General features: G+C 33.3%; 4 protein-coding genes across 6 annotated transcripts; 2 read left to right on the forward strand and 2 right to left on the reverse strand.

Annotated features, from left to right (window-relative positions):
- The first annotated feature begins 13,780 nt into the window (after positions 1-13,780).
- Positions 13,781-15,989, forward strand: LOC128672379 (homeobox protein 10-like). Its single transcript, XM_053749497.1, has 3 exons — positions 13,781-14,524; positions 14,762-14,843; positions 14,927-15,989. Exons 1-3 carry the CDS (start codon positions 13,862-13,864, stop codon positions 15,856-15,858), a joined length of 1,677 nt encoding a protein of 558 aa, XP_053605472.1. The 5' UTR covers positions 13,781-13,861; the 3' UTR covers positions 15,859-15,989.
- A 3,708-nt stretch (positions 15,990-19,697) lies between these two features.
- LOC128672607 (homeobox protein pnx-like) lies at positions 19,698-21,451 on the forward strand. Its single transcript, XM_053749860.2, has 3 exons — positions 19,698-19,855; positions 20,319-20,382; positions 20,721-21,451. The coding sequence occupies exons 1-3, from the start codon at positions 19,802-19,804 to the stop codon at positions 21,338-21,340; spliced, it is 738 nt and encodes a 245-aa protein (XP_053605835.1). The 5' UTR covers positions 19,698-19,801; the 3' UTR covers positions 21,341-21,451.
- Positions 21,452-21,826: 375 nt separating this feature from the next.
- On the reverse strand, positions 21,827-23,656 carry LOC128672606 (zinc finger protein 2-like). Of its 3 annotated transcripts, none has more exons than XM_053749859.1 (3): positions 23,545-23,656; positions 23,278-23,316; positions 21,827-23,000 (listed from the first exon to the last, which is right to left on the reverse strand). In XM_053749859.1, exon 3 carries the CDS (start codon positions 22,998-23,000, stop codon positions 21,924-21,926), a length of 1,077 nt encoding a protein of 358 aa, XP_053605834.1. In that variant the 5' UTR covers positions 23,278-23,316; positions 23,545-23,656; the 3' UTR covers positions 21,827-21,923. The 3 variants fall into 3 exon arrangements, with proteins under 3 accessions (XP_053605834.1, XP_053605833.1, XP_053605832.1); XM_053749858.1 differs by having other exon boundaries at positions 23,500-23,652; XM_053749857.1 differs by having other exon boundaries at positions 23,278-23,648.
- A 1,713-nt stretch (positions 23,657-25,369) lies between these two features.
- LOC128672680 (homeobox protein Hox-B3a-like) lies at positions 25,370-26,672 on the reverse strand. The gene is made up of 2 exons (XM_053749977.1): positions 26,571-26,672; positions 25,370-26,374 (listed from the first exon to the last, which is right to left on the reverse strand). Exons 1-2 carry the CDS (start codon positions 26,670-26,672, stop codon positions 25,370-25,372), a joined length of 1,107 nt encoding a protein of 368 aa, XP_053605952.1.
- Positions 26,673-59,629: the final 32,957 nt, after the last annotated feature.

Genomic DNA, 59,629 nt, shown 5'->3' on the forward strand with positions numbered 1-59,629 from the left:
TTTTCTGGGAGATTACGCGAATCATGGCGGCGGCGTCGGCAAATAGCGGCCGCTATCCGTCCCGGACCAACTCTCCACATTTATAGGAATACATGAGTATTTACATGAGTAAATAACGCGGGAGATTCCTTGTCCTTTCATTCTACAACTGGTGGAGAACTCATCATTTATCTCTGAGTGAAATAATTATCAGGTCTCAATATCGTATGAATGAGAAGAGTTACTATGGAAAAACAATTTTGGCTAAAAATTCGCAAAAGCAACACATAGTTATTACAATAACACGATTTTCGACATATTTATCATAAAATAATTGTTTTTATCTATTGAAATATATAAAGTGATATCACAGTATACATACATATACTTTCCTGTTACACACCGAGTTTCAGTATTTGTAGACGGTATCAAAACTTTAACATTTCAATTTAATCTTGGTAGTTTCTCGAGCGCTCTCGGAAGCTAAAAGCTAGATGTAATCTGTTTTGTGTACCACGCTAGATACTAAAAGCACTTTCATTTCAAAATTATTATACTAAGTATTTCCTTTTAAAACCATTTAGATATTTCTTTCTTGGTCTCGTCGTAATAAAAAAATAGATCGTTAGAACAAAGCATTATAGAAAAACGTAAACCTTATTCCATTGAATAAGGGTTTCGTTGTAACAAAAATGTCAGTATAAAGTTTCGCAGATGCATAGGGAACCCGATACTATGCATAACATCGCAATTTTTTTAATTTATTCTATCTTGTCTAATAGGAACTACGACAAGATAAACTAATTTTGAGAAAATTCAATTACCACTACATTTCCATTAAAATAAATGCAATCTTGAAATTTCAATACATTAACCTGCCCTTGTCATATAAAAGTTTCTACAACATTTTTCTGACAAAACCTGTTCCTCGACCAAATAGGAAATGGTTGCCTCTCCCAAGGCGCCTACCATGTCGCGAAATATGTACGCGAATAATTCAGTTTTTTACCTCCTCCCAGGACGATCTTCCTTCATGAACTTTTCATCATAACTCAATTTCCAAAGCATATTAATTATAAACTTTATGTCTTATAAGAGAAGGTTGATTTTTCAACGTCAGTCATCGTAATGTTATATCCGATAAGTAGTTAGCGCGGATTTCTTGTTTTTACTCTTGCGGTGGGATTTCGAGAGCTTTTGTTAAGTGTTCAGCCTGTTCAGAATGACGGAACGAGAAAATTCCGTCTCAGTTAAGCGCGGAGATGGATTTACGCCCAATATTTTCCCAATTTATACCCGAAAAAGCCCGAAAAATGTCCCACGGGTATTTGTGTTAATTTAATTTATGCAAAATCCCAGGTAATTTATTTTTGAAACTATTTTTGTCTCGAAATCCAATATTAAATATACTTATTAATTTCTAGATAAAGTTAATTTAAATATCATTATCTTTTGTTTACTCATTATTTATCAAAAAATATTTAATACTTTTAATATTTTGTCAACACAAGTACTATTTTTTTAAAAGCATTTTAGTCGATCAATCTACTTTCCGTATATTTTTCAAAAATCCCCAAAACGACCCGTGTCGATAAGACCCGTAATAAATCCACAGCAGAGTCTCGCATTAACTCTTCAATTTATTGATTTTTCCGACACATTTGTCAGCTTTATGCAAAATTAGTTTTCACGGTCAATATATCTAGTGATAATTTAATGGTCAAAATGTCACTAATAATTTAGTTTTCCTCCAAGACATATAAGTCAACACTACGAATTAGAGTCTTTCGTAGTATATTATGCATATAATATTGTTAATAATCATATAATTTCAAATTATTTTTTAATTAATTCCACTTTTAGATACAACATGCGCGCCGCCCCGCTAAATAAAATAAGTTAACTAGTGCAAGCCAAACAGACTACTAGGCATAAACAGAAAAACTCTGTAAGTTATAATGTACTGTCAAGTTAACATAAGCTGAAAGCAAAAATTAAAATGCTGTATCTATACAAGCGCAAAACCCAGCCAACCTAACCGGTAATAGGCCGGGATCGACGGCCGGCAATAAATCGATTGCTAGGCTCCGTGACTCTGTGATCAGCAACGAGCGCCCTGCGCTACCTATAGTTAGTCGTAGTTACTACAATTACACGTTTAAAAAGGTTAACTACCTTGACAGGTGTTCTTTATTGAAATATTTACTTAAACAATTAAAATGTTAGCACTTTGCTAATTAATTATTTTTTAACATAAATTACATTTAATATCTAATGTGTAATATATTTTCTAACATAAATCACATTTAATATCTTAATATATTGATTTAAAAGTGTGTATTTTAATTTTTGTGCCAACTTTTAAATACAAACTATCTATACTATATCTATCTAGGACAGGAGTCGCTCAGGAAATCATATGTTTTTATATTAACACTAATATAGACTACTACTTACTTACTTGTATTTTACTACCTACCTATGGACACATTCTGACCTTTTTTTTTATTTTAATCCAGTCATCCATCCTATACTATTTACATTTTCTTATAAAACAACTATTTTTATTTTTGTTGTTTTTTACCTTTTATACCGGATTGATCGACTTCACATGATTTGATAAATATAATATAATAAATATACTGAATAACAGTATATTTATTTCAGCTTTCATGTTAATCATAGCGCAGTTACAATTCATTTTTAATCGGTTCTTTTCCGGAGATATTGAATCAAAATTATAAATCATAAAATGGTATGAAAATGTCATGTTGTAAAATAGTTGTGTATGGTCTAGTGATTTCATTTTGATATATTGAGTCGTATCCTGAGTTTAGCCCATATTTTATACTTTGACAGAATTCCAAAAAGAAATTGAAAAATACTAAAATACCTATAGAAGTCACAATCTGATCGTATGCTTTTTTGTATACAATGTAATGTTTCATTTTGTAACATAACTTGTAGTACCTATTTCTTTGTACTCTTTGTCCATTTTGAGCTGACACCGCAACACCCTAAATAATAAATGATTCCTTTCTTTCAATTTTAAAATATTTGATTATTCAAATAATCTTGGACAACCATTTTTGTGTTGATACATTGTATAAAACTGATTCTACAGTTGTCATGTCATGCCCGCTCACAGTGGCCAGTTATATTTCAGAAAACAGTTTGACATTGCCTCGAGCACTCGACAGAAGTTCAATTAACGAAATTGACAATTCAATGTTAACACTCCGTAAAATAATTTTAAATGTTGGAAATTTTCATAATCAAGCATTATCTGGTCCCGCAATGATATTTGCTTCAAAACTCTAATCACCGAGTTAACATGAGTTAGTAAATAGAAACTCTAAGGGTGCGATCTCTAAAAGGTGTAGGGGAAAATTTGCTCATGAAATCTCTGTCGTTATACGACATATTGAAACTGTGACACAACGTCGCGCCCGACAAGGACGGAAGCATAAATACGCCGAGCGAGAAGGAGCAAGCGCTACCTTTTGGTAGGTCATATTGATCTTTCACCCACCATTTTAGAGTGTGCCATTTTCGCCCCGGGCGTCACATGTATTCCAAGCGTCGACTGGAAAAAGAACTTTATTCTTCTGTCATTTTATATTTTTATGAAACGATCCAGAGTAAGGGATGATGGTGGAATTTCATGAAAAATAGCATTTTGATGCAATGTCAATGAAGCGCCTACTTTGCGAAGGCGACTTACATGTTCTGTTGAGTTTTATAGTACCTAATTACATGACTTCAAACAATCACTTTTGTTTTTAATAATTTATTTGAAGTAAAATCCATTATCGCATTATATATCTTGTAAAAAATTGTTAAAAAAATCACGATAGCTGGAGTATACTGAATTCTCACAGAATTTGGTAAAGACGTTTTGAACTCAGCTTTGTTACTTTTTTAGCAGACTATTGTCTGTCCTCTAAAAATAGGTAAACACAGAATTGTCGATTAAGTATCGAAACTAATTTTGCAATTTTTATCTAGGACACTCGATACATGAATCGCTACGTACACATAAGCACTTAATATCGCAAACAAGGCAACGTATATGAGTTTTAATAGTAACCCGTATTGGCCGAGCGAGATAAACGGCCTAATAAAAAATAATGTCGATATTAAACTGGTAACCGGGCCGCGTCCCAAGAGGCCCTGACCCGGCGTCCTAGCTCAGCCACTAATGCGTAAAGTAAGCGGGACGCTTTGGGCGCGGGGCTACCATTACGCTCACGACATATAAAAAAAAACATGTACATACATGATGTGTGCGCGTCCCGGCCATGAGCATATAAGATTGAAAAACTGACTTGACTAGAATAGATTAACACAAGAGTGTGTGAGGATGTTTGTCAAACACGAAAAATGCACTGGACAGATTTCGATAGAATTTGGTACACGGGTAGATTGTGACCTGAAATAGTATAATGTGGTTTTCACCCGTAAGCGAAAGCCTTGGGATGCAGCAAGTCAGACATATGTATGCCTTTACGTGTGGCCTCTCTTGTCGCGTATTATCGCATACACCCCTAGCAACGCGTCGTGCGTTAGTCGCAGCGCAGTTAGGACTCCCCGGATGAGTTTTGACGTCCGTGTTACATAAGCAATTATACAGCGAAAAAGTTGCGCCGTTTCAACATTTTAATTGTGTTTTATGAATATTTTTTGTATCTAAACCTAATTATGAAAGTTACATTGAGGGATTGCAATGGATTACATTCATTAGTATGGCTTGTTTAGACCCCTGAATAAAGAAAGATATGGGATAATAATGATAGGATAGATTATAGTGTTTTGATATAAGGTCAACTTTCCCAAAGTTCCTAAGGAAAAGATACTAGGACAAGGCTAGATTTTTTTAAATATATTAATTATAAGTATTATAACTTAATGATGACTAAAATAAAAGAAATTGGATGAATAAAATGTTCTGACTTTATTGTTGCGTTAACAATACCTTATATATTGCATATTCAAATCTAAGTCCTGCAATAAAAAATGGGTATGGTATATTTTCAAAACTTTTTCTAAATCCTAAAAACCCTCATTATGTAATAAATATGTCTTCCCGCTGGCTAATTCTCATTCTTATACTAATTCCTCTCATTTTCTAACATAATTCAGTTTAATTCTTGCCATGTCGGGAGCACTCGGAAATATCGGGATATTTATCTCCTAAGAGGGTTATTAAGAGGGGTTTTCATCGCAACTTAATACTGGGTTTGAAGTATACACACCATATTCTATAATTACATTTCTAAAATTATTTGCCACTCGAATTCAAACCTTGCTCGATCCACATAAGGTGCTGACAGTTATAACTTAATAGCAAATTGCATTTTCGCTCAATTCCGTAGTGGAAGTGTTTACTTAAAATTCATACATTATAGTGGATATTAAAAGTTAATACTTTTATTTAGCTCTCTATATATAGGTACGAATTAGCAACTTAATAATTATTTATTTATAAAAAAACATTACTAGCTCGCTCTTGTAATAATTTTGAGATGAAAAATACATGATGTGTCCTGTAGATTTTATGAGATTTTTCTTATTACCTTATAATTTTGTATTAAATATATTGTTAAAGATTATAAGTACGACTGCAATCCGTCAACAGGTCCCGTGTGATCAGATACAGTAGAATCATTCGGCGAAGTGTTAAACATTATTTCTGTTTCATGATATTTGATGTACTTACCATCAGAAATGATAAGAATTAATTCATTATCCAATATTGTTCATTCTCATATTCATTTTACGACCTTCGTGGAAGAAAAGCAATGCGTAATTCTTGTCAAACTCTCATTTCAACTTTCTCTCAGGAGGCTCTTTGCAGAAACCATTTGTAATAAGTAGTAACTTTGCACTTACTTTCCTATTTACTATTTGTTTCTAGTTTCTCTCTCTTATCTCTGCATGTTTCCTAGGGGTTGTGAAGCCGAGAAGCCGCGAAGTCAGCGTAACAAAAAATTCGTCTGTGATTTTACAACAGATCGCCTGCCTGACGTCAACTTGGAAATGCTATTGTTGCCTATCAGCTGCCTAGCCTCATCATAATTTAATATAGTTTATGGTTTAAATAACACTTTCAGTTTATTCATCATGTTCATACTAAAAGTTGGAGATATCTCAAGCATTAATCATGTACCTGTCTATGTCATTGCCTAGAATGTACATTGCAGTCCACGTCCAATATGTTCGCAGAGGAGTTGACGTTACATAGTGATTTAGTTGGTTATTACAGTGTAGTTATTAGTACGGGCTTACGTGACGCAAATCCGAATAACCCGATTTATGTTATTACATCCGTGGGTCACAATTTATTGTCTAATACATTTTGCGTTTTGTTCTATTATAAACACAAGTTCAAATATGTACGGAATCTCGTTGGTCGAATGATCATGTAAATATTGGCCAGTGATTTCTTTTTTTTTTTAAGTTCCAGACCTAAAAAATATTAGGTAATATTTATTTTTAAAAAAACCGGTTGCACTCCGAGAGTGCCGGCAGAAGTGAAAACCTGAATATTAACATTGTGCATTTTTACGTTTTACGAATTTTCGATCAGGTGACGTGATCTGACGCGAGTTCTACCCATCACAAAAAGTGCACAACCGCCGCTAAAGAAGTTTTCACTTCAAAAAATATATTTTCTTATTACGAATTTTCTCTATTTTGCAAATAAAATATTTGACACATTTATTGTTGATTTATGTTAGTGATGTGAGAAGGAAACGTGCGATAATTAAGCAGTAATAACATTAAAAGCATCATACTCAACGGCCTGAACTCTGAAAGCCTCACTTTAGTACATTTAGTGCGAAACACTAAAAAAGATATTAAGGCTGGTGGTTGTTGCTACTCTTAAACAAAGACCATTTTATAAAGACCTATCAATTTGTATGAATTTCTTCTCGTTAATGCCAGTTCGAATGGTGCGGGGCGGTGTCTGGGCTCAATGTATATTGGTTTAGTAGATTCCGGAGTGGTTAGTCCTATGTCGAGTCGAGCCCTCGGGTAATAATTGTCACTAGACGAGGGCAATGACCCTACGTTGTGTATAGGTACTTTGCTTACCCACCTATTTTTATTGTAATAATAGTTCTATTGTCTGAGTATAACAATAAATTTAAGTATATTTATAATTACCTATATCATTTCTTTTTTATTCATTCAATCATCGTAAACATTATAATAATTATGAATTATTTTTTGTAATTGAAAGCAAAAATATAATTTAAAATTAATTTACCTAAATTCAAAGTTATATTTTAATAATGTATGTAGGTTGTAGATTCAACGTATTAGGTTAATATATCAGTGAAAAACGTATTATCTCAGTAAAAAACATCACATGCACTTCTACTAGTATACAATTACAAGGATTACAATTCAAATGGGATACAAAATTGTAGCCGTAAAATGGGAGAATAATTGCTTGTTTTATTTTTCGCAGGGCGAGATTACTTTCTCTGACATAAAAAAATAAATTATCTCTATAATTGGATGGTAAATTTTATTGGCGTCGTTAAATTACCATGAAACCGTGCAAATGGTTTTTCAAATCAACGTGTTTTTAACATTTTCTTATAAATAAAAAACCTTTTAATACAATCAGTTGGAAATTGTAAAACTTATTGTGCAGTACGTATAGGTATTGCAAAAAATATTTTTTATATGTATATCATTTGTTTCAGCTTATTTATTAGACAATACATATATCAATGACCCATAATTTTGTTAACTATATGCCTACTTATTTATTTAAAACTAGCTTTTGCCCGCAGCTTCGCCCGCATTTATTTCGTGCGTCTGCTCATAACTTATTACCACCTTATTACTATCAATATCTTCTATATCTCGAGATCTAGGCAACGGATCGCAATGAAACCTATACCAGATTTTAAGTTAGACCTTTCACTATACAATTGTATAAACCGGAAATTCCTTCCAGTAGTTCTATCTCGATGCGCGAATGAACATATAGACAGACGAGCAAAAATTCTAAAAAAATGTTTTTACTTCTATTAGTCCCTAAAAAACCCCCCCTAATTATTTTTAATATCTATGTACATGAAAATGAAAACGTGAGCTATAAAGTTGCAATGATTCTACCCCTGTTATAACAACAAGTTATAATAATAAAAGCCAATATGGCGGCCGGCGTATCAAGTTTGGCAGCAGTTCAGAAACTGGCGTTAACTGCCACATTCACGCCATCTGTCTGCAGAGGCCTCGGCGTTTTTAATATAAAGCCTACATACGTACGGGTGACAAGCGTATCACAAGCCCAAGACAAAAGGAAATGTCACATTATTGCTTTAATTGCTTTAGTTTTTGTTATTTTATTTAAATGCATTAACCACAGGTATGATTACTATCCTACTAATGATACTATCCTACTAATATCTATACATATAAGTATACCTATTATAAATGCGCAAGTTTATGAAGATGTTTGTTTGTTACTACCACGCATAATCTACTGGATGGATTGTTATAGTTATAATATAGTTCAGTTAGTCATCTAGTAGCTCTTCGAAAATCATTTTTGGGTGGATTACAACAGTAAACTTTAACCTGCGCAGAAAACGTAATAAAGTACACCATCATGTCTAAACGTCAGCGGCGACGACGAGGCGCGCCGGTTAAAATCAGCATCAAATTTGATGGTGCAACTCACCCTAAGATTTTTATTAACGTCGGATCTAAAAAAATCAAGTCTGATTTTCTTCCAAAATCGGTAGGTAGAATAAATTAATAGCAATAATTTGTGTCGAATAAATATAACACAGCCCAATTCTCAAAACTTAAAAAAAATCCCGCTTAGAATGTATGTTTTATTTTATGTCTATATATTAATCCAATTGTGAAACATATCTCGTTGCACACGCGGACACAGCTACACGAAAGTTTTCCCATTCACAAGTTCCACTGCACATTCTGCCAAGTTACTAGTACAGGAACAACTTAACATTGCCTGTAAATTTGCAACAACGAAATTAATTTAGCCTAGCGGTCTCGGGTGTAGCACTAGAATATTTCTTTCCAGATTTATTACTTGTGTTTCAGTGCGACGGTTGGGAGAATGTTTGGTATCTCTATCTGGAATTTTGTTCTTTGATAAATACTTTGACTTGTATATGTTTTTATTATGTATAGCGAGATATGTTTTGTGTGACATGGAGATTCGGGGACCGATTCCTAGTGCGCCAATATATTTTGTGTAGGATATTTGTCTGCGTTCTGGGAGTGTTGTGTTCGTTTCTGTGCTAGGGCGGAAATTCACATGCCAGTAGCTTGTACACTTGCATGCCAACTACCCGCACGTATCACTGGACGCGCATCTGTAATATACAGCTGTGGTATGCACTGGTATACAGTAGGTATACATATTCTGGGATATCAATGGCAAAATCAAAGAACATGCACATGGCAGCTACGTATGCCAGCTACTTGCCTGTTTTACTGGCATATGAACTTCGGCTTACTAACTCAAATTAATAGATTGAATGTATGCAACAGTTACTGCAGGTAATAGTATTATATCAATGATGATTTCATCGTAAACCTTTATTATCTAGTGTTAGGTCATCTGTGACTAATGGAACTGCACAGTGCATATAACTCGCAATGACCAGCTTCAACTTTGTATCAAACTGATACACGATTGCTATTAATGCTAACTAGATTTTGAATCATTTAAGTTTTACTTCAATAAGAATTTAGAATTATATGTTTAGTTACTGAAATAAAGTGGTTATTATTTCCTTTTTTCCCACATAGGGAAAAGATAATACCTCGGAATACATAAGTAATAATCTGTGAATTAGTTTCGCTAAAGCTGTTTCACATGACGTTTAAGATTTGTGATATTCAATTTTGTGAATTACCCAAATGATACTATTTGTTTACCCAGTGATTATGAATAAGAATATATACGTATAAACCTTATTTGTCTGCTATTTAATTTACATTTTATGCCATTTTAAGACTATTTCCTGGCTTAACTTTATTCAACTTTAGTTAAGCTATACTTTTATAATCTAATGAAAAAAGTAACTTGTAGTTAAGTTACTTTAAAAGAACTGCATTCCATGAAAAAACTTAAATGTTACGTGGAATATTCTAATTTTATCAATTGTAAAAATGTCTTGTTCGAATTATAATCTGATTAATGTTTCCATAACAGAAATACATTTATCAAATTAGTCTAAAAATTAGTCACATTACGCGTTTTATTCAAAATCTGTGACCGAAACACGTACGTTCCCGCATGACCAAATATTATTAATAACAATTTATGGCTGAAATCCCGACAGCTACATGGAAACCGAATGTTTGAAGATTAATGCTGATTAAACACGGCTAGGGTTATGTTGTTTGTGAATTTAAATACGATTTATTTCATGTCCAGCTATTTGCTGTTAAATAGTTTAGTTATAGGATTTTTCAAATTGTGAATTTGTTTGCCACGACGTAAAATTAAACATTCAATTTGTTACGACTATTCGCAATGAATAGATGGCGCTGTAATCATAGTTAGCATTTAAAGTAATAGTTGTGTGTGGAATGATTGCGTAGCATAACATACCCAAATAAACTTTAAAATGTGCACAATTTTATTAATGCACTATGCCACATAATTCAAAACAGCCAGTGAATAATGCTATATATAAGTATCAAGCACAAGTACGAATTTATTAGTAACGCCATCTATAGAAATGTGAAAGCGTTTTTCTGTCGTCAAAGCCTCCAGGTGGCATTTCGGAACCTCCTATTGTTCTTCGCTCATTTGTCTGTAAATTTCCGTATAACAATAAGATGGCACTAATTTTAATCTAAAGTTCAAAAACCTTCAGATATTTGTGTGTCTAAAAAAATACACTACACAAAACCTGACGAAGTATCTTATAAATTTAACATGAATACTAATAATAATAAATATAAAAATATTATTCATAAATACTTACATTTAGCAAATTTTGCCATTAACATCCTCGAGGCTAAATTTTCGCGCCAAATTTGAAATATATTCCAAATTTACATGTACCACTCTAACTTCGGTATTTAATGTTCATCATTTGACTTATCAACTATTTCACATTCTTCTTCAAAGTAGCAATAACAATCCTTAAAATTTGAATCCACTACCACCAGCCACGACAGTTTCACTACAAACTGTTGACAGTGAGTAACCAAACTCTCAAATGTCTGATTCACTTTCCTCCGTTACTGATACACAAATCTTGTGTCTCTTTTGCACTGAAGCAGTATTCTATGTTGGTCTCTGCCAGCGGTGTCGATTAAGTAAAACCATTACGATGAGAACAAAAAAAGGTCCCCTTTGAGCAAATGGTAATATATCATCGCTTTGACGTTATGGGCTTAGGGTCTTTGGACGGGATAGTAATCTTTTGTGCCGAGAGCCATAAAATTTATTAGAGTAACGGTTGCTAGCCGAACCAGCGAAATTTTTGCCGACTTCTGTTTTCTATTAGCCCGTTTTGCAACTAACACTACTTACTGATATTTTATGAGATCTTGTTTTATTTTCTCCTTGGCCTCCTCTAAAATATAATTATATTCGTAAATACGATTACAACTAACAAATATAAAGACTAGAAATGTTATTAAGACAATTTCGAACCTAATGATAAATGATAACCATTATTTGTTAATAGATATAAATTCATCTGCAAATTGATGAATCTAAATATATTTAATGGACTGGGAACTGAAAAAAAGATGAGCTCAGTATGTTACTAACAATCGCCATTCAAAACGTATAGGTCTTAAAATTGTATGTACAATATTATTGATTTAATGTACAAGAACACACAAACTATGCATTAAGTGTAAGTACCTAAATAGCAATGAATTAGGAGATATATCTGTACTGTATCAAAAGGACATAGTAGCACAAATCCTATGACAAAAGTTTCCGGATCACCAAGCGACGTCTAAACCCCGCATAGGAGGAACTCTCACGACCCAGGGCCATCTATCATTCGCAACAATGTCCACGGCCAAGGGTCGATAGCAGCTGACTATAAGGCTACGGTTCCACTATAAATATATGATTGGTAGCTATCCTATGATGCCCGCTATACACTATCGCCGAACTAAGACAGATGCCATCTCGAAGGCATAGAAATCACGTAGTTTGTATGACAGCTTTTATTTACAGCAATATAGAACCAGCAGTGTATACCGAATCCGCAAAATTCAGCGGACTAGTCCACGGTGATGTGGAGCCGGAGCCGGCATTACATGTAACATAAGCCAAGCTAAGCGATAATCAACACACAAACAATTATCTCAAGATTCACCGAATAACATTGCACAACTAATGTCTTTTCTAACACGACTCAATTTTTGTAGTCCTTGGCCTCATATTAATAACTATTAGACTTTGATACGATTTTATTTTATTTCAAACATTAAAACAAAATAACTAAAATTTTTTAGCAGGTATGTTCAGTATTCTTTTGCTCTATTTATTGAGTAATATTATTGCTAATAGTGGTGTCAGATTTTATTCATGTAAAGGTATTTGACATGGCCTTTACTAATACCATCACCTAGTTGCAGTAAATGCATATACACTACTTAACAGTCTACCAATGTGCACTACTGACTATAGACCATTCGATCACATGTAGACGTCTTAACCACTGACCCTGTTATTCTTTAAAAAAAGTTAAAACATACACAAAGCCAAAATATGTTTTGTCTTTTTCTGTCAATTTCAAATATTATAAAATGTGATAGTGACAAAACATGTTTTATATATAAAAACACACATGTTTATAAATAATAACCTTGGCTTCCGCTATGGCTTTCGCTCCATAAGAGGTTGTTAGGATATAAGCCTTATTCATCCATAATGAAGTAAAGACTGCAGTGACTGGCTGATGATGAGAATAACATTAGTCTTGACATTACTATTTCCATATTAGCACGTGCTGCCAAATTGTTATTGTTTTTGACATTTACCACCTAACAGGCCCTTAAAAACCATTTTTACAATATTACATAGTTCGTTACTGTAATCGTTACGTCCATTATAGTTTGTTTTACTTCACGGAATCCTTTCAATTGGCAAATTATGTGTTAACTTGCAATAAACAAAGATTTCAAACATTGTATTTGCGTTTTTTTTATACTCCAAAAGTTAGTTTAGTAGAATTTTCCACAATATCTTAATGAGTTTCATATCTGGGCGGCCAGAGACCTAAATAATGTGTTGAGAATTTGTGGTTTTTCGAAACGGACAAATGACGTAGGTATTCGAACTTATCTTACGCACAGAACACACCTATGCAATTATACATAGTAAAATATATGAAATCATCAACAACAAATCTTATAATATAAGATTAAATAACTACTACACTAACATCACTTTGATGTATCTATGAAAGTTCTACTAATACGGGCAATTTATTTCAACAAAGTTCATTCAACCAAAACTATTGACTTAACGCAGTGTTTGTTCGTTTAATCATCAAGTCCGTTTTAAGTTACTAAAGACAATCCCGGATAAGCAAAGCAATTGTGACAAGCGTTTTAGCTACCGAAACCAATTCCTGTGTATTATCTCCTGCCCACTATCGGAGACCCGGTATGTGAGCCTTATCATGCACACAACTAAACCGGGCTGTTGTATTGACGTCAACTCCACACGCACACAGAAGACAGTAGTCATTACCAAATTAACGACAATCAGGTGAAGAAAAAAGCATTTTGTAAACAATTCTCAATGAGTACGGTCGCTTAGGTGCTTAGTGATTTACTATGACGACATTATTTCGAACGTAACTGTTTTTGTGACAAGTGATTAAGAAATTTGTTGGAAATGTCGACCTCATCTGCTTCACCTCCAAGCCTACAATCTGACCAAGAACTGGAAGATTCGAGGGATTCGACATCATCTGCATTTTCTGGTACAGTAATAGCAAAATATCAAAACAGTCAAGTGTTTGATCCAACCCAAAGAGGTGAGTTCAAAAGTGGCATTACATCCCATGGCGTTGAAGATATACTTTCTGAAGGCACCAGCTATGGAGTCAATGATAATGCATTTTCAGACTGTAAACCGGAAATTATTTCATCTTTGCCTCAATCATTTGTGCAAGATTATAACTCAAGAGATTCAACTGGATTCAGTATACAAGATATTCTTGGATTGCATCAATCGTACAATGCTCCTAATGTGCAAGAAGAGTTGGAACCTAGATACGATTATCAGATACCAAATTATGATAACATAAGTAACAGTTCTAACAACAACAATTATGGGTCTGGTAATGAAGAAGCAATAGTTGACGATTGTATCGACAAAAGCAACAATATATTTAGTTCCGCTGCGACGCAACTTGGAAATCAAGTCACTTACAGTCGAAACTATGCAATTAGTGAACCTGTCCGATATCATTCTAAAAGTGGTTTTAACGGCGACATTGCTAAAGATCCTGGAAGAGAAATCAACGAAGTACATGACTCTAGTTTTTCCAGTCAGGTAAGAACGTACAATGTAATTTAAACCTAATGCTGTGAACGTAAAATAAACTACAGTAGCAAGTATATAGACACTGTTACCTATCGTAATTTACCACAATAAAACCGGATTCATAATGACAATTTAATATATTTGACAGAGGTTATTAAGACGTAAATTGGTTTTACCTTATTTTATCACCACTCATTCATAAGTAGACACGTATTTGATAACATTTTTTTTAATTTTTTTTTTCAGAACGATACTCCATGGAATAGTAGAGCAGCACCAAATAATCCTATAACAGCAACAAGGACGGCATCATCTCTTTCTGGCAACGGTAATTATGATATATTTTATAACCCTTTTCTTTAATGTTAAATATTATGAGTTTCATTTAACACATATTTTAATTTATTTCAGAAATGTCATCTGAACCTTCGTATCAAAAAGGATTTACAAAGAGAGCACGTACTGCATATACTAGTTCACAACTAGTAGAATTAGAAAATGAATTTCATCAAAACCGTTATCTATGTCGACCAAGACGCATCGAGCTTGCTAACTATTTACAACTCTCAGAGCGACAAATTAAGATTTGGTTTCAAAATAGAAGAATGAAATACAAAAAGGATAATAAACACAATAAGCCGTCGTCGTCAGTGGATGACAACAGTCCATCAAGTTCGAAAGAAATGTCTCCTACTCAAGATCACAAAATGGGCCATGGAAGAAGCTGCGGAGGACACGATAGGAGGCGTCTTCTGACTGACAATCACACTAGTCATCATAAAATATTTATGTCACCTAACGATTCTATTTCAAGACCTCCTGAATATTCTTCAGTCAGTTCACTGAAATCTGTGATAAAAGGACCCCAAAGTACAATTGAGCTCCCGTCTTACACTCCAAACTTATCTTATTCATCGTACTATACAGCAGGCACAAGCAGAGCCGCTTACTCACCGATGTCGGAGGTTTATCGATACTCGAACGATGAGTCACTGCAGCCAAATTCTAATACACTGTCCACTCTGTCATCCGATAGTTACGTTCCTAATGGAGTCAGCTTGAAGCTAAATGATGATTTGACTCGATACACTGCTACATCATCGTACTACAATCCTCTGACAACTGGAGTAGTGATGCATCCTCCAACATCCGAAGCATATGGATTCAGTTCGTCAATATCGTCGTTGTCAGCACCAACCTATGATGATAGTAGTTTACATTCTAGAAACCCTAGCATATCTTTAACTCAAGACCCTTACTATTCTTACTTAGCTCCACCGGATACCACAAATCAACATAATTCTTCGTCTACAAGCAAGTATTCATCGTACATTTCTTTGTAAATTATCCAAAAATTACAATCAAAACTTATTAGGTAGATAAGGTTTAAAGAAGATTTAATTTTGTTATTATTGTAATAAGTGATGTATGATGCATTTGCAAATGTCGTTTTGTTTTTAATTTTGACGATTACTTAATTATTTTTATCAGAAGAATAAATTTTAGAAAATCATATAATAAAATGATATGTTACTTGATAAAAAAATGTGTATTTATTTATTATTTATTTATTTACCCCTTAGTGCGCGCGTGCCGATCTGACTACGATCCTAAATTGTTGTGCAATTGTTTTTATTATCTCCGGGGTCGAAGGGTTGAATATTTTGATTATTAGATAAGTTTTTATAAAGTTAAGTACCTGTTTCACCACTTTCTTATTATATTTCAAATAATAGTCTGACAGATAGAATAACTATTAGATAAATCTGTCTGATGTGATTGGCCAATTAGCTTTATCCAATACTTGTGAAATAGATTTTTTCACGTTGTCTGTTTGATATATTATATTCAAGCTATCAGACACTTAGTCAGCAAGCGGTGAAACATGCCCTTAAACTCACATATCTGTACTACTGGAAGTTTCTAAATCTAAAAGTAGTTCTAAAAATTCCAATACATTATCCCTGAATCCAATACATGGATCCAAGTGCTTTGAGATGCATTATAGTTAGATTGTAAAATAAGATTTCTTATAATTTCTAAATGCTGATTCTAATCAAATTTGGCTAGGCTTCGAACACAAAACTTGAAATCCTGATATATTTTGACACTATAGGATTTATTACCATAGCATTACACAAAACAAATTACTCGAGTCGTTTACAATATCATTAGCGTTAACGTAGATATATAATTCATAATTAACTATCGCTAGATGGCATTTGTTAAAGTAGTCAACAAGAATTGGCATAAGTGGAATTATTGGCCATAATTGTGACAAATCGATGTCTGTAGGTACGTTGCTGAGAGACTTTGTCAACGAGAGAAAAAACCAGTAACCAGCAATGAAATGATGCCTGACCACCCGATCGGCAGCAATTATCGGGAATCGAATTAGATAAATCATTCATTCATTTCATCCATTTTCCGCCCAGAGCCTTCGCGTATGTACCTCTGTCCTATGCCTCTTTCATCTATGTATGACCTGCTACTTTCATTATGACACACCCGCTCATCTCATTGCTAATTGTCCGACACTTATTTCTGATTCTATACACGTCTATTTAAAACAAATCTTAATCACGAAGGCGTGAGCGTCCATGTCTCGCCACCAAAAAACATGGTCAATCTGTGCCTCCACAGCGCCTGAAAACCCGCCTATTTAATCAGTAATTTCTTTGGTATTGGTATTCACTTAAGTCTTATAAAAATAATAAATAATGATGGTACCACATAACAAATAGTCCCATAAAATAGTTAATTAAGGTTTTCACTTGGAAGTGTCAACAAAGTCGTTAGGAAGGTAAGGTGATAAAAGGATTATCTATTTTCGGTGATTAGCGAATATAATAAAAGAAGGATTGCAGGCATAGGTGGGGGCTAATTACAGGGGCTTGTAATATGTATAAAATCAAGTTAAAATAGGACAACCCTATCATTTGTTACCAGTGTCTTGAAACGATGTATTCTCAATCTCTGTTTAGTGCTAGCCCTGTGAACGATGACGTCACAGTTCTTGAGAATATTTTATCCCAAGGACATGGTAGTAATAATTTTAATTATAACTGGAACAATGATTTGTATCCAGAACAGAATCAAAATTATCAGGTATATTATAATAACCAAACGATTTTTTTGTTACTAACGCTGAAAATATAACTCGATTTAATTTTATTTCTATGTCTTATTTCAGACTTATCAATGGGTTCAAAGAAGTCATGCAACATCTTTAAATTTAAATATCCAGCAATCATCGCAGGTAAATCTAAATTAAAACGTACAAATACTTACTTCAAGATTTCTTCAAATGTATCCTCAATTTCCAATTTTTTTAATTTTTTTTTTCCAGGAGCCAAACCAAGTTTACCATAATATGACCGGAGGTGTACCAACGCTATCCTCCAGTTTTCAACAAGCAAACTGTGGCCACATCTCGCAGACTTACTCATCAAACCAATCATTTCAGGTAAATTTATTCTTAACACTTATTGACTACTTCACTATTTTTAATGTTTAAAATATTAATTAACATATTAAATTGGAAATTTTTGTTTCAGGGGCAATCACATCAGCCAATACTTCAAAGTAATTTGGTTCCTCAAGGAAACTTCATCACTACTCAACAGAAACTACACCACCATCAATTTAATTGTAAGTTAGTTATCCATTTTTGATAATATAAATAATGTAAAACGTAAAGGAGATTTTAACATACTTTTTTATTTTCCAGATATCTACAAAAAGACATGTCTGAAAAGCATAAGAAAACGCAAGCGCAAAAGGACCATGTTCACAACTGAACAAGTAGAAGTACTGGAAAAAGTTTTTCAAACTAAACCTTACATTGACCGGGACGACAGGCAAGCTTTGGTAGAAGAATTGCAAATAAATGACAAAGTCATCAAAGTATGGTTTCAAAATCGACGGCTAAAAGCAAAGAGAGAAGCAGAAGAGGCTGCTCAAGAATTATATTCTACAGACGCTGAAGCAATCGAAACTCAACATCAATGTGATGATCTATCATATGTTGAATCTCAGATTAATCGTACAGATAAGTTCGGATATGTTACACTCGACAACAGAGCAGTAAATGGTTTAGTCAATGTCATTGATAATCTATTGTCTCAAACTGACCTTGATTTGAGAGAAGAAAATAATTTTCCAAATGTGTCAGGAGAGTTTAAAGAAGAAACAAATTTGTCAAAAGAATTTAAAGAAGAAAGTAAACGTTGTGACAGTGTTATATATGAACCTATATCTCCAGCATCGTCTGAATGTACCAATAGTGATGAGTCTACAACTTATGTACCGTTTGAGCCTAAAGAGACCTTGCAACGAATTTTCGATATCCAAGAGTTTTTAGTGTTTCATAAAAAAGACTGTACACAAAGATAAATTGTGATTTAGTTCTTTTTGTACAAAAAATATTTTGTAATTTAAATATTTATTCCTGTCTATTTAATTAATAATTATTTCTAAGACCTTATTGTAATAAATTTTATATATATAATGCACGGGTTTTATTGTTTAACTGTAGTTACCTTTCCGAGCCTTTCTGTTACTAGATATAATCTATTGAACGCTGAACCAGCATTATTACTATAAAAATTGGATCTAATATAAAACATATATCAACAATTTATATTGACCATAGAAAAAAACTGCACCTTTGGGGCTTAACATTTTAAAATTGTTATTAATCATTGACACACAAAATAAAAGCAGATAATCAGATAAGCAGAAAAATTTAAAATTAATGAAAACAACTTTTATTTACTACGCATCGTTTGAAAATATAATGCTTTTTCTGAACCATATTCATATAAAGTTAATTAAAACTCTTGTTAACCAACAGCAACATAGAAGATTCATTTATATTCTGTTTCTTTTTATTGATCTATGGATATAACGGACTTTAAAGACCTCTAATCATTACATTATCAAAGAAAAAATTGTGTCCGCATATGCATATTTATTGCTAGTGTGTTGCCTCCTTATAAAAATGTTATACGCGGAAATAATACTTATTAGCAATAGCATAAGAAAAACAAAAGTAATAATAATGAAATAAATTAATGAAAATAATACCATCGAATAAAAATAAACCAATGAAATAACTTATTAGCTAAGACTTGATTAGTCAACCGTTAAAATATTTATACTTCTACCCTACAGTTTAAACTATTATTCATTCATTCGTTCATTGCCTTCACCGTTTTCTGCTGATGTGTACGTTGAAACGAATTTATAAATATTTTTTGAGAAATCAGTGATTAGTTTTCAAAAATGTTTCAAAATATGTTGATGACGGCGTTAACACCTCTTGGAATTACAAATGAGGTATGTTTGTGCAAAATGGAAATTATATTCAGTTTTTGTATCTGAGTACTTAGGACATAAAAATACAATTTTGCGTTTTATTGGTTGGAAGCACGATAAATAAAGCTTTGTGACTTTAATGTTATTATACACTACATATTTGATGATATAAAAAAATAAAATTTCCATAATAAAGATTATGAGACACAATCATATTCGGCCCAGCGCTTTAGCCATGTAAGGGCGAAAAAATATAAATGCGAAATCCTTCGCATTTATAACATGTACTAGTGCAAATTTATTGTTTCATTCAACGAAAAGCAGACGTATAGTTTAGGTACTACCTGAATTTACCAGGGTGATATAAATACCTTGATACACACACTCACGTTACGTATATATGTTAAAGTTGTATATTTTAGGGCCCTTATATATACAAATTCATAACTATTACAAGACTTTACAAGATGTTTTTTCCCAACAGGTTCAACAATGGCAAAATATGCCGTTTACTACCGTATGGCCAGAGCAAAATATAAAAGAAGAAAGTATGTATCCTGTACTGTGTTCCACTTATTTCAATTGGATATTTTGTACATTATTCATTGACTGACAAATAACTGAATATTTGCATATTTATCAATTAGCTTTCAGATTGAAATTATTTCCCAAGTTTATATCATTCCTGAATAAACGTTTGTTTATTCAGATATGATTTTGCTACCTAAATTTGAAGCAGATTTTAGCCGACCTAGCTGAAATTCTACATACACATTTGTATGACAATATTGTAAAAAATAACAAAAAAATAATTTTATCAAACCTACCTACCACGGCTATTTTATCATTTGAGACATTCATACATGCATAAATTCTCCAATTTCAGTAACAGAAGTACCAGTAATAAGAAAAAAGCCGAAGAGAATGCGAACGGCGTACACAACAGAGCAGTTGAAGGTTCTGGAGAAAACTTACAATAGATTTAAATACATCGACGTGAATCACCGGCGGGAACTCGCCGCCACTCTCAACATCGGGGAGAAGAGCATCAAGGTCTGGTTCCAGAACAGGAGGATGAAAGAAAAGAGGACGTCATCAGAATCCAGTTGCGATTCTTCGAGCGAGATATCTCGTGAGATGTCTCCACCGCATGTGGAAACACATAAACCAGCTTTTGATTATTCTAATGCACATAATACTGATAATTTGGAACCTCGATATGAATTCCCCGTGTATCACGTCCAGGCTTATCCTGAACAATTTTATGGTCAAAGCAAAGCTCCAATAACACACTACCCAGAAAACTACCAAAATGTTAAACCTACTACGGATCAGACAGAGTCATTTGTTAAGGAAGGTGGTGTGTATCCTACTCAGTACTATCCCACTTCGGTTGATTACAACAATTCGGAAGGCAACTATGGATATAACAATAATGATGTAACGAGTTCGAATTACTGGTCGCCCAATGGTTTTGATTTAAGCTACTTTCAACCTAATTATTGATTCATACAATTTTAGATAATATGGCTATTAAGAAAACCTAATTTCTTAAATAATATAATTATAACATATAATTTATTAATTAGAATAAGAAAATATTATTAATTTATTGTACATCAAGTACCAGTACTTATTTTTAATGTATTTATTTCAGAGATGTTATTTATAAAATTAAATTATAAATTTTATTTCAAAATGTACTATGTTTAAGGTTTATTGAAAGTGTATGTAAATTATTGTGTGAACTAATGTGGCATAACCTAAAATAAAAAATATTGTATTGAAAAGTAAGAAGGTTTGGTGTTTTGTTTTTATCTACTATGTAATAATTTCTTTTTCAGTCGTAATTTTCTGATGTTTTCTATAATTACTATAGTGTACGTACTTTATTACTATAGGTTACCTAATTTATATTTCGCGAGTCTTATCTTACTATGTTATCTTACTGAAAATGACTTATATAATTGTAAATTTTAATAATAAAAATAATAACAATTAACAAATTATTTTATTATAACAAAAAAAATACATGGTATCTTAACAACAGTCAGCCCAAAATTCAGGCATCGTTATTAACAACTTAATACTAAAACTTGGTATAGTTTTGAAAGGGCACAGCAGTGATTATATATTGGGCATGAGGAGGCTGAGCAGATTCGGATAAATTTATAGGATTTGGTACGTTCAGATGACAGTCGCAATTACAAGATCTCGGTATTGCATGTTCTTGAGGCACAGCTAAGTTTCCCGGTAAATTGTTTGGTATTGTGACCGCTGGGGCACCAGTGGACACAATCGGCATGACATTCAGAGGTTTCCATAGCATATTGCCAGCAGGCATGTACGGGTGGGTATAGTTTGCCACATAAACAGGTTGAAATCCAACATTGTTTGTGGAAACCGTTTTTGGAATACTGTCAAATGCTAACTTGCAATCTTTATTGCATGACAAGTCCTCAGGAACATTTTGTGTGTAATTTTTCTTATCTTCGCATTTATCCAGTTTTATCACGTGCAATGCTGTATCCTCCAATTTGATTTTTTTAGACTGCTGTGTCGTGTGTTGACTGTTATATATTAAATCACTTCTGTATTTTTTGCACAAATCAATAGAGAACTCAGCAGATGATTTGTAACTCGGGGGATTGCTATGTTTCATAACAGGTGATACATTTATGCAGTCCACACTCAAAGCTGATGTTTGCTCATGTTTTGGTGACAATTCTTTGTAAAATTCCTTCTGAACTTCTGCAGATCTGTCCGGCTTGTAGGTTATATTCTTATTATCACTTACATTTTCTGTACCTTCCAATGACGTCAGCAGTGGCAATTCATTGCTTCGTTGATCGTTAGTTGATGGTAGATCTGGTACATTATTTAATGAATCGTTAGTAAATGCGACATTCCTATCTTTATTTTGATCTTCAATTTCTGGTTCTTTGATTACTGTTTCTTTCTTTTCTTTCATTCGTCGATTTTGAAACCAAATCTTGACTGCCCTTTCAGGGATATTCAAAGCACTAGCGACTTCTCTACGATGAGCGTTGCCAATGTATGGAAATTTTTTAAACTCTTTCTCCAGATAATTTACTTGTTCAGTTGTGAATGCGCTTCTATATCTCTTGGCTTTTTTCGAGGAATAACTGTGTTGACGGCTGTCCATCTGAAAATAAAAAAAAAATGAAATAAAATGAACAATATAACATAATAATGAAATTACGAGTATATTAGATCTAATAGGAAGAGTAACTTTCTGAAATATATTTTATTTATTACTTAAATTTTAGATGACGTAGCGACACTTAAGTTACGACGCGTATTTAATTTAAATATTTACAGTTTTGTGTAGATCAGTTGTTAGTTCAGTTGTAGCTATAAACCAATTGACAAATATCACAGTTAAATAGAAATTATAAGGACATCAAAACATAGCTACTTACAATATTAGTGAATTTTCGCCTAAAAACACTTTCTCTGCTCTGAAAATTAGAACTCGATGTAACTTCACTTTGATTTTTCAAATAATTTTGCATAATTAGTAATTAAATAAACAAAAACAAATAAACCGACGAATAATGTAACAGCCATACTAAATGTCGAGCAATGAATAATTCCAATATATACTACGCTCTAAAACATTATTTAATCACTAATAATATTACCAAATCATACACAATTAACTAATTATTGAAGAACAGATACGATACTCGATTAAAATTGTCCTTAATGATGTTTCCCAATGTGATTTTATAATTATCATTATATGAACGCGTTTAGAGTTCTAATGTTAATTGTTTAGACACATTTTTCGCTACCACCACCAATTCATTATTATAAAGTACTTCGTAGGTACTTTTTGTCTTTCAATTGTTGGTGACTAAACTGTTTATTGATATATATAAACAATAAGCAGGTTAGTCACCAACCACCACCAATATAGAAACCTAAAAAAGAAATTAAAATAGGTATTATGAAAATTTTCCGTAACTGACTGAAAATCAAGGAATACCCGAAACGAAATTTGAAATGTAGATTCCTTGAATGTAGAAAAGATAATTTTCCGAAATTACCAAGAAAATGGAAAAAACGCAACTTTCGCAAGCGAACTAAATTCATCAGCAAAAGTTAGTTCTGTAGCAATACGAATAAAAAGTACAATATGTGCGACTATTATGCACTATTTCTAGCTAACCATTGCACCTAGGTCAAGCCCGTATGATAAAGGCTTAGGTCTAGTCGAAGATAAGTGTGATACACCTAGGTGTAACTAGAAAGGCTAAAGGCTTATGGTAAAGGTGTAGCCAATTGAGACCAACTGCACCTAGGTCCAGAGGGTAAAACCAAGATGTAGCCACACTTCGTGGTAACATAAATATAGATTATCCAACAGTCGAATAAGTTACTTGTTAGTAGAGAGGTTTTGCATAAATCTAGGAGTTTTTCTTTAGTTTAAAGTTTTTTTTATTCAAAACCTCCTTAGTAACAATTGACAAGTAATATTCCGACGACCATGCGAAATGGCGACGAAAAAGTAGGTAAGCGCACTCCGGGCTCCGACGCTCAACGACTGGAAGAAACCGGGAAAATGCTCAGATGAGAGAAAGTTACTTAAATACGAAATGCAGTAAAGTAACGAAGGTAGAACTTATTTACAGCATTCGTATTATATTTTATAAAGCTTAATTGTAACATTCAACATAATGTAAATCGTTAAATTCATTATTATACTACGTAAGAGTCAGTTACAATACATTAAAAAATTGCAATGAATGAAATAGAATATTAATTAATAATATCCAACAGAAACAGAATCGTGATTTTTGGCCTGAATATTCAGCTCTAATCTTAAATATTAATAAAAAAAATATACAAAGAAACAACGTTTTATCATTATTTTAATGACCTATTTATATGCATAAAAAGAACTAAATACCTAAAGTTGTGTTTATTGTTTCGGGTAAAAATTGTGGGCCGAAATCGAAACTAGGGCAAAACTTAACAGAATATTCAATTCGACACTAATAAACCTGACATAAATCGATATAAATCAAATCATTGTAAAATTAGATTTTTTCTAATATTAAGAAGAACAAATTAAGATTTTTTTATTTCGTAGATACTTAAAAATATACATTGTTACAAGCAACAGTGACACTATCCGCCGCACAAGCTATTAGAAACAGGGATTACAGCTAATCGGTAATGATGATAACCCAATTAAGGTAGGGTGCCTGCTTATTCAGAAATTTATTTTAAAAACCTAATGTAAATGTCCCACTGTCTTTTAATTTGTTAAAAATGTATAGGTCCTAAAGCTGTGTCCCAACCTGTTCAAAGCTAGATTTAACCAAATAAATTAAAAATTCTATAATTTATAGCTACAATTTATTTTTTGAAGAATTTTCAAATATGTAGTTATTGAAATAAATAGAAATCAATCATAGAAGAAATAAAAATGTTAAATTTAAATATTTTGATCTCATTTATTTACGTTAACAATATTTACAACAAAATAAGTACAGTCTGTTAACATCAAAACTCTTCATCAATTTGCATACTTCGAATCCACGAGAGATCCCAGTTTTGTTCTGGTGCCGAAGTGGGAGCTGGGGGACAACTATCAGGCTGAGAAGTTGACGGCTCTGTGTGTACCGCCTCCAGTTCATTGTACATTGGATACGCTGATGGTTGAACTTGATGCTGTACTTGAAGCTGTAGCTGCTGTCTGCACTGCGCATCATACGCTTCGGCTGAAATATACTCCGAATAGTCATTTACATTAGGAACCAGCTGTGCTGGAACCATTGGCGAAGGAGATGGCTGATAATCAACGTACGTTCCTCGACCGTAGACGTCGTTTGTGACAGTGGCTGGATATTGCTCGTGTATGAGCAATGGCATGGGCACGCTCCCAGACATTCCCAATTCTGGAGAAGATTCCGTTGTGCTCACTTCCTCCGAGTCCTCAAGGCTTTCAGCCCTGTCTTTCTTTTCCTTCATTCTTCGATTTTGAAACCATATTTTGATTGTTCTTTCATTTAAGTGAAGAATTTCTGAAAGTTCAATTCGTCGCGTGCGGTCCAAATAACGAGTTCTTGCGTATTCTTGCTCCAATTCCATCATTTGCTGGCTGGTGAAGGCGGTGCGGTTTCGTTTCTGTTTCTTAACTCCGTTGATAGATTTAGTTGGTGTAACCCATGACGTGGGCCTGGATAGATACCGTGGGTTGGCGGCATTGATATAACCATTTGCATTGGTGATCATATTCATCCCGTTTGATCGTATCATCACATTGCTCACATTATGATTTGGAATGTTGAGTGCCCTCATCCCGTTAAGTAGTCCGTTAGGTAGACCAGCGTTTGCGTTTTGTTGTGTTGCGTTTCTGTCATATGATCCAGCTGTGTTGCTAGGCATATAGTTAATACCATTAACACCATTTGTTCCATTAGTAGGTAAACCATTAGGAGGATGGTAAGCAGGCGGAGACCCGTTTGTAGGTGGATTCTGGGGAGACAACTCGTAGAGATCCGATTCCTGTAAGCAAAAAAAAAAAATACGGTTATGATAAAAATAATTATAACCAATCACCCTATTATATAAAAGACGTTTTTAAAAGTAGTTTTTATTTATTTATTTAAAATTTAATGCAGTAATGTCATAATTAAACAAACATAATCATATAACAACATAATTAGTTGAAAGGTGATAAATTATTTAAAATGAATCCTACCATAACAGTCTGTGGGATATTGGGACTGGGTTCTTGCACCCACTGGTGGTCGCTGGTGTCGCAGTAAACCACATCGGAGACGATGGACTTCGGTACAGACATGTTTGTTGGTAGTTGTGTTTGCCAAGAAAGCTAGAGTACCAATAATGTTGGCCCAAGACAAACATGCCTTTATATCCGTCCTTTTTGCTATTAATTAGCGAAAGAAAGCTCCTTTAATTAGGTAATTAACAAATGTGTCATATTTCTACAAAACAATATGAGCTTATATTGTACTAATGTACTAATGTGCTAACCGAATGTTTTTTGAATTTTTTAATGAAAATTCAAAAACATTCGGTTAGCGTTGTGTAATTCTAGTGAATGATAAATTGCGACCAAACTCGGGCTCTGATACTCAACGGCTGAGGAAGGAACAAGGAAAACGTTTGCGTTAGAGAGAATAAAATGTCAACAAACAATATTTAATACCATTGTTTAAGATTCATAATTTGTAACAATATTATAGATATGATTTCAATGTTAAAACATAAAAAGTAACATTCTGTGTACGAGATATTATAAATTTTCAAAGTTTTATGGTATTTTGAAATTTACTGGTTAATCTAAACATTACTTTAAATAGATATTAAATTAATACTAACCTTCTGAATAGTAACCAAATATTAGTTAATAATATTGTAAAAAAAAACTGATACATATTTTTTTTACAATATTAATAATAATTCATATAGATAATGCAAATAGATAATTCCATTCCTCTTGGCGATCATGTTTTTAACTACATTTTACTTTAACTACGACTTGTGTATGTATAATTCTCTTTTGAGTACCAAATCTACAAAAATAATTATGCTTTCAAAATTAAATATTAGGTAATTTAAACCTCTGTAAATCATAATTTCTCAGGTAGACTATAAATGCCTAAAATGAGATCGGGAATGTGCCGCAGAGTAATTTATACCGTGTACCTTGCTAATTACTAGAGTTTAATTGTACTATTATGTGTTCATAAACTAAATGGCAAAAATTACAAATTGGCTAAAATTACAAACTTTGTTTACATGTGGCCTGTTATTATTTGCGATTATTATATTCTATAACGCTTTCAACTATTTTATACAATGACTCGAGTCAACAGAAAAGATACGTCTGTTTTATATACGTGACTATATATTTTTAAATTTTATATGGGGAGGGATAATTTGTTTTGAGTTAAGTCTTTCAACATCTTTTAACTACCAAACACTTTATTGAAGAAATTTCAACGAAAGAACTGATGCAACGGAACACTGACATCTACCAGCGTAATTTGAAACCAAAAAGTAAGCCAGGCCTGACAGCAGCTTTCTCCTGAAAAGTAGGTTTCCTTTTTCTTATGAACACTGAAAATGTATGAACAAGTAGAAATTATTAAACAGACGAATTGGACAAAAATCCTGCTATTGGAAAATTTTGCTTTATTGTATTAATATATGTAATAAATACAATGGTTTTGCTGTTGTGTCGAATAATCAGAGGTGCACACACATGGCTTTTTTACGTTTGATAGAACCTACCACTTTTTACGTTTTAGTTATATTATACTACGTTACGGTAGATGGCGCAAGCGGTCCTGTTTGACGGTCTCCTATGGTCTCATACAAAGCTACGAATATTGATAATAGTCTATGAATACTTTGAAATAATAAATCCTAGAATACATAACGTTCTTGATATATACATATGTAATAGTCCACTATAAATAGTGGATACCTATACACTATTAATTAGTTAATTATCATCCCTAGTCATATGAACTCGATAAGATGTTGCAAATAAACGATTTTAATTATTTCTAAACCTATTCGCTAGACATGGAGTACAAATATATTTTAATTAATAATTAAATCTTGCACACTATATCGACGCCAATGAATGAACATTGCGTATATATTAGATTTTATTTATTATATTGAAAAACGAATACCGAATCGGCCTAATTTGAACTGTATCGCGATAATATGTATCCGGCCATAGGATATTCACAAACATTATTCATATAAAAAATTATACGTCACGATTATAAAGTCAAAAATGTATGAATAAAAAAAAAGATGTGATAATAAATTAACGTGATTTAGTAACTATTTAAAAACGATTATATATATTTTTATTTCTCATAGTGAATAATACGGAAAATACTGAATCTGCAAAGTATATACATTTATATTATGTAACAGTACATATAGTTATATCAAGAGGACGCTAACAAAATACATGGAAATGATTGCGGCGTCTCCGCTGACGAATGCTGTGTATTTCGTCGACGTACTTCTACTGTGGCCTATGCTCGAGTTTGCTTATATTGAATAAACGTGAGTTGAATAGTGAAATAGGGCTGTCGCGCCGAATTCTGAAATATTATTGTATTTTATTTATTTTTTATTAAAATATAACATCACAGATTATATAATCTGTAACAACGATCTTTTCTCCTATTTTGACGACCTCGGTGGCGAAGTGGTAAAGTCTTGGATGTTTATCTATATATGTATTTGTTATAAAATATAGTATCGTTGAGTTAGTATCCCATAACACAAGTATAGAACTTACTTTGGGGCTAGCTCAATCTGTGTGATTTGTCCTAATATATTTATTTATTATTTGTTTATTTATTTACAATTCTATTAATAAAGTTCTTTATTTTTCTGTTCGTCATTCAAATGTGTCGTTCCACAGGTCTTTACCTGTACCCATACAAAATTGACCATACGATACCTTTGTATCGTATGGTCTTTTATAAACGCATATTTTTCTTATATAAAACATAAAAGCGAATACAAAAATACCATCCATACATCCCGTGAACCATCACAAATATTTATTTAATCAATGGTTTTCCTCTATCCTCTAATTTTATTTTCATTTATGTTAATAAACCATTTTTATGATTACTTGTTATACAGGTATCTATATTTCAAAGAGTATACAATGGTAAGTCTAAATAAAAACTATATTTGTACAAATAGGGGCGGGGTTTACAGATCAACAATAACCTACAGCTGTCAATCAACATTAGTAAAGGGGATAATCCTTATCTTCCGTCACCAATTCAAAAGAAATATTGGTGTAGTACGTATTATATTTTGGTCCCAATAACAATAGACCGATCTACTAATCACTTTGTTTACTACTTTTATCACTGTTATTTTTTCTTCTTAAATACTCTTAATTTGTTTACTCACTTTTGAGTTCTGATATTGTTGTATAGCTGTGATATTCTGTTGTTGTCGTCTAATGCGTAAGGTTTTGTCTTAATTATTTTACAAAACTTTTTATCAACATGTTGACATGCTTAAAACCTAGGTATTTCAATGGCATGGTCAATAGTTAAGTTTGAAAGTGTAAAATGTAAAAATACTGCTGTTCAATTATTATATTAAGTACCTTATAAGAATTCTATATTTAATACTATCATTAAATAAAGACAGTCGCTTAATTAATAGTCGTATGTTAATGTTCATTGCCTGGTGACTAATTTGCAAATATGCTTTAATTTGTCACCACTTAAGTATTTACTTTTTAATTTTTCTAATACTCGTAATGTAACTAATAAATCTGTATTGTCTGTCTATTAAAGTGCACTGTATAACTTAGACTGAAAATAATTACGTTATGGGATATCTGTCATTGTATTTATACCTTAATATTTTATACCTTTTAAGAATGTATTCAATAGAAAAACACACTTAAAACTGAGATGAATTTTCTCGACTTAAAACTTCTATGAGATTGTGTTATAAAATCTATGGTAGCGGCAACCCTGAGCGCAAGCCGCCGCCGGAGATCATCAATCATCGCCGCAAGACAATCACAACCGGTGGCACATCTGCCACGTTCATCGCGACGCGACGGGGATTTTAGTGTGTCGTCATCGACTCGAATCGATATCGATGGTTTTTAATAATGTTGGTAGTTTTCGATTCCAAATTTAGTACTTTTACTAATGTGTCTGTCGCTTTACATCACTAACGTAACAGAATATAATATTAAGTAATCATCGCAGAAGGGGTAAACCCAAGAAGTGCTTGCTTTATGTCGTCAAGGATGACATGTGTGTCAATGGTCTGGCAACTAGGAATGCCCACGACAATCATGCGAAATAGAGACGAAAAAGTAGAAAAGCGGAAGAAACAGGCAACTGTGGAAGAAACCGGAAAAATGCTCAGATGAGAGAGAGATACAGTATCACGTCTTTTTCCCTTACGAGGTAGATAGAGGCCATGTTTAGCTATATGATTAAATTAAATATGAATATAGTGATGAATAAGTGTTCAATTTTGTATTTATATTTGAGTATGCTAAAAATTTGATTACCTAAATGGGTTCATGAGGTATTTATTTTGACTTGAACTTTGCTTCCAACTTTTACCTTTTATTTGGGTTGTAAAAATAACTAATTTACCGAATAATTGTTATTATTATGAATTGCTAATCTCTACAGTTTCATGCTATTACATTTTAAAATAAGATCTTTATAATTATATTATTAGGTTCTATTATTTTCATCGATAAAATTGTGTGTGGGCCGTCACTATCAAATATATCGTATCGATATGCGTCGATTCATTTCGAGAGAACAAGTTTGTAATTTAAAAGGCAAAATTTGCGACAACGCGTGTACATGTTTAGATAGGTACCTTTCATTGTTTTTAAACTAGTAAACTTAAAAAAATATCATGATTTCGATGAGAACTCCTTTTTTTGAAGTAGGTTAACAATGAAATTGTCACACATTTTTATTACATTTTAGATACTTCACTCGTAACCGAATTAGTTATATGACTCGTATGTATTTTATTATCAGTGTATGATTTTATGAGAAGTACTAAAAGTACAACATACAAAGATAATTAAATTAGAACGAAACCACTAATAATATCAGAAAGGAACTATAAGAAGTAGCGATTAATATTTATCATGATATAAGAATATCTGATATATTGCAAATGGCCGCTTGCTGGTGATTACGAAAATATTTTAATAAGACTCAACCCTTCGTAGGCGCGACTTTTAATCTCGGCTGTTCACCTTGTTATTTTCTCGTAAAAAATCGCTTTCCATATTTCACTAGTGGAAAATTGTAATATCGCGGCGCCCGCGTCTTAATAAACATTTTTTTTCGTCATATGAAAATGACGTTCGGGCGTCACGTGTGACATTGATGAAAAAATATAAAAGAAATGGCGGGCTTTGGAGACGAGCACCCCGCAATCCACTCTTATTTTCCTCTTCCTTGTTTTTTAAACGATTTATACTGTCTTTTTATATTCCACGAGAAATTGGTATGGATAATATAAACGATCAAATCCTCTCTTGTAGAAATTATTTTAAAGATTAAAAGAACCGACGGGTTAACTAAATGTTGAATTTAAAAATATTTATTATTTATTATAATATTACATTTCATTTAAGTTAACCAAATACATTTTCTAATAATAATTATAGCTACGTGAATTTTATATGATTCACAATTTTTTATTGGTTAAACTAATCATACTTATTATATTACCTATTCACACAAACAATATTAATTACGTAATAAATTGGTTTTAATTTAAAATTCGATTACTTGATCGACCCGAGTATGAAGCTAATTATGAAATGACGACTCTCAGAAAAAAAATTAAGTAATTGCTAAAAATTCAATTGATTAGTAATAGCAAAATTATTTATTGGTTATTTTTAGTCAATGATCTAATAGTACAAGTAACGTATCATTAGTAAATATACAATTTATTAAATATGCAATACTTACTGCCTTTTTTGAACCATGAATATTTCCGTAATTGTTGAAAGTAAGAATAATTAGGATGCATTGATATTTCCCAAGATTATGATATGTAGGTACTTTAGTACATGTTATTCAAAATACTGTTAGAATTCCGAATCCCAACTAGGTAAAAAGCGCAGTTATTATGAAGGACATAACAGGTTGTATATGCAATTTGAAGCGGTAGTGGTGTAATAGTTAAGACGCCCGCCTGTGGACCGAAAGGTCCCAGGTAAGGTATAGTAGATTTCATCGACCACCACTTGCTTCCGGTGAAGGAAAAACGTCATGAGGAAACCTGCACACTGGTTGATTATTAACTTGTTTGTGCAATGGAGAAGGCATTGGCAAACCACTCAATTAATAGTGCCAAGATAGTCGTTGTGAGTGTTTCATTCCACGTAATAACCACGACCCTCGCAGCCATGAGGAGAACGACAATGAAGATATCCAATTTACTTTATCATACTTGTACAGGGCTATGACGAAGGCTGAGGTTAGCGCAAAAAATAACCTTAAAATTTTGAAGATTAGGCTTTGATTTTACAACCGCTTGCCTGACGTCAACCCCCCTTGAGAATGCTTTTGTTGCCTATCAACTGACTAGGCTATGTGTTCCTTCATCGCCTTACACATTGCCATGCGATACATTTCGTACAAAATCGCGACATATAACAATATTGTGGTTTCCCAAACCGTCGTATAATAAAGTAAGCCCATCTCAGATGGAGTTGACAAATGAGCGTCGTTATTTGACGGCCGCTATCGAACCGCTGTCGACATGTTGTTGTCTTTTGTTTTATTAAACCCACCCCACTGGGTTTATGGTTATGATAATATAACACACATGTAATAGACGGAAATAAAATAAAATTGTTTCATTTTGAAGTAAGTCAGCTGACTTAAGTGATAGCGCAAAGAAGAACTAGTACATATTCCAAAATCTATTTTTTATCGGTTATCAACGAGAAGCAAATGTTAAAATATTATTTACAAAAAATATAATAAAAAAAATAGGATGAAAGAATCATTACATCCAGTATTGTTTACGGAATGCGCTAACAAGACAGCACAAAGACGACAAAAATTAAAAAAAAAATGGCTTCTATTAGTCTCTTAAAGATCTCCAATAATATTTTTTCTTTAATATCTCCTATGTACAGACATGGCCTACTTACAGTTTTATTATATGTATGGATAATGTGATTAAACAGTATGACTAAGAAGATTTGCGGACAAAATCCTGTATATTCATTAAAGTATATTCATCAAATGATCGGTTCTCCGAAGCCACAAAGGCGAGTAAAGGAAACAGGGAAATCTCGCTCGCTATAAATCATACGACGGATACACTCCTGCTCAAGGGGTTGCTTTAAATGCTCGCTTTTATATCTTTCGCGTGTTTATTTTAAATAACATGATTATATCGTGTTTATTTAGGAGGGAAAGTGAAACGTTTAACAAAAAAAAATATTTTTTTATATTAATTTGTAAGAATTTGAATAGATGAAAAGAGGCAGGTTCTATTAGATATGAGTACAATATATGCAAGGGATTTGTTTTGGTTGACTTGTTACTAATTCTTCAGCAGCTCCAACAGCATTAACCTATGTTTGACCTCAGTTCAACTACCTATATTAATTCCAAATTTCATCAAAATCGCTCCAGCAGCGGTTTAGCCGTATAACCGTTAGAGCCACACTGTTACACTTTCACATTTATAATATTAGTATGGATATTTTTTTTCTACTAGATATATGGATACATACCTATTATAATCTATTTCCTTTATCGCCGCATCTCGAGTTGCATTCTAGGCCATGACCCCGAAATTCGTCGTCTGCGTCAAAATAATGCAAAAAAGTAGCGACAATTATAACGAATTTAATCAGTATAAAATTATGAAATTGAAGAGTTAACTAGTTAAGTAAATAACTTATTATTGGTAAGTAATGAAACCTAAGTAATTTGCTAATTAGTTAAATGGCGATGATGATTCAACATTACCTTTAATATTAACTTATATTAACTTGGAGCAATTAAAATATTGGAAGTCTAATTATGCGAAATAGTACTAATAACAGCTTGGTAATCATTACATTTAATTATGTTCAATTCTCGACAATCCGCAATAGGCTCCATTGCGCAGGCATCTTCGATTGCTTAAATATTTTTGATTATTTTTTGTTGGTGAGCCCGCGTTTTTTTTGTTTTTGATGGGTCATGGCCCATATGGATGAGTAAGGAAGGTCTGTACCTAGGCCTAGCAGTGAGGACGTTTAAATGGCTGATGACAATGATGTTCATTTCGATTTCTTAACAAATAAATTACAATTAAGAATCTTTTTTATTGTCTAAGTAGTAAAAATATATATTAATGTATTGTAAATGAAGCGCACGTGTTATTTGTGAACTAGATATAAAAGCACTAGTAAATTTTGATTTTAACCTAAATACAACAAAGTACGCCATGTTATCGGCGGCGGCGCGCAGGTTAAAGTTTAACGTCAAAGTTTACTGATGCAACCCACTCTAAACTTTCATCTTGTACCAAAAATAATAGAAAACACGTCATTTCATATGCACTATCACAAGTAGCTTTTATAACAACTTGATAAAATTTACTGCCTTGTGGACCTTTACAGAGTTGATATTGCACCCTAAATAGCTGAATACTTGTTATTTATTTATTATGCTGTAATGTTTTACAAATACGCGTTGAACGCGTGTGTGTTAAAATAGGCGTTATCGACGCACTTGAATAGTTTGTATTACAATATTTAAAAAGTCAATCAAATGTTGAAGTATCTACTAATTATACACATTTCTATAATTAATATACAATTTAAGACTTAAATAAGGTAAGTTATTTGATTAGCTAAGCTTACTACGGTAAATACATTTTTATCGGAATGTTATTTCTTATTAGGTACTTATGTTCAAAAATATTTATTGTTTTAATTTCTTTTAAATTTTAGTTAAGACTTTTTCAGAGTTTCTGGTGAATACAAGACATATTTGATAAATATACAATTTTGATCATCGCAGAATAACGTAAATAATATCATTTTTATTTATACCAGTCCAGTGAAAATAGTTTTAGGCAGTAAGTATATTCATATTTTGTATCTCCAACGAGTCCTAAACTTAATTAAACTCGAATTCACCCAATACTTTTTAAACAGTTGACTGGAAATGTCCTTCATTGTTGACAAATAACGATAATCATGTTTGTTGGTTTGTAATAACTTTATTGCACGAAAACAAGTACATTACAATACAATGGCGGACTTGTCCCATGTAGGGATCTCTTACAGTATACCGGCTATAGGTTGAAAGGACATGTATATTCGACGACCTCGGGGCCCAGTGGTAAAGTGCTTGCCTCTGAACCGAGAGGTCCCGGGTTCGATCCCCGGTCGGGTCATGATGGAAAATGATCTTTTTCTGATTAACCCGGGTCTTGGATGTTTATATGTATTTGTTATAAATATAGTATCGATTGTTATAAATGTAGTCTCGAACTTACTTTGAGGCTAGATCAATCTGAGTGATTTGTCCTAATATATTTATATATTCTTATTTATCCAGTCTTGAACTACACGATTGAAACTTTGTCACACACAGACAGCTCTATAGAGATCCCGCATCGATGATTAGTATCCTTGTAAACCGTCGGGCGCGGAGAGCTCTTGATAAATAGTCAGTTGCTGGCGATAGGCCAACCTCGCGGAATAATCAAATTTAGCTCCGGTGACTTCAAATTCCACCGTGTATTTTATGGATTTTACTCCCCTAACAAGCTGCTGTAGGGTTACGTCGCGGTTGAATTAAATCGTTGATAAAGACCCGACATGCTCTCTTATTTCCTGTTGAAGTGGAGACGTCGATTCTTGCGTAATAGCACTTTATCTAGTCCATTTGGTTTTTTAAATGGCTGGTGTATCTTGTTAGAATACAAGTGCGATGGTAAACTCATTCTGTGAAAATATGTTTATGGCTGCTATTATGTTTTCTTTACTACGAATGAGATATACCTAATTGTATTGGTCGAATGTTCTATTTACGAGTATGCGTTCATTTAAATAAATTGCTGCATCTATTAACAGAGATACAAACTTTATTAATTCCTGTTAAGATTTTCTAATAAGAATTCTTATTGGAAACATAATGTTGAAGGCAAAATGGAAAATTATTCAACTTTCCCACATCAATAGTGACGATGTGTTTATGCCGAAGTTCACTGGGCTCGTGTTGGGCTAACAATCTTTATAAATAAAGCAAGCCCATTGCCTATTCATGACCGGGCAGAATTTGCCCCCCTCCCGCTGTCAGTCGCCCCCGTATCAAGCAAGCCCCTTCATGTCAAATACTCCGCGCCCCGCGTCTGTCAAACTCTTCGCCAGTTTGACAAGGACCTCCCCAACCCGCGGGGCGGTGGAGTGCCACCTTTATAGAGGCTACATTCATAAAAATTTACTCTATGTCGATCGCTTTTAAGGTTGAATTTTGGGTGAATATTGTAATCCACCCGTTGCTGTCAGGAGTCTAGGTGCAGGCGCCACGTCGAATGATGGATGACGTCAGGGAAGGTCGGCAGCATCACGCGTCATTCATGTGTACACAGGCGTAAGGGATACGTTTTTCGCGTGACGATATAATATTGGTGATATGCAAATTTGCTGTCGGCCGAATGTCGAACGCTGTAGACAATGCTCGCAGTTCCGATGTTTGCACGTGCCAAAATTGGAAAAATTGAAGAGTTTTATATTGCTAGCGCATATTTTATTGTTTTGCAGTTATCAAACTGCAATAGATGAGGAAACAACGCCTCTACATGAACAGCATTACTATCAAACCTCAGTATGGTTATAACGATGAATTTTAAAAAATTTGTGAAATTTCATTTAGGAAATATCGTGAGATCTTATAACAGCATCATTGAGATGGTGATTCGCCGACACGGAGCACGATTCCCCTCACTACGTCTAATGTATACTTTATGAAAATTAAATATTTCACTCGCAGCGGCTTTGAGATGTTCGCGGAGCAGGGATTACAACAAATTTGCATTATTTAATGGATACGCAGCGTGAGGATTTGTCACGAACTTCACTCGTACAGCCCCGAGAACTGAATTTGATTGATCGTCGCGCGCCTCGCTAGCACCACTATAATCAGTACATTCAACCATGTTTTCCTAACTAAATATTTTCCGCTTCACCGGTAAGTCTGTCTGTTTGGCATTTTACATTTTTCCCTTCTTTATTTTTTCATGAATAAAACAACAGATTTCTACTTCCGCAGGCAACTTCTCCCTCCACCTTCGATTTATTCGTCGGATAAAGAAAACTTCTTTTAAAAATGTAGGTAAAGTTCCCTTTAATATTTTCCGTCTGTTAGCTATCTCGCGCCTTGCCGTTCAAATTATGTGCATTTTAAAATTGTGTTTCTGTTTTTATTTAAGTTTTTATATTTAACGATAGGAACAAACAAAACGACTTATTTTTTTCTGCCATAGTTCGTGCCATAGATAGTATACTTTTTGTATTGCAATATGTTAGAAACTTCGTGTTTCAGTTTCATTATGAGTACTTAATTGTTACATATTTACTCCGGTGTGTAACTCTTGTGGGAATTTTGGACGTAATTATTGAATTTGACAAATATTCGGTACATGAATTTTATTCTCCCAAACTTTAAAATCGAAATGTTTAATGTATAATTTGATCTTCATTTCTAAATAATCCCTCTAATTTCTGCCACACCTCTCCATATTTAATTTTATTCCATTTTTCAATTTTTTTTTCTTATTTTTTTAGCAACGCTGCGACCCCCCAGTGCGCACAAGCCTCGGAATTATCCTTGAATCATCTTTTAGCCACGCTCTCGGTACGCTTCTAGTAGTGTTCTCAGCTTATTTACAATTCTAACGTCTTTACATCTATTGACATTTTCAGAAAACCATATTTACCTATATTGTAATTTAAGTTAATTTTTAGCGTAAATAATAATAAATTTTGCCGTTTAAGTCATAGTTAAATTTCCAATAAGACATAATAAATACATATTCTAATAAGTATGTAATTCGGTAACAATTTTACGTCATATTTACAACTATGAAAATTCCAATATAAGCGTTTCTAAACTTCTGCAAACTCTTCAGCTCGCCTAAGAACAAAGTATACAGTCGAAAAGAAAGGATAGAAGTTAAAATAAAAGTATAGTAGTTATTGTAAAACCCATACAAGTGCAATCCGATACGATCGGCGATCGATCACGCGGCTGACGCGGGTGACACTTGTTAGATACAGCGCGCAATTTAAATTTAAATCCTAGGAAAGCCCGCGCCCTTCTCTATTATCCCTTTATGCGAAAAGTTCAAGAGACCTTTTTTCTCTGAGAATATGAAAATATTCTAATAACTCATTTATATTGATTTGCGTGTGGTCTGAGGGCCCACTTCTTGAAATTCTATAAAAATATGTACAGATTTAAATAAATATATTTTTAACGCCCAAACGTAAACGAGAGTATTTCAGTTTGACCCTATAGCTCATTTGTGTTGTATAGATTTAAACAATTATATTTTTAATACCAGGTAAACAGAGTGTGTTTAAGTTTGACACAATTTTATTGTATAACAAAATGAATTAATTGATTATGATCTAGTTTTTTGTGCATGTGAAAGGTGATTTAATCGAAAGTATATTTTCTTACGTAAACTTATTATTTTACTATTGTAAAAATATCCGCGAAAATGGCTCCTTATGTGTATGTATCAAAACTTTAGATTTTATTTCTTGTATAAGACGTAAATTAAATAACTATAAGTACCAAATACCTGACTTCGATATCGATTTGAAACATTATTCTTAATTTGGCTACTATTATGGAAAAACATGTGGTTAAACTTTATCGAATGGCTAAGGCAAGGACACTCGTATTAATGTGACTTCAAGCATTTTAATGCTACGACCGTTTGAAACCACAATAATAAAATTAACATTATTATAGTAAATAATGTTTTTATCGTTTGTAGTAACTTTTCATAGCTTAATTTTGTTTTGCGGTTAACTGACACTGGCAACCTTGAAACGTTGTTGTTTTTAACAATACCTGCAAAACCTCTCAACACTATAACTCTAAAACTCTTTTGGTTGATATTCGTTTGTCAAACTTCGTAATATATCTTGTCCATATTTGAGGTTATTAAATTCAGTACTACAGTACTATTTTTACAGTACTTACTTAATCAGGAATATGTCAAGTTCAGAAATTATTATTACTTTCATGAGAGTAAAAGAAATCGATGACCAGACCACCATATTGCCTAAAGGCATCTAGCTTTTTATTCGAGGAATACATTTGTACCGCACAAGTCTCCGACTGAAACACTTACCCACGTATTCGAATCGTAAGCCCTATCATCGTGCGCCAAGGTGCACGATGTTTTTGTGTCCAAATGGCTAAATAATGACAGCCGTACGGGCCTCACCGCTGGGTATTACACGTACCCTATGCTAATGCCGGCATGAATATTTATAACAGTTGCACAGAAAAAAACAATAACACACGAAAAATTATCCTGCCGACGCATGCGAATTATGCTGTCTTTTTCAGTAAATGGCGAATGAATTGATGATTTTTTTAAACGTTTTACTATAGCTTACTCTTAAGCCGTGTTTACTTCAATTTAAATAATTTTGCTTTTGAGTTACTCCATTAAATATATTAACAAATACTGTGGTCAACAGCAACCATCGCAAATTTTGGAAATGCTATTTATTTTCATAGATTACTTAAACGGTTAAATTAACTTTATCAGTTAAATTTCAGAAAATTCAAAGTAAACCTTAATTAGAATATTATTTTATAAGAATTACCATAAGTTTGTATTGTAAAAATGAATTAAACTTAACTCAGGCTTTTTTCGTAAAAAAGTCTCGAAACAACTGAATTAATAAAAGAAAATCCTCAGACCGTGGGGTGAGGGAAATTATAATCCTTTCTTTTAAAATGCAATGAGGTGGTTGTTAAAACGTTGGGGATATTTAGAATGCTCCCTCGCAATTAGTGATTCGAGTGAAATTAAAACAATGAAAAAGATAGGGCATGGCGGCTGGGCACGCAACGGGAGCTGGATGAATGGACCTTCTGGCTCTTGGCACAGAACACCCTCGGCACAGAAGTAAAATCCTGTCAACAATACCTAAGTCAGTTTTCTCTATTTACTCAAATACGAAAAAAAAATTAAAAACAAAGTCCACAACAAAGGAGTACCTATTACAATTTGATTCCAATCAGATCCGGATTTATGATTTTTTGTCTATTGACAAAATTAATATTTTTAGTGAATTGATTTATGTATTACATTTGAACCAAAGTATGAACAATTTTTAGGATGATGAAGTTTTCCCACGAATACAATAATGATCATTAAGACGATAAGATCGATCCATGCAGATGAAAATTTCTGCATTTGTTTAGAATGTAATTTTCTAACTTTATTTCTGTACACTGTATAATTTCGATTCTCCTGGTTCTTGGGAAAAGGTCGTGCCATCCGCTCATTTACTGCAGTTTCATTGTCGGGAACTTTGCTTTTGTGGAGCTTTAAAAGGATTCTTATTGGATTTATTGTGATACCTTTGCGGTGAATTTATGCATTTTCATTATATGTTTTTATATATATTGAATTTATGTTATGCACACAAAACGAATTAGAAATAAAAAATACGCTAACGCATACTTTATAAATTAAGTTTATATAAATAGTTACACAGCAGATAATAACATTGCATATCTCACAATATAAGCATTATCTAAAATTCCCACGAAGACACAAATCTAAACTTAATACTTGTCATTCATGTAGACACCTTGATTTTGCACATATTAAGAGTGGGTTGCACCAGTCAACTTTAACGTTAACATAAACCTGCGCAGAAAAGCGTACACCATTTTGTTTAGACGTCTGCGGCGCGCTGGTCGAAGTCAACGTCAAAGTTAACTGGTGTAGAACTCACGCTATGTACCTATTATTAACCGTATGACTGTGGTTATAGCTATAAGTATCCTTTTGTTAAATCGAAAGTGCAGCGCGTAGGTTTTACATGATATAGTGATAATGAAATTGTTATGTTAGATTAATATATAAAATTCAAATAAATAAAGTGTAGGTTAATATTATATACTACACTAGATCCATTCGAAACTTGCATCCAAGATATAGAGAGTAGAGTAGATACTTTGTTAGGTTATAAGTACATGTGTCTATCTAGTAGCCCTTTTGCATTCGCCAAAGTTCGCCGTCTCCGTTATCAGGCCAAGGGTGGGTTTACGAGCAATCAACGCCCGATACCGTGTGACGTCACTGCCGCTTCCGGTTCCTCATCAAATAAGCCTCTGACTGAGATAGCAGCTTATGTAATACAGATAATATAGATATCAAGAGTGTGGAGTTACAAAGCCGGTGCGGGTCAGACATTTTCTTAAGTCTCTTAAAAGTCACACATTTTCGTAAATAAGTTCCTACCTACAATCAAAACTATAAATGGGTGGATATTACAATATAAATTTATCTTTTTTATATAAAAGAAATAGCCGATTTGCATTGTTTCATGCAAAAAATAAAAAAAATAATAAAAATAAATGAATGTATCTTATTTGTTTGTAGTAATTTTTATATATGTATGTTTTTAATTTTGTCTCTTTCATCTGAGAGTTTTTCCTGTAGCTGCCACAGCCGTTGAGCGTCGGAGAATCCGCTGGATCACCAGGATCCGCTGAGACGAACCAAAATATTTTTTTATTTCTTCATTTTATACAGTGAACATTTTAATTAGATAGATGTTTGAAATCGGAAATGAGCTCGACAATGAGGATTTACGATCTCACACCTTCATTGGTGTTAAATCCTTGTAAGATAAATTGCACAAATCTGGAGATCATTTCCCTTTGTCCTGCGGTTGGAGAGCCTGCCGCCGAAGCGATGAGTGACGTTTAGTGACGTCATCATCTCCCTGCGGCTCCCAGTGACATTGTTCTGTCCTCGCGGGATATGTGTAGTACTGATACGGTGCATTGGCGCGGATAAATTTATTCATCGTCAAAGAATCCTTCCTCAATTCTTCGAAGTCTTAAGTACATGATACTTAACCAAAATATTATGTTCAGATAACTTTAGCTCTAAGTACAAAAGTTAAATCTGTCTAGCTTATGAAATGAAATTTTTTAATTTGTAAATTTATCTTTGTGCGCGTGAAAAAATCGCATTTTTACGATACGTAATTCTCAGCAAATCCTAATGAAGTCCAAGTTTGTCGATCAGTTACGGGAATGAAATAATCCTATACGGAATTTTTAATGACAATTTTAAAAAATTTATCTTTTTCTCGTACATTTTACCTACAATATTGATAATTGTGATGAGCACCATCTAAAGCCTTATTTATATCATAAAATTAGACAACACAAACAAATTCTATAAAATACACTATATGTACATATTAAAGGTTTTTTCAAGCCCCGTTTTTAAATATATAAATTGTGGAATGAGCATAATAAGATAGGAAATCTACACCATTCCACAGCAACCACACCAGACGTCACGGTTGGAAGTGTAGCGTCATTTATCAAACGCGGCGCGCCGCGAGCGTCGGCAACCAGCTCTTGCTCTCCACCAAATACCTTACAACCATTTACATGTTAAACTTTATATTTAACAAGACCTGTCTGGTATTTACTTTCTAAATTTAAAAATTGCTCTAGAATGCACTTCGTTTCACTTTTTTTTTTTTCAATTTAATACTGTTGGCCAGTGATTCGTTTGAAAAAAATCGTCTTGGTCATGTTGCAGATGAATATGATTTATCAAAATCACAAATGATATAATTAAAAAAAAACAACTTATATTATACCTTGGCTATAAATACACAGGTCATTTAAATCATAATTATAGCTAAACAGGCTGTTTTTATCCATTATTCTATCATATAAATATATAGAGTTATTTTCAATTCCAGTTATCTGATCAAATATTTTACGGATGACATCGCAACATCAAAACGAGCGCAATAAAGACATTGAAAATAATTGTTTTAATGGTCCGCTATTACATGAATTGTCATGATATCTTCTTTTATTTAAAACAACATTATGCCCGCGGCTGCTGCTGTAGTTTCCGGGAGATTTTATCGAAAAAGCACTGTATCATTGCGAGATAATAATGGCGGATGACAGCGTATTATTTGAGGTTATTCATTCCCACATTCAGCCAATCTCAGCAGGAGTTAGAATTTTCCGAAAGGGATCCGAGCCACAATTGGATTTTTGGTTAGGAAACCGGAATAATAACAATCGGATTTCGTCGCAAGATCTGATTTGAATCGCTCAGGGCTTTGGTGCGGATTGCACGGGCGTTTAGGTGTTTGTGTCGAGTCACTGTACCCCGATTGCCTACTACGCTCGTGTTGGTCTAGATTATCATAGCGGTTTTCTGAGACTATTCATGGAGAGAAACGTTTTCAAAACACGTTCTCATTTGATTTGAATCAAATAAGGAGTTGTTGAATGCTAAAGTTATTTCAATTCAGCTTATCTGTCAGTCCAATAAGATCTTGATTACGTCGTGAAATGTCATGCAGACCTTTTAAAACTTTTTCACATACTAGAAGATACCCTGATGACCAAAAAATATTAGATACTGAATTACTTCCTCTGTTATGAATCGCCTTATCGTTCCTTTCAAAGTCCATACAACATCATTTGTTACCTACTTATTTTCTCTGCGAAGAACTTTGTACTTACGTACGTTACGTTACGGATTTTTCCATAAAGAAGCAATGTAAACCGTAGCATATGCTCAGGTACATTAATATTATCTGCAAGCTCACATAGTCGAGCGCTTCACAAAAGCTTCACAATCCCATATTTGAATATGCAAACACATGAAAATAAATACTAAATGTTGTAAAACATTTACATTTTTGCGCTAAACAAACGCATATATCATGATAACTTTGGTCAAATAGTGGGGGATTCTGAAACAGGATAAATTTCGAATTTTTCAATGTGAGTTAACGTCATAGGTATTTGACGGTACGCCGCTGAGGTTTAGACAAAAATGCGTACTTTGCATGTTTCTGTCGTCAAAGTTGATGGTTCAACCCACATAAATTTAGGAATTTATTCGTTAAAAATATATTTATTAATTACTAGCTATTTTATTACCCCACGTAAGCACGTGGGGTAATAAAATAAATATATTTTTAATAATATATTTATATTATTTATAATTATAATATATTTTTATGATTAATAAATATATTTTTATTATGTATATACTCCTGACGTCCTAACCTATATCGTAAAATAAAGTAGGTGATACATTATGCATTAGAAATCAGTGGTTCACCGTAGAGAAATATGATGATTGATCGCAATACTTACCTACACTAAAACTTATTCCAAATCAATTACAAAGCCAAAGCCATCTATTGCTAGAGGCATAAGCGAATTGGATCGCCATCACAGAAAACCTAATACCGTTACCATTTCATTATTCAAGACAGCACAAAATATAGAGCACTCAGAAGATAATCTACGTAAAGAAAATTAAATCAATGTGCACATTCAATAAACTTTAAACATTGTCATAAAAAGGATAACAAATTCTTACATATACCAAGAACTCCAATGAGTAAGTGTAAAACAGTATTACACAGATGACCTCAATAATATTACTTTTACTATAATATGTTTACTTCCGTTATGTATTTTTTTTATTTTTATAAGAAGTTTTTTATTTTTATTATGTCATCTCAATACAATTGTAACAATTCAGTTACCGTCATAGTATCGCCATTTTATACAGCAAAGAGGCAAATCAATTGATTCAGCCTACTTTTAAGAAAAAAACAAAGGAATTCCATTTTAAATTCTGTTACAAATCGTGTTTCAGAGTCTTAGTAACAGCTGGAGTGATATAAAAATGTTCCTTTTTTTAATTTAACAAAATGTATGTAGATGTACAATGTTAGGTTTTCAGGCATCAAGCAAGTGGCAAAACATACAAATAACTGATTTGCCTGACTTCTATTCAATTTCTGTTTCGTGATGGTAAGATGTCGGCGATGGTCAAAGCGAGGCGTGACCTCTGAAGGCGTGAGAACGCTGGAGCCGCCCGCGTAGACCACGTCCCCTCCCCCGCACCGCGCCCCCGCATGCCCCTCACCTGACCGCATAACATAGCCAGGTCACGATCATCCAGCGAACAGTACTGGGAAATTCTCAGTTGTGCAAGAAAATCTGAGGCTAAGCTAAGCATAGACCAGGCATTAGGAACTGTTTATTTACTCGTGTCGATGAAATTAGAGTAAAATATTGTGCTTTTCTACTTTCCTAGTATTTTTATTTTTTTTGCGCTATGTCAGTGTTTTTTAATATTTTATGATTAATTAAATCTAAAGCGAATGTCAATAGGTTTTACCTTCACCAATTCACTATGTTCCAATGAGAATATGTCCAATGTTCCAATGATTATATAATGTCTCCATATAATATTGGAATATTTATAAAAATCTTGAAACTTAACATAAAATTGAATCGTAACATTGAATGGTAATTTCAATCAATTTACACATTTCATTCGACCTTTTATTCCTTTATTCGAAACATAACAGGATTTACACGACACCGCACTTTCATTCCCAAAACTTGATATCAAGCAAGTTGTTTCCGTGCAAGAACTAGATTATCGTACGTTTTTGTAGGGTCGTATTCTGAAACGCGATCTTGCGTGCGCGGAGGCGGGGCGGACAGCGGGGCGGGGGCGATTACAATTAAAATGTGCCCGTGCTCCTCCGTTCCTGGCGAAGGGAATTTCGATCCAATACTAGTTTTAGTCTTAAGACTACGAGGCCCGCCTGTGCATCTAAAAGTCACAAGTTCGAATCCTACTCGCCACATGAGTTTGTATACCAATCTGACTCCTATATAGTAGTTTTAATCCACCACCACTAGCTTCCGGTGAAGGAAAACATCGTGAGAAAACCTGCACACTGGTTGATATTAACTTATGTGTGAAATAGAGAAGATTGATTAATAGTGCCAAGAAATTTGTTGTGTGTGTTTCATTCCACGTAATGACCACGAACCTCAACCATGAGGAATACGACTATGAAAAGAGACTAGATTGAGGGCAACAAATGTCATAAAATGTATTTTTTTCAATAATATTCTTAGTCTAATTTATTGTACTTTCAATAGTACCAAAATTACTATACTATAGCTGCTTTGTAAACAGATCATGGTTTATTGTACTGCTTTTACTATTAGATTGTCGTAAATAACATTGGTATGTTCCCGAGAAATAATTAATGTAAATAGTCTGCAGAGATTATTAAAATGGAATCATCTACATCTATCAAGAAACGACCATAAAGTCCTATTTTAAATTATACAATTTTTGCTCGAAATTTAAGGAAGTTTTTTAAAAATAAAGCAAAATATTATCGACCTACAACAATTAAAATTCATGAGATGACTGCGAAAATTGTTGTGAGAATTATGTATTTCATGACTCCACTGACATAAGCCGACTGTCATACAATAGATAAAGGTACTTGTGTAATACCCGTGAAATACTTAAAAAAATGTTGAGTCCGTCTTTCATAATGTGTTAGCAGTTCATATTAATCTTTCCGGCGTATGAATCAAATGGACTGGAAGAGTTCGTATCTAATTTGTCCGAGTGTACAACCATATCCGCGATTTGGACAAAAAAACAAATTTTTGTTCTTCTGGTTCCGTAGATTTTAGTACTGGAACTACGAATAAACTCGCTCGTTCTTTCTATATATCCTGGTTTCACTTCACTCATCATCGCATGATCCCGGTTGTATTGATATTGACCATATCTCCCGTACCTCAGGAACCGCGTAGAATATAAGTTTGAAACTCTAATTTTATCACCGACCGCCTATCTGACAACCCTTTCTGGTAATGCTGTTGTTTCCCATCAGCTGTCAAAACCTTACACGTGAAGATATCTCAATAGGATCTAATTATCAACTTTCAATGAAAGTTTTATATTTTAATATAAAAATGTTTGCAAACATAAAAAGCTTTTGTTTTATTTAATAAAATGTTGTGCTGTCTAGTGTCCATATAAAAACATGTTCCTAAAAATTTGAAATAAAGAATATATATTCTTTACGAAACTTTTCGAAAACAATAAAAACAAATGACAGTTAGTGTCCACTAAAACTACACGAGGAACCCTAACTAGACACGGATATTAATCGCGTTAGTACCGGTCGGTAGACAAATGCCTCGCTTGACAGTCCACGTTTTTATATATATATAATAATTTACATTTTTATCCCGATGTCCGCTTGCTGCGTCAATATTGTGTCACGACTCCCTCGCATGCGACGTATATTAATGCTGCTATTAATATGTTGTAACCAAATTAACTGGCGGCTCTTTTATGTCCTTGTGGAGGTGTTAAAACAATAATATTGCTGTGAACCGGAACGTTATCCTCACCTGTGGTGCTGGAATTTTGGAGTTAGTTTTAAGACTGGGAAATTTAACTTTTAATCTGTATGTAAGTCTGTTGCTGTATGTTAAAAAAACCTGTTTTCTACTCTATAGAAAGTAGAAACTGAACTACATTTTTTGATATTGCAATACCAAACCTGATGATCAGGATTGGTTGATAAAAACCCAGTATGTCCAGCAAGATGACATAGCCTTCATTTGTTTTCTACTTTAGATAGACTGTATATTGGTTGTACTTTTGATTAGAATTTAATAATTGTCATATTAGCGAATACATCATTCAATGCACCCCTCCACACGTTGATCATTTTGACAAAGGGTGAATTAGAATAGTATTTTAAACTACTACAGTCCATTTAAATTACCTTCTAAATACTAAAATCATTGACAATATAGCAATTTAGATTTAATAGCAGTGAAGGTTTTTGATATTAGATACTCGTAACTGCTATTCAAATTATTGTTTCGATGTTCGGACGACACGCGCAAAAAAGTTATTCAAGTCACTTAAAGGTCATCTGCCATGACTTTTAATACTACAGCCATCTAGTGGCAAGTAGTGATCGAAAATACCTAAGGTTCTTGAATGTCACACATGATATTCTCTGCCACTCCACCCCACCTTGCCAAAGGCATCCAGGTACAGAGGGCGATGACGTATGCTGGCCATCAATACGCGTCGTGAGGCCGCCACTATTAACCCTCTAATGAGGTCGGACAGCGTTTAATAGAATTAAACGTTTCGACACGTTTCGACATGGCCACGCCGAAGGGTTACCACAAAGTCACTGCTGATGTGCTTAGAAAACACGACCTTTATGTTTTCAGGGCTTTAGAAGGTCGTAATGATTAATGGTTAGTAACAAGGTTTTCAACAAACGCACTTGATGTATTTAAACTTTCATATACTATAGTTCAAAAAATTAAAAATAAAAACTATGGGCTCTTCTAAATTATTCAAGACGTCATGTATTTAAGTGTCTAAAACCTTATTAGCTCCAAATAGAACCACATAATCCATAAATGAATAATTTTCAGTAATAAATTAATATCTAACACCAAGACCAATCAATATCGAGCATAATGTATTGTCTTGAAACTTTTGACACCAAATAGAAATAATTACCTATACCATCATCGCTCCCCAACTCGCTATTGGTTTCCAATGAACCAATAATATCACTCGATTACCCATTCCGATCGATAAGTTCCTCAACCTCCTACAATCCACCTGCTATAAATTTTATTTCATAAAAAAACAGTTATAATTTCCTCGCACACAACCAATAGGAAAAAGTTTATTAAAGGTATGTTGAAAAAAAGGAAAAAAAAGATGCGCCGCTGCCGCCGCCAGGGACGGACTCAGTTAAACTACTTTTTGTTTTGAACGTGTATCGAGATCTACATAATTTACCTACTTACATCTGCCTTTAGCAATTATTTTCTTCTGAACCTGTTCTCGCTTTGTCTGGATATGTTGATGAATTATTTTTTGTAAAATAAAACCATATCAATGGGTAAATGGTATTTGTATGTTTGCAATTTGTTTTAATTTTTAATTAAATTTGACATTCCTGCAACCAATATGCAGGATATGCTGTACATTTGAACATATGTATATTCTTTGAATATTTATGTCTATTTTTTCTCTTCGCATGTCTTATCTGAGCGTTTTCCCGTTGCTTCTGCCGCCATACAGCGAAGAAGCTTGCTTTTCAATTTTTTTCCCTCCACTTTATCATCTCTGTCTATGTATCTGTTACTTATACGAGCATTCTCAGAAATATATATGTACTTGACAATGATAACCGCCAAAAATTTTATTTAATTGTAAGATAAATAACGATCCATATATATCTTTATAATATCTACAGTTTGTACTTAATACACATTCTAATCTAAAATTGGCAAGTGTCTAACACATATAAATTCTGGAATACGTTTACATAATTTACCAATTAGATCAATAACCTGGAGCATTACTAGGGCTGCCTAGCTTCGGGTAAAGACTGATGGAACAAAATTACGGATAATCGCTCGATTATGGACTGCGGCCCGTAGGCGGCGCGATCGGTGTCTGCAATACTCTGGCATAGAGTAAGAAATTAGTATCGTTGTAGCAAGTCAACATGCCACCTTATCGTAGATTAGCTACAAATATTATTTAACTATAACTTAATTAATTTCTTACTCTATGTCAGTTAAAAGAGATGGTTGTGCAGATACATCTGTGAACGAAAAGCCTATGAGGGGGAACCTTCTGTGGTGACTCAAATTACAGGCTTCTGGGTCTAGTTGAAGTGCTGTATTCAACTGGACTCAGTTTCATCAGTTTCTAGCCTAATTCGTTTATAATAGTAAGCTGAAACATACCTGTGGTAATTTTAATAAACAACCTCTGACGAAACAACAAATTATTAGGATCTTAAAAACTCTTTATCTGTCAGCGCACTCAATCTGTTCAGAAACAACCCCTCGTGGGGTACTACTAGACAGAATCAGCGATTGTACCTAACAATTCAGTGCCGCCATCTGACTCTGATTACAAATGGGACTAGCCGGTAATCTTCGATTCCGATCCAGGTCCAGCCTTATTATATTAAGTGGATGGATAACAGCGGTGACGGCGTAATCGGCCGTAATCATAGTGGATGAGACGTTCCAATATCAAATTATCTTGGGTGTAGTCGTGGCTTCTTTATTTTAATTTTTTTAAATCGTTTTATATACCTTTCAGATCGTATTTATCTTTGGTACTGAGTGAAGAGTATATAATAGTGATTCATTTATCTGTACATCTGGTGATAGTGATTACTCTTTCTAGCGCATTGTGGTAATAAAAACTCATTTTTTTTTCGTATTAACATTAATAATGTTTTTATTTGTTTATGTATAAACTCATTATTGCACAACGAAAACACATACAAAGATAGTCAGATTAATTTTCCTTTTGTACAAAATACATTTCATTTCCGCTTTTTAAAAATAGTAGATCATCTTGTATCATTTCCTATTCATATTAAGATACTTAAAATTGCTTTCGAACTTAATATTAATTTGTAATTTGCAGTGAATATATCGAATGAAGAAGGCAATGGCCACTCAAAAACACTCCATTAACATTGCCAAGAAATTCGCATAAATATCATTTTGCTATCTCACAGATAACCTGCCTTATGTGATTGGCCAGGTAGCCTTGTCCATAACTTGTAAATACGATTTTTAACATTATCTATCCGGTATGTTGCATACAGGCTATCAAATACTTTATCAACAAGTGGTGAAACAGACCATAGATATTATTTTATACTTATATACCTAGATAACATTACAGAGCTTACAATATTAGCTACATACTATAATGTAATAAAGTACGGAACTATCACCGAAGGGTAAAAATCTTTGCCTCTCAGCCTTAATATAGTTGAGATAGCCGATCCCTGAAGGGTCATCCCTTTATTTCTGCAACAATCGCCGGGAAATTGATATTGATGTGGAAAGGGCAGGTTTTCCATAAAAATAGGCTTTATTTGAATAAAGGATGACCGGCCGACCCCGGGCCTGACGTGTGATAGTCGGGTGCTTTATAAGATTGTCTATGGTCCCTTTTGGACCCGTTTGATGCATGGGCGAAATACGACTACTATTATTCTATGACTATATTAAAGGGTTGATTATATTTAAACAAAGACGGTGATACTTAATCGCAAATTCAGAATTTGGAGAACATAATTATTGTAAGCAAATAATAAATAAATATAAATAGCCAATTCACACAGATTGAGTTAGCCCCAATGTATGTTCTAGACTTTTGTTATGGGTTACTAACTCAACTATAATACATTACGAGTATATTATGTGATCTAACTGAATCTATATGATCTGTTCTTTTGTATTTATTTACTGTTGCACTTTAACTCTCGGGTATCGCTTAACTTTTAGTGAAACATTTAATGCAATTGCAGCTGTATTGGTCGGTTTTCGATATTTAAAAAATATATGGTTGTAGCATCAAATCAAGTGATTAAGAGTGATCGTTTAGATCATCAATAAATTTATATAAATAATTACTTGATAAAACCCTCTTCCTTTAGCCCTTTAGGGCTATAATGATCTAAGAAATGGACAGAACGGTACAGTATAAAAATATTTACGTCAACGGAAGATGTATTGGCGAATAATAGGCGTGACATTACGGACACGGTGGTAGGTCCCGCGGGATCCGAACGCGGACACATGGGCTGCAATGTCGGAATTAGTTTTACCCTATTTCACGGAACTTTGTTATGCCCTAAAGCTGTATTAGAAACAAAAGTTGAACGGTCAATCAATAATTTGTCTACAAAAGTGGTAGTATCAGTAAAGTGCGTTGTATGTTACGTTGTGGTACATTTTTATTATGCGTCACTTGTATGTTTTGGTTTATCTACATTTAAAAATAGCAATACGGCTCTCCAATTTCACAGTATCTATAATTTATGTTTTCATGAGAACATGGAAATCAGACATGCAAGTTGATTTCACAGTTGCTAACTTGATATTTGAAAATAAATTTTTTTAAAATTCCGTTCATACATGTACTTTTAATTATTTTTTTTATCAGGTACAAGCTGAGGAAATGTCTTTATTAAAATACCACTAAAATCATGTCACGTTGAAATTCTCAATAAAGAAAGGGAAACAAAATAAAAACGTATGTTGACTGATAAAGAAAACATGAGAATATGCGTGTCAGTGTGTTGGTGTTGTCAACAAAAGTATGTTTACAGAGACGCGTGGTTGGTGATCGCTCAATTCGCTCGTTAAGGAGCGCTAAGTAAAGAAAATTGTTTGTGGAGAGTTTACTTTCGGGGGACGCTAAAATGTGCGTTAGAAAGGGTTTCTTTATTAAAATGAATGAATTTTAGGGGAAAATCTTTACCTTATGCTGCGATGACCGTTTGATTTCAAATAATTCTAGCCTACTATTGAACTCAAACTTTTCACAGCATATTCGAGGAACCATGTTTGAAATTGTTTCATTCATAAATTGTTGATAACCTGAAATCTGAAATAAGAAGATGAATTTTATTTTCCTCAGGTATAAATAGTAACAAACATTATTACAAATAATACTAATGATCTTTGTGTGTATAATTCTATGCTCCCTAAGCTGGGAATAAACCTGTAAAAAGTATGATTAGATTATTTTCACAACTGATTAGATTTTTTTAATGCGTTATATACAAAACCTGCTGACTCATAAACATTATAGATACCTTGGCTGAACTCTTACAAACGTCAAACTTTTTAGACACGTACAATTTTTACGGTAATATCTCTATGTTTTCCATGAAAATTAGAAGATTATTACTTTGTCCCTTCCAATGGGCCTAATGCAATCAAACTTGGTTATCTTTGTCAATAACATGTTATTTGATTAAAGGAAACACAAATGTTCCTTTATGGTGGCTAATGTCTTAATTTTGTTGGTCACGAAAATGGGAAATCGATGGAAAACTTAACACCCTTGAGTAGTAATCGATGACTTGGAATTTTCTCTTTATTCTACCAAAAAGTCACTTATTAAAAACCTAATAGGTCTCTGTGAACACTTATGCAAAACTGAACAAAGTATGCCCCTCATATCATTAACATTGTCGAAACTTTATTGTTATTGCATAATTCAACTTTGCACTCTGAAGTCATAATTTTATGGTATAAAATCGTTTGTAGTACACGGGAGAGTAGCACCAAAGAATTGACATGTACACCGCAGTTCAATTAGGCTAATGGGTGAGGCTCAAGGGATTAAATTAATTAGTAAGAAAGTTTCGCTCGATTTCGTTGCGTCGCCATTGTTTGTCGCCGTGTCTCGGATTTTTGTTACTTAGATAATTAGATAAATACAATGTTTTCCAATCCTTTACTTAAAAGAGTCCGTATGACTGAAAACAACTTTATTCGGGAATTTTGAAATTGATAATATAAACTTTTTATTATTTCATTATTATTAATGAATTTGTATTAGTTCATTTATGTACAGATTTAATCACATGAACCACTTAGATATTCATTAAATTATTCCGCTTGTTCATCACAAAAAACAAAAAAAATAGTTTATAAAAAATACTATTAACCTATAGAAATAAACCCAATTGTGGTTTGAAAACCACAATTGGTTTGAAAACCACAACCGAAAAAACAATATCCTTGCTGAAGCAAGGATATTGTTTTTTCGGTTACTCTCACATTTTAACATAACAATAACAAGTTAATGGAACGTCAACAAGCGACAATCTTCAGCATTTAAAGTTGAAAACATAAAGGCCATAAACAGCAGAGTGCAAACATTAAAGCGGGCAGCAACACCTAATTAACGATATTAAAATACGTCCTCGCCGCAAAGCGACGCTAACATTGCATTCGCACATTGTAAGCCATAAAACGCAAACGTTACCCTCCTCTAGGGATGAGAATTTTAAATTAACTGTGTAAAGCATCCCTAGGATGCCCCGCTCCGAGCTACGGTGCGGTGAGGTGGGTGTTGGGCTCCACTTGCTTCTTCTGGTTCGATCCTTTTGTGCACGCAACTGCAAGTTAATCAAAACCACTAGGTAGGAGGGTACCTGTACTACTGTCTTTTATGATAAAAATCCAATTTGAAATCATAAAAACGTATTATTCTGATGCGAATAACCAATTGTACCTTACTGTCGAATCTGGCTCACATGAAGTTACATGCGATGCGAACATTTTCTGTCACTTTTGTAACAACACATTATAATGAGTTGCATAAAGTTTGTAACACTGTACTTGCTAGAGATACGAATGAAATTGTAAATATTTTATTCGCAATATTTTTCTTCGTGTTTGCAAAACCCAGCTGGATTTAGTAAAATCTTCCTTTTACAACCCCTATCACATTTCACTTGGAGTGTGGTCTCCAGGTACACTTGTAACTTTAGAGTTTGTGAAATTGTGTAAAAAAAAATGAAACTGTAAAACAAAAGTGAATCCCAAGCGGAGCGCAGCAATAATTTTATGGCGGCCATTATGTCCTGTCTTGTAAACAAGTCTTGGCACTTGTCGCGATATATCTCGACGCGGTCAGCTGCCCTCATTTACCCTCGCCATATGCTCTATCCTTTATTGTTTATGGATGGAGTGTCTTTTCTCGTTGGATGGAATTGTATTTTGTAGGTTTTAACGAAGTTTAATCTTTTAATTGGAATAAAAATAATTATTTTAATTCTTTAAAGTAATGATGAGATCGCAGTAGGGGAGACTACTGCCAGCAAATTAATTAATTCGCATATCCATAACATGTTGAAAATTAGATACTTAATCAACTTTAAGGATTGACACAATAAATTTTGTTTAAAGCCTGTTCAATTGACCATGTACTTTATTTTGTACTTACATTGTTATACCTATTACTGATAAAAAAATATATATAAACTTATACAAATTAAAATTCAAATCATTTATTCAGAAATTAGACCTTCACAGGCACTCTTTCTCGTCAATTTTTATATTTATAGTTATTTCTCACAAGCTACAAACTACTGGCATTTCGGAACGACCACTGCTGAGAAGAAATGCCGAAAGAAACTCATTTGAACAGTGTTGGTCCCTATTATGCCAGATCGGCTTACCATTATTGTTTCTTACAATGTTTTTTTTTCTAATAATATATAAAAGTACATAATGTACATAGTCAAAATGTATATCAAAACAGGTTATGATTGTGATCCGAGTGCTGATTATAATATATAGATAGATGTGAAACACAATTAACTCACATGACAATATATGAGAAACGAGATGACCAGTTCCCTCTGGCAGCACCCGTTCACGAGTTGACGCATGGGACAGCCATCGCGTAACTCAACCATAATAGAGGGAACCTCAGGACCCGGCCCACGACGCCACCACCAGATTGACCATTTGAGTGAGCATGACACACTCGATTCCCATGACCTCACATTTACAAATCTTATTCGTCGAAACAGAAGTACAATTCAGACACTTGAAGATCACAAATCACGTACATGTTTTACAAATAAAATAATATATGAAAAAAATGGTAAGCCCTTTTGGCATAATAGGGACCTACTGTTTGAATAATTTTTTTAGGCATTTCTTCTTAACAGTGGTCGTTCCGAAATGCTAGTAGTTTGTAGCTTTGGTAAATATCATTTAATTTAGAATATGACTTGAAAAGTGTGCCTGCGAATTTCTGAATAAATGATTTGATTTTGATTCAATCAATTTGTCGGTTTGCGTAGAACTATTGAGATAACACCACGCAGTCAAATTCCTACACATCATTCTTAATTCGACCTTATAAGTAATCAGAATAGTGCCTATATAAAATACTGCCTATACTTACAGGATTAAAAACCTTTTTTTACTATTGAGATAGGTGTTGTTGAACTGTCGAACGCAGTCCACGAGTGCGGGACGAGCGGCGCGGCGCGGTAACAGATGCGCTGCATTACCGCCGCGCCAGATCCAGACGACGCAGGGCCGAACTCGGATTTAATAAAATGCAATATAGACATAATACACATAGACATAATATCTACATATATTAGCTGCGCCCCGAAGCTCCGCTAATGTAGTAAATTGGGGGTAAAAAATATCTGCTATTCCAGTTTTTTTTCCAAGTATCTATAAGTATAATATACACACATGTTAAGAAAAAATTTAAATCTGTTTAGTAGATTTCACACAAAATGCTCATTATAATGCTCACTATAATGTATTGTTATCTAAACTAACGCATTATTGTAATTACATAGTAACTCTCCTATGTATGCTTAGATCTTCAAAACTACGCAACGGACTTTTATGCGCGTTTTTTTAATAGACAGTATGATTCCTGAGGAACGTTTATGTTTATAATTTATTATGGTTTTACTCAAGCCTAGTTGATGCCGGCAGACGGACGGCTATTATATAAAATTAGTAGAATTAAATAGATATTGGTCATGCTATGTAGGATTACTATGTAGGATAGTCAATCAAAAGAATCTCAAAAATGTAGCCAATTAAAACTTACAGATTTATGTGTTGACGTATGTTTGGCCCTGATTTATTTGTGTATAGGTTGAAACAGTCAAAAGACATCAATTTAATTTTAGTATACGTGTATACAAATCCCCATTTATTATACAGATATAACAGTTTTCTTGGTTTCAGGATTTCCACTTTTGCCGAAAGATTAAGCCGGTCGCTTAAAGAGATAGGCATACAATGCACGTAAAATTATAACGTTAACCTTTAAAACAATATGTATTTAACTGTTAATTATTCTAATACATTTTCAAACACAATACAGTATGATTACTATTGAATGTTATCCTAAGTCCATCCCTGCAACAAAACACGAGGGAGCACCGATGACAAAATACAAATTTTATTTTATTAAATTCAAAAAAAGCCTCCAATGATTGATAGGAGCGCGCCCTCTGCGACATAACTGCATAACTCTTGCTACTCAATAAAATGGATCATTGATTCTTCCTGCCATTGATGTGTTTGACGGACAAATAAAGTTGCACGTTACACGTTACGCTGAACATAGGGGAATATAGGACTACTTTTTTAGGAATATATATAGATATATAAATAAGAAAATAAAGGTATTTGATACATGTGTACCATATATGTTTATCGGAGCGTTTTCTCAGGTTCTTCCTCAGCCATAGCCCGTTGGAGCCCAGGGCCCGCTTCCCTACTAAGGAAAAATACTCTCCGCTTTTGTGTTCGGTCTCCTTAGTTTTATGCATACCGTTCGTGACGACATCAAGCCACTACTTCTTGGATTAGTCCCTTCTGTCAGAACCGGGCTTATTTGAACTTTTCACGCAAAACCTTTATTAATACAAGCTTCCTGTGAAAAAACTGGCTGACTATTCAAGTCACTAGTGTGTTGAGGACTAATACCATTAGATTGCGGTAGTCATAAAAGTCATTCAGATGATTGCGGTGAATTGAATAAAATTAGACATTAATGTTAGTAATAGAAATAAAATAAGAGATAGAATAACACACGATAAGAAGAGGAGACACATAATCTACTTATGTGAAAAATAAAGTGAGAAATTATCACGTTCATCAAAAATGTTAGATTATGATGATCTATTTCGAGTTACAATATATGTTCATATCTCTACCAATTGATCATCTGTCGTATCATAATGGTGATCCATTCGTTTTATGGCTGTAAACGACAAATTACACTTGGCATTGAAAGCTATTCGAAAAAAACTATGTGCTTTATACTAATTATGAAAACATACAGTTGGATGGTCGTCGAGTTTATTATCACTGGTTATTTTTTGTAAAATATAACTGTAAAAATATTATCAATTAACTTAACATAAAAATATAACATCAATGAATCCGTGACAGAAAATACTAAGTTTATTTGTGAAAACAAAACATATTAGTACCATAATAATTTTTTTCCAAATATATTGTCTATTTTATTTTGTCCAAATATTTTTTTTAATTCATTAATTCATTTGATGGGATTGCAAAGTGTTTTTTTATTTCTAGATTATTATAGTTTTCCAACTAAAATATAATATTTACTTATATATTTAATATTTTTAAAAAAGTTGTACAAATATCATGGATTGAGCTCAACCTCAGTGTTATTTAAATATAAGTAAAGTGTAAATTACTGCAACCTATAATATCTTTTGAACATAACAAAGTCTTTTGGGTTCAAAGTTTTTTAAAACAAATACATTATTCAAAATATTCAGTAATTATTTTTAATTATATTTAAAAGAACAGATAATTGACAAACAAAATATAAACGTGTAAGAAAATTAATTCCCTTGATTGTTAAAAAAAATAAACGAACAGTCGTTTTTCAATAAAAATGTCACCATAATAAGATATTTTTTCAATTCCAAACTGTTTTACTTTAAAATTGCAACTAAAATCCACCAGAACACTTCCAATTTCCATCTCACCATACGTCCTGAGAAAATGTGTATAATTTAAATATATGCACGCATGCACCTCGACTCGGACACGCTCCGCACACTGCAACCCGACGTATTACTTAAAACACAAAAAAGGGTTATTTTCTCAAATTGTGAAGCTCACAGTGCAGCCTGGACCGAAATAATGATTAATGATGGTAAATAAGCGGGTGAGTCGCCACAAAAAGAGATGCAATGAACCGGCCGGGGAGCCTTGCCAGGTTACCTTCGGCCACATGTTGAAGAATAACTTTAAAATATTCGCCAATTATTCCCTTTATTTACGGTTAAGGGTGAACTTTTATTCTTAATTATTCAAAATAATTATTTCAGCAGCTGACCGATAGGTGTAAAAATTCAGATAAAATTACTATATATAATAAAAATTACTATATATAATATAATTTATATTATATATAGTAATTTTATTTGATTTTTTTTCTATATACATATAAGTATAACTTTGATAAGGACAATTACTTTTAGATGCTATACAAAGATAGTAAATTATTACCTTTTGTTTATTTTATTTCAATCCCACGTTATGCACAAACATAAATAATTGCCAGGACTTACCTAGCTATCGCAAAAACTTGCAAATAACCTGACGGTAATTAAGTAGGGCAGATCGGGGTATTAATCAATTTAATTAATTTTAGTCGGCCACTCGTCAGCGCCCGGTACGACAGGTG

The sequence above is a fragment of the Plodia interpunctella genome, chromosome 9, assembly GCF_027563975.2.
Source record: "Plodia interpunctella isolate USDA-ARS_2022_Savannah chromosome 9, ilPloInte3.2, whole genome shotgun sequence".
Lineage (NCBI taxonomy): Eukaryota > Metazoa > Arthropoda > Insecta > Lepidoptera > Pyralidae > Plodia > Plodia interpunctella.

Coding starts and splice junctions, on each gene's coding strand:
- LOC128672379 (XM_053749497.1), top strand. CDS start 13,862: ATGTCGACCTCATCTGCTTCACCTCCAAGCCTACAATCTGACCAAGAA. Junction 14,525..14,761: donor ACTCTAGTTTTTCCAGTCAG/GTAAGAACGTAC, acceptor TTTTTTTTTCAG/AACGATACTCCATGGAATAG. Junction 14,844..14,926: donor ATCATCTCTTTCTGGCAACG/GTAATTATGATA, acceptor AATTTATTTCAG/AAATGTCATCTGAACCTTCG.
- LOC128672607 (XM_053749860.2), top strand. CDS start 19,802: ATGTTTCAAAATATGTTGATGACGGCGTTAACACCTCTTGGAATTACA. Junction 19,856..20,318: donor CTCTTGGAATTACAAATGAG/GTATGTTTGTGC, acceptor TTTTCCCAACAG/GTTCAACAATGGCAAAATAT. Junction 20,383..20,720: donor GCAAAATATAAAAGAAGAAA/GTATGTATCCTG, acceptor CTCCAATTTCAG/TAACAGAAGTACCAGTAATA.
- LOC128672606 (XM_053749857.1), bottom strand. CDS start 23,370: ATGCAAAATTATTTGAAAAATCAAAGTGAAGTTACATCGAGTTCTAAT. Junction 23,001..23,277: donor GGCGAAAATTCACTAATATT/GTAAGTAGCTAT, acceptor TTTTATTTTCAG/ATGGACAGCCGTCAACACAG.
- LOC128672680 (XM_053749977.1), bottom strand. CDS start 26,672: ATGTCTGTACCGAAGTCCATCGTCTCCGATGTGGTTTACTGCGACACC. Junction 26,375..26,570: donor ATATCCCACAGACTGTTATG/GTAGGATTCATT, acceptor TTTTGCTTACAG/GAATCGGATCTCTACGAGTT.